At 38.1% G+C, this 72,089-nt stretch overlaps 2 long non-coding RNA genes across 2 annotated transcripts; both read left to right on the top strand.

Annotated features, from left to right (window-relative positions):
* The first annotated feature begins 34,461 nt into the window (after positions 1-34,461).
* On the top strand, positions 34,462-47,685 carry LOC311306429. The gene is made up of 4 exons (XR_014630162.1): positions 34,462-34,584; positions 43,689-43,808; positions 47,377-47,485; positions 47,586-47,685. It is a non-coding gene; the product is annotated as an uncharacterized lncRNA (long non-coding RNA).
* A 645-nt stretch (positions 47,686-48,330) lies between these two features.
* Positions 48,331-49,545, top strand: LOC311306502. Its single transcript, XR_014630170.1, has 4 exons — positions 48,331-48,458; positions 48,795-48,902; positions 49,075-49,124; positions 49,226-49,545. It is a non-coding gene; the product is annotated as an uncharacterized lncRNA (long non-coding RNA).
* Positions 49,546-72,089: the final 22,544 nt, after the last annotated feature.

The following is a 72,089-nucleotide window of genomic DNA, read 5'->3' on the forward strand; positions in this document are numbered from 1 at the left end:
AATTGATCTGAGCATTTTAGTGCCAAAACTGTCATTTTATATGCTATAAATTATTAGGAAAAACAAATCTACAAGAAGTCTTAATGTCTTATATATCAGTGATCAAAATGAAACGAGGTCTATTTTTTTTTAATTATTATTATAACATTATCATAGAGACTTTAATATGAATTTAAAATATATTCATATTTTATTTAAACTTATGATTTTGAAAAACAACACACACACTTACAATTTAAAATAACTGTTTTTATGTGGATATATGTTAAAATGTAATTCATTCCTGTGATCAAAGCTGAATTTTCAGCATCGTTACTCCAGTCTTCAGTGTCACATGATCCTACAGAAATCATTCTAATATGATTAATTGAAACATTTCTGATTATTATCAGTGTTGAAAACAGTTCTGTATTTTGTTTATTATATAGAAAGTTCAGAAAAACAGCATTTATTCTAAATAGAGTTATAAATATCTTTACTGTTATTTTTGATCATTTCAATGTGTCCTTGCTTAAAAAAATTATAATTTATTAAACCGCAAACCTTTGGACGGTGGTGTATAATGTTACAAAAGCTTTCTATTTCAGATAAACACTGTTCATTTGAACTTTCTATTTATCAAAGAATCCTGAAATTTGTTTTCAACATTGATAATAATCATAAATGTTTCTTGAGCATCAAATCATCATATTAGAGTGATTTCTGAAGGATCATGTGACACTGAAGACTGGAGTAATGATGCTGAAAATCCAGCTTTGATCACAGGAATAAATTACACTTTACTTTATATTCACATAAAAAAAGATATTTTAAATGTTAAAAATTGTATTTAAAAAAATCTTACCGATCTAAAACTTTTGAACGGCATGCAATATGAAAATAAAATATAAAATATGATGTAAAAAAAAAACTTTTGGATCCTACTTTTACTCCCCCAAAAATATACCTGGAAACACAACATGGAAACACATACGATGCTCAAACAATCATTTGAAAAGGGTGTTTTATGTTGTTTTAAGTATGAAACCGAAATAAATTCATTCACATTATACATTCACAACTGTTTTTGCTAAATGTTGCATGACGTTACCTTTTCCCCCACACATTTTTCATATAATATACTGTAGCAGAAGCATTTAAGTTAATGCATCCAGAACACGTCTCTCGACTTTAAATAGTCCGGATGATCAATGTCCCTTTGGCTTTTACTGATGGATGCGGATCTTTTGGTCCTTTTTTTGGCTCGTTTCGCGTCCCCTTTTAAAGAGCTTTCAAAAACACACCTTGCTTTCTTTCTCCTCGACTCCCTCTTCTGTCCATCACACTTCTGTTGATTTTGTGGTTTCCAAAATTGGGCCTTGGCTCCAGTAGGGTGTGTTACCACGGCAACCCCGGAGCTTATCTGCTACCAGCGTTTTGGAAACCAAACAACACGGCCTTTCAAATGTGTTTGACTTTCCAAAAACCTGTCATAGCCGGCCAAGAAGCAATAAATACACATGCTGCATGCATAAACATATTTCATATATTCATACGCTGCTGGGTCCATTACCGCTGGACATGTTCTATGAGTGGATGTTAATGTGTGTCTTTCCGTGTGGTACCTTGTAATCATACACTGATTACCCAGTAAAAACATATTTATAAACACAAACAATCTCTCGTTCCTCAAGCTCTAGTCAGTAGAGAATACAGTAATGCATTCAAACTTCCCTCGACACGGGGTGTCCTCCGGTGTAAGACACGTCCACCTCGCCAACGGAGAGATCTTCAGGAAAAGAGGCTTGTATTAGCAGTGTATATGCTGACTCAGAAATGAAAGGCTGTTTATGATCTTTGGATGGACTTCAAACCCTCGAGGGAGAGGAAAAAAATGAATAAACAAATGATAATGTTCTCATTGATTGGCATTAAGCGCTGAAGGCGTCAGGAGACTGAAATAATAAACTAAGAAATGAAGAGTTTGTTGTGTCTGTGTCTTTACTCGTTTTGTCATTAGTGGCGTTTGTGCATTGTTTATGATTTATGAACACAGTACTGAAGTTTGTTGGGGAGATATTAGCCAACGCATTCATAACTCCATTTTGATTAAATCACTTAAAAGCTTTAAGGCTTCAGTTTCCGTCTCAGTTTAGTGAGAATCAAAGTATACTGTTGCCCTTCATTACTAGAAACGCGACCTGGGTCATTCCCTTAACTAATGATTTATTTGGAAAATGTAATTGCAAGTCCTTTGGTTATCAGATTTATCCATAGCCACATTTCAATTTCACTTCCTCCTGATGCCATTTAAGAAATAAGGGGATTTAAGTATGAAATATTTATTAGAAAGTGCATATCCCAAAAGGAAATACCAGCGTTTGCAAATCAGGTAATTAATAGTGTTTCATATTTTTGGAAACTTTACATTATAGTCTTTGTAAATGAAAGTCGTGTGCACACGAAATGCCATCCGATCTGCTGTCATTACAAGGAACGACATGTTTTTGCAGTACGAAATATAGTTAAAAAATAAAAAGAGAATGCCACTAAATTGATGCTACAATAATGTCATTGTTCTAGGTTCAGAATTAATCATTCTTTTTTTAAAGTAGATATTTCTTAGAAGATTTTAAGAAGAAAAAAAAAACACATCTATAATGCGTAAATACAGAACAAAATATTTTATGCTTTAGTACAGAAAAGCAAATCAGAACCTGAATTGATTGCTTTATTATCCCCTTGTGGAAATTATGTTGCCTGTTTCAACATGCATACATAGACCAACAATATACATAAATATAGAAAAAAACACGAAAAACACCCAAATGAAAACCGAATCATCACTGAGACCCGCTCAGTAAACACCAACACTACCCCAAGGTAGGGTTGCCCTGCAAATACTGCAAATATAGAATATTTGAAAATACAGATATGTACAATATACGAGACAAATATGCCATTCAAAGGTGTGCACATGCAGATATGGAGTTTGCAGCATTTACTGTGAACCGAGACGCTGAAATCACCAGATCATGAGCTGTCCACGTGTACATGAACACAGTGCCATGCTTCTCTATGAAACACACGGCGCAACGGACTATATCGTTTAGAAACTGCATGAAATACACACAATGCTGTGTGTGTCAGCTCTCTGACGGAGAGCAAGAAAAGATGAGAAAAGGTGAGAGGGATCAGGAAATTGAGCTAGAAAGACTCATCTAAAGACTCTGGGAACTCTTGAATATATCTACAATAGAAATACCTTTTAACCTGCCTGACCTGCACTGCCTCAAACTCTGCTGTTGCGATCCCAAATGTTATGGTAGCCCAACTGAACCAGAGGCAACTTAAGCAAGCAAGGCTTCACGCTAGGCTAAGGTCTTGAACTCATTTACACATTAGCTATCCAAACCCTCGTGTGACGTCTTCTGCTAACCAGTGTCTGCTCTCTGGACGATGAGTTGGGAAAGGAAAGCAGAGACTTTCTCAGAAGAAGCTCTGAAAACACAGCAGTCCCGCGACAGACCCGCTCCTGTGGAGATCGTCCTGCTCGGGTGAGGACCAGGCTGGCGGTTTGTGCATTCTTGTCAATTATATCAGAGAAAGTATAAGGACAGGAGGAAAATGGATTTGAAGGAATCATCTCGGCTGTAAAGAAACACATTTTTACCTGTCAGACTCGTACACGGCTCTCACCCATCACCTCTCCCTCTCAAACGCCTCATTTCAACGTCATCTATCTGAACGCTCATCTTCATTTACTTTAGCCTCCGTTGTATTACAACACATACAGTGCTGTATATTACAGTGGCTACACTTTATTTTAAGGTGTCAGTATTACAGTGTCTGATTATGCATTTAAGTACTGAGTAATAATAATGAACTACATGCACTTACTATAGGGTTAGGGGTAACACTTTATTCTACAGTGTCCTTGTTACATATTTTACATGTACTTACCGTAGTAATAACAGTAAATTATGCATAATTACATGCAACTAACCCTCAACCAAATCCTAATCCTACCCTAACCCTATAGTAGGACACCTTAAAATAAAGTGTAACCGGGTTAGGATTAAGGTTTGGTTAATTGCATGTAATTATGCATAATTTACAGTAATACTATAGTAACTACATGCATGTGACGTGTAACAATGACACTAAAATAAAGTGTTACCAACAATTATCTATGTAAATATATATATATATATATATATATATATATATTAAAATGTAATTTATTCCTGTGATCAAAGCTGAATTACTCCAGTCTTCAGTGTCACATGATCTTCAGAAATCATTACAATATGAACAGCTGTGCTGTTTTTTATTTTCTGTCATTTTTTTTAATCCATATAATGTGTCTTTATTGATTTCTCTAAAAATGCTTACTGCAATTTTAATAAATAGGGAAAAAAAAATATTGTGCTCTTTATGTTGTGGCAATTTTCCCGCATGAGCTATCGAACATGGTATTGAATATCTATATTGTATCAAACTATATTGCTTTGCTTCAAAATTCCATCCTCTTTTATACTGCTGAATTAAAGGCAAAACCCCATTAAAAAAATGTAGAAAACTGTGTGTTTTCTGTTAAATGTTGGTGTGAATCTGTGGAATGCATTAAACAGAACTACAGGATCATTATTATTATCGATGGCTGAAAGATTGATAAAACGAGGCGAAACGAACATGGAAGGAGAAGCTGAAAACTTTGTGAACGATCATTCAAACTGAGTGTAAATCTTCAGCGCGTTCTTGACATGTGTAAGTGATCACTAGCACGACTTTAAAACTCCTTTTCTCTTCCTCTCCTTTCATCTGTTCCTCAGTCTCTTTTTCCTCACTAGCTCTCTAGCTGTCAGTCTCAAAGCGTCACTCTCTCCCTCCCCGTACCTAGCGTGGCGAGATGCCCGGCGTTGCTCCTGATATATGTTGTTTAGTTTGGTTTAACTCCTGCCTGGGTAAGAACTTGGTTAAAAGCTCAAGCTCGTTCATTACCTGGCAGGAAAAGGAGTAGACAGCTCCTGTGCATTATGTCATATGTGCCCGGGCTCCAGCACTTAAAAGCACCTTGATGATGGACAAAGAAATAACAAAAACAGACTCGCACATATAGGATGTAAGTGCACACGCACAGAGAAAACACCGTTCATCTGCAAAACAAAAGCAGAAAGTATGACAAACTGACAAAAAATAAACAGATCGTAAAAAGTGAATCATAAAACACGCTGAAGGCATTTCATTGCATGTTTTAACTTTTTGACCAGTGCATTTGTAGTCTGTCTGTGCCTTGAGATTGATTTCAGTTTACATAAAAGCAAGACTAAAGAGATTGCGTAGATTGCATTTTGATGGCATTTTGAGTTGCTCCAGAATACGTCCCATCATTCACGGCGGGTTAAAAGGCAGACACTAAGGCGAGGGCAGGTCATTCATTTATTAAAGAGGCCGAGGGAGAGAGTGAGAAGGAAAACAAAAGCATGATGAGGGAAAGGGATAAAAAAGCGGGGAAATGTGGAGGAGAAGTTCAAATGGAGTTGTTCTTTTCATGGACGGGTTGCCAAAGCCATGATTGGTTCTCTCAATGTGTTATTTCAGACATTTATCCACTTTTCATGCTCAGCCACAGGGTCTAATTCATCTTTTTTTGGTCTCTCTCTCTCTCTTTCTCTCTCTCTGTATGTGTCTCCCACTCCCCACCGCATGAACTGTATCACAGACGTTTTCTTTCTCTGAAAAACAGTCACCTCAAACCCCAACCTGAACCATGTATTCACAAACACACACGTACACACACACACACAATGACAGCAAAAGTCCTGCACATGTGGTAGACAGTACTCATTTAGAATTTGGGTTCATACTTTTAATCAGCAAGGATGCATTAAATTGATCAAAAGTGACAGAAAGGACATTTATGATGTTAAATAAATGCTGTTATTTTGAACTTTCCATTAATCAAAGGATCCTGATTTATTTTTTATCACGGTTTCCACAGAAATATGAAGCAGCACAATGGTTTTCTACACTGATTATAATCAGAAATGTTTCTTGAGCATCAAATAATCATATTAGATTGATTTCTGGAGGATCATGTGACACTGAAGACTGGAGTAATGATGCTGAAAATCTTCCTGACTCACAGTAATTATGATCGTATAAAGAGGTCATGACATGAGAAATTTGACTTGATCTTTTGATATATAAGAGAACATTGCACCATATAAACATTCTTCAAGTTTCAGTGCTTAAAACATCCTCATTATAAATTAAGCTCCAAAAATGGCTGGTTTAGATGTTGCGGGATCTGTGAATATTTAAATCGATTCATATTTTAAAATCATCGCACCACACGGCTGACATTCGCTTACATCGGATGTGAGAGTTGCGTCAAAAGCAGAGAGAACCCATTATAATCAGTGACACTGCGTTTTCATTACAGATTTATTTTCTAAATGTCGATAAAAAACTGTTGCAAAATTATGCGTTTTTATTAACCGATGTTACTCGACTAAAACGTATTTTTTTTCCTCTTGCCATAAGTCATTAAAAAAAAATCATGTACTTGTGTCTTTTATGAGTTTAATGAAGAACTCTGTCTCGTCTTCTGTCCAAACGTCAGGTGACTTGTAAACGCGCAAAAACTGTGATTGGGAAACTGCAAACACTTCCATGTACAGTAATAGCGAGTGGGCGTTGATACTGTTTCCTATGCAATAACGTCAGCCAATCATAACAGTGGCCGTTTACTGACAAGCCTTAAAGGTGCCGCGCATTAAAACTGATCATTTCAGACAGAGGGTTGAAAATAATCGTATTTCCACTTTTTTCTTTTTGTGCAATTTTTTATTTTTATTAACATTATAAGTGAATCTAAAGGAACATGTTAAAAAAATAAAAAACAAATCTGTCATATGAATACCGTTTTTCTTTTTTTTTAGTTTTAGTTTTCTTTTAGGCCATAGCTAAGCATTATTGATTTGAATTGGTAATATATTAAAAAGTAATCTATAGCAAGTCTCCAATTAAAAAGTGTGTATGGAGGATTTGTAGCAAAACTATTCCATCAGGGGAGACGCACGACTTTAAAGCTTTAAACGGGTAAAGTAATAGTGCATGATAGTTTCGAACATCGTGCAGAAAGAAGAAAAAACCTGGAAAACTAATTTTCTGACAGATTAAGTGAAGAATCTGTGTGTTAAACGCGTTTGCTGTGGGCCGGTCCTGTGCTGCCTGGCAGTGAACTGGTGTGTGTTTGTGCGTGACAAGATGATGAGCTAAAGCCCGAGCAATAACCACCAACTGAGTGAATGCTAGAAGCTTGTCCATCACATCACAGTCGGCCATGCGTTTGACACTGCAGGTCTAAGCCATGTGACTGACTGTCAATCACCCTGAGCAAACCTGCACTCTCACACACACACACACACACACACACACACGCACGCCTGGTGTTCCTCACTGCACAATATTACAAGTCTGGTCCAATCGTCCATGTCTGGGAGAGATGTAAGGCTGAGAGAGGGAGGGATATAATAAGGCCTGTGCTCGGAGAGGCGACCTGGAGCACCAATACTGTAATAATAGTCCCTCTCTGTCAGCAGGACCGTGTGAAAACAAATTAGCCCAATGATTAATGGATGGGAATAACAGCTCACAGAATGCCAGAGGAGGAGAGAAACCCAGTGAGGAAAAGACCCAACACCTTGTCTTATGTGAACACACACACACACGTTTATGTTGTGTGTTCATGTTCATGGCGACTTTCAATAGACATAATGATTTTTATACTGTACATTCTATCACCGACCCATCACAGAAAACTTTCTGCATTTTTACATTTTCAAAAAACATCACTTCCACAATCACAACATGATTTATAATCTATTTTCCTCATGTCCAAATGTCCACACAAGGACATTGATTTCGGATATTGCCATCTTCGTGGGGACATTTGTCCCCTTAACGTAAGGTTTATCTGGACCCCCAACACACACACACACACCTCTGAGGGGCTGTTTAAACGACACTGTTTTCAACTAAAAACGTAAAACTTTTTATGCGTTTTGGCAGTTCATTTACACGACAACAGCGGAAAAACAGGTTTCAAAGTGCAAGTTTCCGTGTAAACAACAAAAACGTGAATCTCATGCACATGCGTATAACGTGTCGTGTGTACGCGGAAAACTCAAATGAAAAAATGTGTGTTCTATCTATAGTGTTTCATCTCCATAACCGTGTGAATGGGGATCGTTTTGACAATGGTGTCGTCTGTACGCGGAAAACTCAAAGTAAAAACTTCTCCGTTTTAAGCATATCGTTGTCGTGTAAACGTACCCTGAATGAGGACTTTATACATAAACTGTATATGATATAAATAAACCGCAGACTTTATATATAAACTATTTTAAATAAAGCTCATTATAATTACTACAGTCAAACCCTAACCCAATCTCTAAAAGAAAAACTTTCTTTTAATTTTTGCATTCTTAAGTAAATAAAGAATAGCAATTATTGAATAAAATAAAAAAAAATATGCAATTGAATATTGAATAAAAAATTAATTATTATTTCAATAAATTACAAATTTAATTTAAAACTTCATTATAGTAATTTGCAATTTTATAGTCATACTCAAATTAAATGAACAGAAAACTTTTATCCCCCATATTTCTTGCCCTCGAAGATATTTATTTAAAATGTATTTGATCCTATTCAATATTTAATGAATTTATTCCCAAATTTTAGCTAAATAACCCTATACAATTTCGTAGTTAGTGGGAACAATGATATTTTTAATAAATTTGTATAATACATTTAATTAATTAATTTAATACATTTAATCAAACACAACACTACTAACATCATTGAAAATTACTATCTTAATTTTTACTTAATTATAGTAATTTGTCATTTGTATAGTCATGCTCTAACTAAATTAATAGAAAACCACTTTTTATGAATCACATTTCACATCTGAGAAGATTAAAATCACTAAGCCAGTTATTTTTACCACAGTAAAACTGTCCTTTCTTCTGATAAAAACAGTGGCAATAGAAATATAGAATGTTCAAAAATAAATCATAATTAATAATTATTAATAATAATAATCATGTAATCTTGGGATCTTGATTACAAAATTCAACTTACAGAGTAGGAACTATTCAATTTACCAAAACTTATTTGTCATTCCTGAAGAGATTTGCCATAATAAAACTTGATTTTACATTTAAATAACCCATAACTGATGAACAAACGCTGCCAATCTCACATCATCATCATAACCACATCTGTTCGTCGCTCATTTAGACACGGAGGCCACAAAGCTGAAAGTGAAACCCAGTGTTCCCTCTCAAGTGCATCGTCGAGAGGAATACAGCAGATGCAAATGTGAAGCAATAAATGTAGCAGACATTTCAATTCCATTCATTTAACATCTGTTTCCACCACAATCACATCACGGGCTCGGTAACTGGAGTCTGTGCGCTGCTTTCCCCAAGTTTGTTTTAGCCTCCTTTGGGGGTGCAGTGAGCTCGGACCCGGGCTATAAAACAAAATCAAACTATATAAAAGCCGTATAAACAGAGCACAGACATTTAGCCATTTTGAATCTTTCATTTGAGATAGACAAGGGCTTGTGTGAGAAGGGGCACACGACTCCAGGGCCATTTAAATCAACAATAATATTTTGACAGAGAGCCGTGGCATGAGCCGGAGCAGGTTTTTCGGGAGAGAGGGGTGGAGGAACGGAGGAATGGAGGGAGGCGAGTGAAAGTGGTGCACGATGACAGGCAGGGGGCAGACGGAGATGACAGACATTGCATTTCAGCGGCACTTCTCGACACCAGTGTGTGTGTGTGTGTGTGTGTTGTGGAGGTTCTTCTCTCTGCTGTGGCCCACACAAGGCTCGTCTCTCTACTCAAATATACACTGCTCAACTCATTTGTTGCACTCCTGTTACACAAAAAAAATGAAAATGCCTTCTCTCTCTCTGTGTGTGTGTGTGTGTGTGTGTGTGTGTGTGTGTGTGTGTGTGTGTTAACCCTATAAAGCCTACAGTAGCATATATGCATCCGATAATTTAAAAGCTCTAAAACATCAACATGATCAAAACTTTCCTGATAAACCTGTTGCATACAGTCCTTCTGTCGTCTGATTGATCGCTTCAGAGCCAGAAAAAGGCCTTTTAGTATAATTGTAAAAACGTCCACATACCGGTTGTGATACACGTGTCTTCTTGCTGTGAAAAATATTTTATAAAGTAAACATAAGAATAACTTTAATGTTGTTAGTAATATTTCAAGATTAACTTATACTGGACTGAGCAACGAAGGTTTACTTGATGATCCATACATCATTTTTGAGGAAGGTTTATTTTTTCATTTCTTAATCATCATTGTATTGCATTGCATTATATGTTTAGCTTTGATCATAAAACTAAGCGTTAAAAATATCATCTTACTAAGATATATTATTGACAGATATAGAGTGGCGACTGATATTTATATGTATTTTATGTCATATCATTGACTTACATTACAAGCTATCAGAATTATCTTGTACCATAAACACCAGTTCCATTTAAAAAGATCGATTTTTTTAATATTATATCCTATGTCAGGCTTTACACAGTTAAATTATGCATTATTATATATATAAACAACCTAAGCTGGTTTGCTGGTCTTACCTGGTCTCCCAGACGTCATCTGGTCTATTGGCCGCCCACCTGAACCAGTTAAACACCAGCTAAGACCAGTTAAACACCAGCTTAGCCCAGCTTATGTTTGAGCATTTTTTCCCTGTACATATTCAGCACATATTTTATACAAGAAATGTACATGTCAGATAATGAATATTCATATTCATCATATAAACACTTATAGGAAATAAAAGATGGATACCTCAAAAAGCAAACCTCAAGACATGGTATGAAACACAAAAAACTAACATTTACTAAATAATAATATTGTTTAATGTTGGTGAAACGTGCAAAATGCAACTATTATAACTATTCATACTAGGAAGATGACAACTGGGACGAAACCGCAAAGCCATTTTTCAGTGTATGTCTATTTGAACAAAAATTTTGTTTTGTTTTTTCTCTAACAAACTCACTTGCTGGTTCACAGTGTAAAAAGAAAAGAGTTGCAACAGAAACCTTGCATCAAATTACATTACTTTCAATTCCTGAAAACTGCTAGAACTAAAGCAAATCTTTGGTGTTTTTTCAGCATTATTTACCTAAATCATTTTATAGTTTATGGCTCTATTACACCTCATAGCCTCTGTATGTAAGTGTGTGTTCATGCACATGTTTTTCAGACTCCCTTCAGCGTCGAGTACAGCATGCACACAGTCCGTTGGCAGATTTCAGCCTATGAACAGGGTCTGTTTTCGCCAGCTCACCTCAGAGGGCACGAGCCCACCTCAGTAAAACAAAACCTCAGGAGGAAGCTGGAGCGCCATGCAGTCAATACTTCTGATTACATGAGCAGGTGGGCCACACAGACGCTGCTGCGAAACTGGGATGCGGTAGAGCGCTAGGCCCATCCAATAATCAATCACTTTTAATGGGACTAATTTACTGCATATTTGCAGCTGGGACACGTTTGAATAAATCCAAATGGCGAAATCCAACGTACAAACCAAATAAGCCAAGAACCCAGCTCTACTCACCGAGAGAGATGTTCAAAAAGTCGTGCGTCAAGCCAGAGTCCCGGTGAGAGGACATGACAGGCCTGGCCAGCTTCTTAAGAGCGCTTGCTGTTACGTTAACCACAAACGGCCCAAGCTTTGCAAGCATCGAAAGCCAAGGCACCGCTTGATTGCATTAATAATACGTGAGTGAGCGAGCAGAGCATGGGATGGATTGAGAGGAAGACGAGATTTAATGACACACGTTTGCCAGACGCATCATTAAGGCCAGAAGACGAGAAAAGACACAGTAGTGGTGGAAGTGAAAATATGAAACGTCAACACACACACACACACACACATCTGCGGCGAGCATTACGCTGTGCGAAACGAAGGGACCATATACTTTCGGTGGAGCGCATAATGGCTCATATTCATCACTTGCCTCATTCAGGTAAACATCAGTTTAAGATGAGAGACAAAACGGCATACGTTGATCTCTGGAGATCCCGCTTTAGTCGTGATGCTGGTCATTCTTTGGATGCTTCCAAACATTTATCCTGCGCTGGTCTACCAATAGCCATAATATGCCACACTTAATTAGCACCACATCAAAACTGCATTGTTGAGAGAGAGAGAGAGAGAGAGAGAGAGAGAGAGAGAGAGAGAGAGAGCATTGCTTATAGCATCAAGTCACTTTTTATTAAAACATTAGGAAATAATGTAAAACACCAGTAAATAAAACATTAAAAACATTATAAACACTATGTATGTTAGTTCCTCTCACTCAACAAATCCTTACATTTAATGACATTCAGAACAAAAAATAGACCAAAAATAAACCATAGTGGTATTCATTATTTATCAATATTCATTCATCACATAAGCCTAAATTAATTAATGATTAATAATAAAAAATAAAAAAATTGATAAAATAAAAGTGATTGACGTTAAGTTGCTTTAGACAACAAATACAAAAAATATGGCCTTGTAAAAAAAGTACACTTTAGCATGAAATCATATATTTTTTTACTATAAAAGAATAGGACACTTATGTTATTTAAAATTAAATGAAAATTAAATGCAATTAATTGAACTTAAGAGTGCTTTTTTGACCCACTTAAGTACATCTTTATATATAACTTAGTTATAAAGTGCTTTAGTATGTTAGTCAACATATTATTAAAACTAAAGATTATTATATAATGATAATGATTTATAATGTACCTGGAAACTTTTAATTTGACATTTTTCCAAAGTGCACTGTACTTAAGTGTGTTAAGAAACAGTACTGTACTCTCTTTAAGTGGCCTTTTATTTACTTAATTTGACATTATCTGCGAGTACAGTATTTTCAGATATATATATTTGAAGTACTAATGGAGCTGGAATACAACGGCCCGGCGACCGAAGGGAAAGTGAATATCCACTTGCTGCTCGAATCTGGTCGGCCCATGATCCGTGATAGTGGTGGAGGGTACGGACAGGTACTCTAGCTCGGGTCCTCGGGTCCTCGGGTCCTCGAGCCGAACGGGCCACCGCCTGCGGGTTTGCTCGCGGCTGGCGCCAGTGCTGTCAAAGGTTCCTCGTTACGGCCCGCAGACGGGGAGGGCGAGGCGGGCCGAATGGGGACGTGGGCTGTGGAAAGCCAGTGGACGTAACCGAAGCAACTCGAGCAGTTAATGACATTTTATATAACTGTTAAGCAATTATTGAATACATAAAGCCTTTTTTACAACATCCGAGCACGCTGTGCGTCTAGGGCTCCCAGAGAGCGGAGGCAGGGGGAAAAAATGACCATTGAGCAGCCAAAATCTACATTTTCATTTGGCAAAAGCAGCCGAGGTGCCGTTTAATCCGAAGCACGCCTTGGGTTTCATACGCAACCAATGTTCGGCCCCAGCCGCTCTGCTTTTAATTGACAGATTGCTTTCCCGACTGCAAACTCGACATTGGAAGGCAACTTTTGAAGGGCCCTTCGCTTTATAGAAGGGTTCAGGCTGACTCGAGGTGGCCCAGACTGCAGGAACAAATGGATAATATTGGTATCTGATTCCTCTCCTCATCTTGCCCCCGTCGAGAGAGGCCCACACTTAACCCGTGAGCACAGGATCGGGGCTGATGCCAGGTCAGTTCAGACTCATTACCACTAGGGGTGAGGGCTTTACAGCCACCCTAATCCATGGTGCACCGCAATGTCAAATGAAATGTGAGGAAACACAGATCATTAAAAACATGGCACTCTTTAAACGGCCACATGTACCGTACTCTCACACAGCGGTAAATCTTTCAGTCTTTCTGACCCAACCTAATATGCCGTGAGTCGCTCTCGCTTTTTATGAACATCTGTTATTTTCTCAGTTTTCCCTTAAAAAGGGAACAAAAAAATGTATTTGTTAACAAAACTGCTTAAAGTCATTTATCATAAAAAAAAGAGCACAATAAATCATTGCATCTGATTGCTGGGGATATTATAACTGGATTTCTACCAGAGACTGGTATATATAAAGTACCGTAATCAGAGCAGAACAGAAAAACTGAAAGGTAAACTGGCATACACCAGTTTACTTTTTAACTTTTACAACAAACTGACTCGTGTAATTCATCAGGTAGATATATGAATAATCTGATATAATGTGTTTGTATAACATTTTATATTATGGAAGCCATGAGCCACAATTGCTTTAAGAAATAACAATATGCAACAAGCTGTTCCACAAGATAATTGCATAGACTGTTAGTATTACTGTGTAATTACACAATAATAATACTATGACTAAGAAATGTAACAAGAAATCAATCATATAATTTGTTTCAATATTAAAAATAAACTTTAAACCCCATTACATTTTGTGTCCATTTCCAGGTCAAATGTCAAGATGCGCGCTATATCGGCCACCATATCGGTATCGGATGATATATGTTCATATTTAATGTTATTGTCATCAGCCCGATAAGAACATTTATATAGCCGATATATTAAAGCCGATAAATAATGTATTATTTCCCTCAGCTGATGGTTTTGAATTGCTTGAAATATGACTGGAATTAAAAAAAGGAAAATACTGTAAAGTGCAACAAGTCTGTCATATAGGCTACAGGAGAACATCATTATAATTGTGTTCTTGGGACATGGATTTTAATGTTGAGACTTTTGTTCAAAAAGTGTATTTATCGGGCAAAATATCGGTTATTGTTTTTTTAAATATAACGAATTATCAGTTATCGGCCAAAATGTTCATATCTGTGCATCCCTAATCTAGAATCTTTCTTTGAGCGCTCATTAGAGATTCCTGCACGTGTATAAAGCGGAGTGTGTTATCAGCTGCGCAGAAGTGTGAAACAGATCGTGAAGTGAATCAGAGGTTTAATACGGCACACTGTGGTGACTAACGGCATCTGTAAGAGCAGACGCAGCACGTCTAATCTCAGCAAACTGTAAATTACCAGTCATCTGTTTGGCACACGGCTTTAAGTACAGAGACTGAAAGGCGATCTGGGAAAGACAAATCAAAAGCAGTATGCCTGTTAGTCACAAATCACATGATCCCTGTGATGAATGCTGGAAGAAAGTAGTTTAATATAAATCAAGAGAGCCGATTATATGGAAATAAGATTTAAGTGATTTGAACGGCATTTACAGAGTGTGCAATTTGAAAAGCATGCATTTCTGCATTAAAATGAGCTTAATGTAAACTCTCAAAGTAAATAAAAGGAAATTCAGTCAAGTGAGCGCTCAGACACTCAGACTGTATATATGTAGTGCCGGTAAGGTGGTAAAGGTGGTTTTAAAATAGGGAAGCCCTGCCAGAACACACATTTTAACTCGGTCCTGGCCAGCTTTATTCTGTGTCAGGAAAGAACTTTAATTTCATGTTCTATAATATTTAGACTGTGCATAAGAAATCACCTATTTTATGGAACAAGGTGCACTGTGCAAACCACGGAAAACAACTAGGGGACGACGACTAAAAATAACTGTGAAACATAGAAAAATATTTGCACAGTGCACTGTACATGCGCATAAGCATGACTTCTGGACAGAAAGGAAAATATACGGAGATGATTTTTCGAGGTATTTGCTTTAGACTCCACTCCATTTACCGTGAAAATATTGTATTGCGTTGAACAAAGCGTGGATGATGGGGAGAGAGTGATAGCGAGAGGCCGAGAGTGGGGAACAGATTTATAACGCTGGAAGAGTACAGTAAAATGCTTGAAGGTCAAATTCATATATAGAAATGTGAACCTTGCATCAAAATGTCACACTTTTACACACATTACTTCTGTTATATGTCTGTTTTTGTTGTTATAATTTAGTTTAGAATCATTTAATGGTGTGCGTTTTTTTCCTTCAAAAAGAGATTTAATTTCAAGAGACTTATTTGTTGAAGGTGAGATTGTTAAAGTCCCCCTGTAGTCAATAATTGTATCCCTTTCTTTGATCACCTGAAAATAGCCTTAAAATAGCTTGAATGTAACTCGACACCCTTGCCTCATTTAGTATACGCGGTTCTATGAATATGCAAATGAGCCCCGCCTCCACTCACTCACTCACTCAGCTCAGAGATCCACTGGTTGTCGATCACACGTTGATCTGATTGGTTACAAGGTAGTTTGTGACGTCAGAAACACCAGCGATTTCAAAGCGTGTGTTTGAGACTGTCTTTGGTTCACTGCAGTTTTAAGGAGAAAATACTCAGCAATGGTGTCGACTTATGAAGTTACACATGGTTTGACTTAAAGCATATTAAAAACACCACATGGACACATAAACAACATTAAAAGCTGGATTTTCACCACAGGGGGACTTTAAAGGTAAAATCAAATCAAATAATTCATCAAATTAATTGGATTAATACAAGACTGTATCAACATAAAACATGAAACATAAAATAACATTTATATACCAAATGCTACAGTTACCCCGGTACTCCTCTACTAAACGTGTCTGAATTCATGTGTATGTGTGTGTCTATGAATTTTACATTAAACAGGAGGAGTGTGTGGCGTGGGACGCCCGGGCCTGAGCCCTCCTCAGCTCCAATGATAATTTGTGGTTTGGTGAACGTACGCCTGGGCCACAAAGAGAGCTTCTGATCGGCCCCGTCTGGCTTCGGCCCGCCCGTTCCATCCCAAATATGACCACTGCCTTCGCTCTCAAACAGGGAAATATTCTGACCATATTCCACCCAATTTACTCTGGCACATGTCTACAGACCAGATTTTTATATGCATAGTTCTGAAATCCCGACTAGCCCCCCTCCGCATCGCTCGGAAAAAGAGCATGTCAAACAAAAGTATAAAACTGGCCGCCTATTTATACCTGCCCTCTAAAAGCATCAATTAGGGAGCCAATTAGAGAACATGTCTTAATATGTTTGCTTTGTTTAATCGCCGTTTTGCTTGCTTATTTACAGTGGATATGTTTGAATCACTTAAGAGCCTTTGGGATCCATCAGACCTCCATTATACCGGCTTCTGCGTTTTGAGAAATGGGGTCTGTTTGGACCAGAACACCATTTCGGTAACCGCAGGTCACAAAGACGGGTCTCAGCACCGGATAAAAAGCATTCTGTTCGAGCTGTTTTCGGTATCGCGAGCCAATGCAGGAAAAGCCGTCACTACCTGAGATGGAAGGGGCAGTAAAGTTGCGGGATCGACCGCTTTCTCTGAGCCTGCTTTTAGAGGTTGTCATTCTTGGATTTAGTGTGGCTCTATGGCATTATGTGCAGGTTGTTGGCTATTGCAGGCCTGCTCTGGGCATTCATGGGAAATCCGCTAACAAGCAGGAGGTCTTTCGACTGATGTAGTCCGCTGAGATTATCTGAGAGGAACTATAACTCTAAGCTTTTCGTTCAGTCATCCAGTCCAATGGCAATAAAGTCTTAAAAACTGTGTGTGAAATGACTGGAAAGCAGGAAGATCTTTTTCTTTCTTTCTTTCTTTCTTTCTTTCTTTCTTTCTTTCTTTCTTTCTTTCTTTCTTTCTTTCTTTCTTTCTTTCTTTCTTTCTTTCTTTCTTTCTTTCTTTCTTTCTTTCTTTCTTTCTTTCAAGAAATATTAATTCAACAAGAAAAAATATTAAACAAAAATAAAATATATATATGAAGTGCCATCTGAAATCTTCTTCTAGAATGATCATTTTTATCAAGCTTGTATATTTAGGTTCAGTAATTTCACTTTAATGACAATTAATAGGTCATTTTCCTTGCCATTAAAGTGAAATAACTGAACATAAACATACAAGCTTGATAAAAATGATCATTCTAGAAGAAAATATCAGATTAGAGACTTAGAGGCTTTTTCATCTGAAGTCTTCATATAAATATATAATGCATTCTCAAATTCACAACATTTGGAAATTATATAGAAATATAGTAATTTCCAAAAAATGTTGTGCATTTGACAGAATTGGGACTTGCAGTGAACTGAGCATGAGTGAAAGTGTGACATGCTGATATACACTAAATCTTAATCACTTCCAGGTGTGCCGCTTCATGCTTCCCTTCTCATTTTGGCTTATCTGCAATGAAAAACAAAAGAGTTGTCAAACCTGAGACACACCACCACGAGCAACAGCACTAAAACAAACACTGCAACCAAAGATTGATAGGACACTGGAGGAGACTGGCATGAGCACTTTTCCAATAAACCTTCATGCTGTATCACTTACACACTCAGTCTGTTGTGTCTGTCTCTATATTTACCAAAAACAGCGAATTAAAAGAAAATTAAAGTTCTTATTAAACAGAGATCGACTATGATCCAACAGAACATATGCAAGGCTCTTACGTATTAGACACTGCTAAAATTCCCTTCGCGACAAGTCCTGGATGGAGACGTGGATTGGGCGGAGTCTGCAACTCTGTGAATAAGTTTTAGTTTTTTTTATTTTGTTTTATGAAAACAGAAAGAACGGAAGAGGAAAGAGTTCAGAACTGACAGTGAAAGATGACAGAATGTTGTTAAGACCTAAAGCTGTATAGAGAGCAAGGTGACCTCAATAATAGGTAATACGGTGTCACGCAATATACTTTTAGTGCTATACTGTCATGTATTGCAGACGAGGAGTGAGTTGTGGCGTAATCTATTTGCAGGCTGTTTATTCACAACGAGAAAGAATCCAGAATATTTAGCATCGACTTGGATGGAGTAATGCAAAACATGAGAGTATAACATGCAAGGTTAAAGCAAGATAACTGAGGAGATAAAGGGCCAAATATGAAAGGGATAATGATCAACCAAATTAGACACAGGGGATGGTAATTGGCAACCATGGAAACAAACAAGAAGAAACCAGAGATGTGTTCAAAATCGCCTCCTATACACTCTTTCACTCTACATTTGAAGGAATGATTTTGATAATAATTTTAAACTGCCAACTGGCAGCTCCAGTAGAAATGAAAAGATTTAACTATGTCATGCAAAATATATATAAAAACTTAAGTAAACAATTTAATAATCAATTCAAATAAATGTATCCTGTATGACATTACGCTGTAGCCACTTTGGACCAGCGGTTTGGAAAATTAATGATTCAGCTGCGGGCGCCATCTTCTGGTCAGAAGGTGCACTAATCTCACAGTGCATTATGGGTATTCTCCAGCTGCAAGCGGTACATTGTGGGATTGAAAGAGTGCACTCGATAACGTCCACTGTGGTTTCGGACACCACTAAAAATGGCTGTACCCTCAAATAGTGCCCTATTCAAGGGTATAGGGGGTGATTTCGGACACAGCCTGACAATGGGAATTTAAAATGGAAACAATGGAACAAAAAATATGTCAAAATACAAGTCCTTATGAAACATGTAGCCTAGACCAGAAAGACGCGACAACTGTATCACATACAGAAGATTCAGAGAATGCGCCATGTCTCACAACGCATAAACAGCAAATATCAATTTAGACATATTAAATGCAAAAACACACCATTGCTGTCACTTAAATTTTACCAAAAGGTCATTTTGGTCCCTCACAAAAATATGACACTAAAATGCTAACCCACAAGACCATTAGCATAACCCGCTCATGCTGAGGCCAATTTTACTGTTTACCTTTGGGTTTTCTGGTGGGTTGTTTTGTCATAGTCACCTACAGATTTCATAGTCAAATAACTACAATTGACAACTCAACCAACGTAAAGAGACAAATTATGAAAAGTTGAGTGGTTTTGCTTCTTCCATTGCCTCACTTTTAAAATTATCATAAGCAAATGTGTTTCGCTCCCAACATCGACATCCCAGCGGCTTGCGGTTGTGGTCTCGAGCGTGTACACCCTCATTTTCTCTGGCTCCTGGAGGACTTCATATCCCAGGAGGCTTTTTTTCCCCCTCATATGGATGTTTCTTCTCCATGGCAACTCACAGCAACAGGAAAAAGGAGAAATGGGTCGATGAGACAGATTTTCTATTGATATGTCTGTGCCTCACAGTCATGCGGACGCATCATGGGACAAAGAGGGATAAAATTAATAAAACTATAAAATTATTAACCAAAATATCAACTGTATTGATATTTAACTTTCTGCACAGGTTGCAATGGTTAAATGTCTTTCATTGTTATTTAAACTAAGTGTATAGATCTTTTCTGCTGAAAAGGCATGTTTTGCTTGTTGATTTTGTTAATTGTCAGTTGATCAGACTAGGAGACCAGTTAGACCAGCAAACCAGGCTGGTTTACAACATGGAAGTTCATTTGTCCTAGCATTCACTGGACTTTTGGCAACTTTCTTTTGTGGACACAGGTGTGTTCCAACTGACCTTTCATCGGGTCAGGGTCACGACCCTTTTGAGTCACAGTCAGCCGTGTGTTTAGACGTTCCAATGGCACATTTCCGAGCTTTCACCCCCCCTTGTTCGGCCTAATCTTCTGTAAGTGTTCACAGATCTTGTCTTCTTACTCCTGAGGTCCCTAATTCAGGTTTACTGGATCCTCTCAAGTACCTTGCCAATCACGTTTGATGAGGAATTTTGCTAGACTGAAAGCAGGGATCAGCCTGACATCATCAAAACTTTGCCAATTTTAAATCTATGGTCAACCACTACATATAAAACACAAAAGACTTGGCTTAAAAAACAAGATTGAGAAGAACCAACAGTCAATAATGTGATGGAACAAGTTTTGTTTACAATAAACTACCATATTTTAAGTCCATAACATGAGTTTGAAATGGACAGAAAAGCCATAGGAATTCGTCTGAAAATGTAGGAGGAACCAACGCAGGAAAATGAATCAACACATACACTTCATGCCTTGCTTAGATACACAAACTGTGCTTCATTACCTTACTGATGAACCTGAACCACACACACACACACACTCCCACACCCTCACACACGCCATATCTCATGTTGAGAAACAGCAGGTCGGTGTGTCTTGTCAATTTATTTGTTTTTGGAACTTAAAAATCTTTCCCAAGTAAAAGTGCTTGTTTGGGATTCTCCTCATTCCACTTTTGCCATCTGATCTATGGAGTCAATCTATCAAGCAGCTTCTTTTATCTGTTCTGTCTGGTTACGGACAGGATGACTCGGATTGGGTACACTGAGCTCAGACACTTTTATTAGTGCTGGGTTCCTTATTCACCATAATATCGGTTCAAAAAATGCTCCCCAAAAATGCTTTGTTTGCTTTGGAATACCAGTATTCGGTAGATATTAGACACAGACTCATCTAAAAAACATGCCTCTACCTATATTTTCTCTAAAAAAATATGTATACATACAATTCATTTCAGTTTGTACCTGAGATGAACACTAGCGGCAACAACTTGTATTCCTTTTGACACAAATTATGATTCCATGATTAATGAACCATTATTTTTGCATGGTTCCTTCCACAATACTATGTCATGACCTCAGAACACTTTTACCATCGTGCATGATTTGTAAACTAATACATTTTGGCATTTGCATCACATATTGTCTTTTCTGATGTAGTAAACCTTGTACAGCATTGCATTTGTGAACTGAAGCGCTCAGGAAACACGAGTCACAATAAAAGAGAGTCTTGTAGAAGCAAGCTAAATTTGCAGGGTTGCTTCAGAAAATGTGTTTTTATATCACGTTTGAACTCTATCAGTTATGTTTTGGGTTTAATGTAAAGTATTAACCTTTTAACTGCACTCACAGGATATTATATTTCCAAACTGCCGAAATATGTACAGCAACCAATGTAATAAAACATTGCCAGATTCATGTGCATCTGTTTTGCATAAAACCGAACACGCTTTGAACTCCACTCAGTTGACATTTTTACTTTAAAAGTGTTGTGAAATGTGCACGAAGCAATGCAATATTCTGTAGAATTGTCACCACAGACACTTCTTTCTCTTTTTCAGGGTCTTGAAAAGGCTCCCTTTATGGTTTGTGCTAAGCTAAAGCTTTTAGCTATTTCAAGACCGCCATCTTTACAGTAGTTCCAGAACATTACTTCTGGTCATTGTTCCAAACTTAGGCTGACCTTTGAGAAGAGTTGATTGATTCCTTTTGGCCTGCATTTGGATCAGCACGATGTACGCGTGACCGTGATGGACTAGTTCCTTTTCCTTGTAAGACATGCAAATGGAAAACACCATAGAGCTCCCATGTATCGAGTTACCCTCACCTTCATGGTGAAATATCTTTGTGTTGATGCCAAAAGCCAGGATAGCTCTGGAAGCGCCTCCTGAACTCTGAATCAATGCTCCGATGACTGTCTATTTTCTCTCTTCAACTCTCCCTCTCCTAAACCCTCAGCGCGTACACATTCTCCATCTCGGTTCCGCTCTTGAACGTGACTCAATGAGCCAGAGAGGATCCAGTGGGTCCAAGCTGTGGGGGTCGATGTGGAAATGGAGGCCACCTTTGAGCCCTCACAGCTTGGCATCCAGACATCACCTTAGGAGAGATGAGGGAAGACACAGCCAATTACATTGCTTGTCATGGTATCACACTGTGGCCCCAGTGGGTGGACACATCAAACAATGATAAAAACAACCTCCTGCACTGCCCGCAGCTGCTGTGGCTGTCAGGACTGAAGATATATACAGCAGCCGGTCTGTGGCTTAACGGCAAAACCAAGTCCAACATCCACATGGGGGTGGATTTATCACGGGGAAGCTGAGCAGAATGTTGTCTGCTGGTCCTGTGTGCATTTCTGTTTGCTACTGAATATTACAAATACACAACTAGAACTGACAAACCCTTGGAAGTATGTGGGTTGAAATGTGCAATCTTCAGTGCCACCATAAATGCCACATGTGTAATTGGAGAACAATGCTTCTTGGGCCCAGGTGGTGTAATTACAACACCTATAAGCAGAGACTAACTAGGCCATGGTGTTAATATTTGGAAGGTTATGTTGCGGTCACAATGTCTCGTCAAAAAAAAAAAAGGGACTGTGTGTATTCTTGTGTTCAGGACTTGGCGTGTGAATGTGCGGTTCCATTAGCAACATTACGGTGTAGTAGTAGCGATGTACGTAGCACAACTCACACTGAGGTCAATGCAGCATATTCACATGTCCAACTTGCACTTGAACCCAATGCAAAATCTTTTCCCCTTGTGCGAATTTCTCGATCGTGTGGATTCCTACTGGAATGACTGGATTTCGCCTGCAAAAATTCACAATGGTAAATGTGACCGCAGCTTTAGCCTCTGCTAATATGTGCCAAAACTACCCCATCGGGTTTTAAACAGTTTCTCCACATATATTTGGGCAGTATTTTAGGATAAAATAGTATCTTACCACTTACAATCTTCTTGTGGAAGACTCAGGATAGTCACTGGAGATGGTGATTTTTTTTCTTGCCAATTTGCTGCCAATGCTAACAAGATAATGTGCCCTGAAAAAAGGGATTCCTCTCTATGTTCAATGACATAAATGTGCATGTGGACCACAAAAACACCACAGTGTGACATGCACTATGACTTTTACAGTGGCCACTATGGTGACGGAGGTTTGCTGAGCTCAGGAGGCGCTGGTCAGATGGAGATGAACTGAAACGCTGCACCTTAACAACACAAGAGGTTAGAGCCCAGAGAATGACGGAAACCTATAAGAGGACACCGGGCAGAGTTTATTGGAACAGCTAACTTGATGTTTATATGGAAAAAATACAGTCATCTGATTATAATGCCCAACCTGCTGCTGAGCACATGGGCAATGCTTAAGACCACAGTGTTAGCATCCTCTATGAAAACGGCTGACGTCTGGAGACATGAACTCAGTGAACGACAGAAATAGATACAAGCGCAAAACGACAGGAAGAAAGTATGATTACAATAATTAAATAATTCAGAATGAATAATTGAATGATTAAGGTGAGTTGAGCACAAAGATCAACGTGTTGATTACTGTAATAGAATGAGCATTTCTCTTTTGGGCTTCACTTTCACAAATACTATGTTCAAGATGAACAAGGACTAAAAGCCATGTGCCTAATATATGTCACATTTTGCCCATGTTGTTTTCCTTCTTGATGAAACTGTCATTGGATGGAACAGAGGCAGAGTCTCGTTAACTGGCAACACACGGATATCTGCCTATTAAATTCAAGTGTGGAGTCATGTTTCCACATATGGCATTTATTGTAATTATCCCGCTTCTTTTGTGTTGCTTAATAGAATGGTGAGTTTTTGTGTACTTTTGAATTCTTTAAGCATTGAAATCTCATTAGGAGATCAGAAAGATCTTTTGTAGTTAGGTTAGTTCAGCCTGCCTGCCTTTCAGGGGTGTCCAAATGGCCACTATTCTGCACAAAACTGCCCCAACACACTTGTGTGTAAGTTTCTAGAGCAGTGTTCCACTTCGCTGTATGCCCTTCCCTCAATCTCATTGACTTGGATATGCGTCATTGCTTATTTTGCATGAGTGCCCACTGGCGGACGCCATGCAGTCGGTTGAATTGGACCGTCCTAAGCCAAGGGTTCTCAACTCTGGCCCTTGAGGTCCACTTTCCTGCAGAGTTTAGCTCCAACCTTTATCAAACTCTCCTACCTGTAACTTTCTAGTAATCCTGAAGACCTTGATTAGCTTGTTCAGGTGTGATTGATTAGGGTTGGATCTAAACTGGAAAGTGGACCTGGAGTTGAGAACCCCTGCTCTAAGCCCTTGATCATTTGGAATGGAGCTGATTTATCAGGTACATTATTTTCCTTATGTATTGGAAAATCTGCTTAATCTGCTGTGATATCACAATCATGTCGCATTGTGGTATAGCAGCCTGAAGTGTATATGAGTCGACTCCCTCGGTTAAAATTGAGTGTCCATGTAATCTTCCCTCGGTTAAAATTGAGTGTCCATGTAAACTTCCCTCGGTTAAAATTGACTGTCCATGTAAACTTCCCTCGTCCACTTGACGAAGTAGAACAGACTTTAAAATGGAAGCAAGGATCCCCCTGAGTGGAAGTGCTTAGAGAAGTAAAGTGGAACGCATTCTGGTAATCCTGAAGACCTTGATTAGTGTGTTCAGGATTGGATATACACTATGTAGGATTATGGCCCTCCAGAAGCAGGATTACACACACTGACGTTGGGGAGGTTACCTTGAAAATGTAGTTCATCAGGCAGCAAGCTATTCATAATTTAAAGTAAAGTCTAAACTGAAAAAGTTGCGGTAGTTGGCTACTACAAGCACAGTTCAATAATATTGCCTGTTCACTGAAATTACACAAACAGTAAGCGACTAATGAGTTTGAGCCCTTGAGCATAATATATTTATAAAGTAAACTGTAGCCAGCATCTCTGCATATGAGTCATCTTACCCATATCTACCCTCATCCTGCAGGGCACAAATTGCTTAATGGCAGATTAGAAAGCACTCATTTAGATTCAGCCTAGCCATATCCTAAAAACATAATCACAGGAGTCATCAAGAGCTCTTTACTACTCAAGAAAAAGCAAACAGTGTGGAAGTGCGAGGAACCGGGAACATACACCAGGCCAAGTCACTCAAATAAGACAGCCGTGCACCCCTGTCCTTTGCATTGTAACAACCCATAGGCGACCAGCCACTTGACCGTGAAAAAAAAAAAAAAAAACTTCAACTGTTTATAGTGTTACAATGACATCACAAGAGAAAAGGTCTGTGCAAATATACAGGTCGAGAAAGCCGCTCCCTTAATGCCTTGGAAAAGAGCACTAGTCCGCTATCCCGTACAAGTTTACATAGACCATTTATTTTGTCTGCGGTTGAAAATATAAACCTATACTTAAGCATGTCTCATTAATATAGAAGGATTTTTCCTCGGTTATATACAGTAGTAACTCCTCAATTCTTGCTGCATTCAGAGTCAACTTAGCAAAGGCTAAAACAAAAAAAAAGTTGTTTTGGGGCGAATATTGTCATGCTAGTTTCATTAAACAATTTTCTGGATATCAAAATAGAAAATACCAAACTTTATATCAACTGAAATGACAAAATGGCCAGATTTGCTGTGGATGAGGCTCTCTTTGTGTGTGTGGTTTGCCACATAAAGTCTGAAAAGAGTATTGTTTTTAATCCTGCAAACCTTAGCCAGGTGCTTCAAACTCTAAAATAAGCTTTTCGTCATTTATTTTATAATACGTAGAAGTGGGCACACCAACAAGCGCTCTCGAAAAGTTCAGCATTCTTAACAGACTGTGTCCCATAATATGATTTAAATACCAATTGCATCTGAAATAATAAAATGAGACATTTTGGCCGATTTCACCTGCAATATTTTCAATTCAAGGTAACTTCCCTTGGAGCGCTTTTAGGTGCTTTCATCACAACTGACCTTTAGGAAATTGCACAGAGCCACTCAGACTTTAATGTTGCTTTTAGACAGAGATGAAAAGAGGCTTATAGCAGCCTGCATGCATTTAGGAGGATGCATACATCAGGATTAGGTTGTCCTGATGTCTGTCAGGTTTAAGCCTTAGCGATATGGATAATTGCAGTTTTAAAATTTACAGCAAAAAAGGTCTGTAAGATCACTGCGCATATCTTTTGTGCTTCTTTTAACAGTCTAATTGTCCATTTAAATGTTTGTCTGTGTTCCAAAACCATTTGATTTGCCTCACAGCCTATTGCCTGTATAGGCAGCGCACTAGCTGTCATGGAACCTCATGAGTGATTTGGCTCACACTACATGTGCAGTAACTCCTCACAAACAGCTCTGCACATAATTGTTTTCAGTACAGTTTGCATGTTGCAAAGATGCAATGCAAGCAGAAAAATATGCACAGCATGCACAATTATTGAGCAAAAGTGAATTGCACCGTTTTACACACTATTTTTATTGAAACTTTTCAATAATAAATTATTTGTTTGTTTCCACATATCTCTCACCATGGCTGCCATCCAAATTATACTTTTTTTTCTTCAATTATATATATTGGGTTAATAAAAGCATTGTCACTGATGCTGCTGAAACAATGTGAGTGTGTAACATTTATTAATTTGGGCACTTAATTTGGAAAATCTTCCATGCAAAGGGCGGTATAGGTCAGGAGGTCAGTGAGAAACTCAATCCACATCTCTCTCCGAGTCACACTATCGGCTGATCCGCCTCTACAGTAGCTGTGTGTCGGCTCGAACGAAAGCCATTGAAAACACGTGTGTGTGTGTGTGTGTGTGTGTGTCTGCAGCACGTCAGGAGATGTTCCTGCTGCACGAGTGTTTCCGTGTCCGAGACCAATCCGAGTCGGGTGACATAATTTAGCATATGTCTGAAGAACATGTGAAAAGGAAGCCTGTAGAAAGATTGTAAATCTGCTAGAAGTTCATTTTGTTAACTTTTAGGAGTCAGTGATACATGAGCTAAAAGGTACAAAAAAAAGTTCAATTTTATTTTGAGGCATTTAACAAAAAAACTCAAATCAAGTTCCTTTAAAAAAAAAATTAAGTTTGAGAGGTAACATCATATTTATGCTATTTAACATGTCAGGATTCTACTTACACGTCAATGTGTGTGTGTGTGTGTGTGTGTGTGTGTGTGTGTGTGTGTGTGTGTGTGTGTGTGTGTGTGTGTGTGTGTGTGTGCTTGTGTATATGGTTTACAAGGACAATATGTCAGGTTACTCACCAGCATTATGAGGACACCTAGGTTTATGAGGACACCTCAGTGTCCCCGTAATTCGGAGGTCATATATGTTATTTTCTGGCATAAATAAGTGCCCATATGAAGTTTGATCATTTTCTAAAAAATGACCTTACATACCATGATGTGAATGTGTATGAATACAACTATGACCTTACATACCATGATGTGAATGTGTATGAATACAACTATGACCTTACATACCATGATGTGAATGTGTATGAATACAACTATGACCTTACATACCATGATGTGAATGTGTAAATATTCCTCTCAAACCAGGTAATGATTTTGGTGTATATGTACAAAATATTGAGAACACTTTGACACAGACACTGTTATTACAATTTGAAATTAAGATTTTTGAGACTTAACATATAATACCTGTGTGGTGTTGTCTAGTTTTTTTATATTGAGGGTAAAACTTATAACGTTCAGTTGTAAGTAAGTTATGGTTAGTTAATGATGAACTCATAAATTCATAAATGATTAGCAAGTGATATAGTAACATTTTATGAATGTTTATTTATATATATAATATATGATTAACGAATCATTTATGAAACGACTATCGGATCATATAAATTATTAATAAGTGATATGTTCTTTATTCTATGTAAGTTTTGTAGAATCAGTTAAGTAATTTACAATTGATTAGTTAATGATCTAGCTAATCATTTACAAAACATGACTGCGTTTCCTATATACACTGCTCAAAAAAATAAAGGGAACACTTTTTAATCAGAGAATAGCATCAAGTCAGTTAAAGGTATAGCGGAGGATCTTTCCAAATTTTAGATAAGACCCGCCCTCTCCACTTTTTGAAAAGTTTGATTGATTCACCAGAATGATTGACAATTAGGAGGACCAATAGTATAGGTTACCCACCAGGAAGTAAAACATCCTCTGCTATACCTTTAAACTCCTGGGATATTGATCTGGTCAGTTAAGTAACAGAGGGGGTTGGTAATCAGTTTCAGCTGTTTAGTGTTAATGACATTAACAGCAGGTGCTCTAGATGGGCAACAGTGAGACAACCCCCAAAACAGGAATGGTTTTACAGGTGGAGGCCACTAACATTTTTTCCCTACTCATCTTTTCGGACTGTTTTTCACCAGTTTTGCATTTGGCTAGGGTCAGTGTCACTACTGGTAGCATGAGGCGATACCTGGACCCTACAGAGGTTGCGCAGGCAGTCCAGCTCCTTCAGGATGGCTCATCAATACGTGCCATTGCCAGAAGGTTTGCTGTGTCTCCCAGCACAGTCTCAAGAGCATGGAGGAGATTCCAGGAAGACAGACAGCTACTCTAGGAGAGCTGGACAGGGCCGTAGAAGGTCCTTAACCCATCAGCAGGACCGGTATCTGCTCCTTTGTGCGAGGAGGAACATGATGAACACTGCCAGAGCCCTACTAAATGACCTCCAGCAGGCCACTGGTGTGAATGTCTCTGACCAAACAATCAGAAACAGACTTCATGAGGGTGGCCTGGGGGCCCGACGTCCTCTAGTGGGCCCTGTGCTCACTGCCCAGCACCAGGGAGGTCGATTGGCATTTCCCATTGAACACCAGAATTGGCAGGTCCGCCACTGGTGCCCTGTGGTTTTCATAAATGAGAGCAGGTTCACCCTGAGCACGTGACAGACAGGAAAGGGTCTGGAGAAGCCGTGGAGAATGTTATGCTGCCTGTAACATCGTTCAGCATGACCGGTTTGGTGGTGGGTCAGTGATGGTCTGGGGAGGCATATCCATGGAGGGACGAACAGACCTCTGCAGGCTAGACATTGGCACCCTGACTGCCATTAGGTATCGGGATGAAATCCTTGGATCCATTGTCAAACCCTATGCTGGTGCAGTGGGTCCTGGGTTCCTCCTGGTGCACAACAATGCCCGGCCTCATGTGGCGAGAGCATGCAGGCAGTTCCTGGAGGATGAAGGAATGATACCATTGAAGGGCCACCACGCTCACCTGACCTACATCCAATAGAACACCTCTGGGACATTGTGTTTCGGTCCATCTGACATCACCTGGTTGCACCTCAGACTGTCCAGGAGCTCAGTGATGCGCTGGTCCAGATCTGGGAGGAAATACCCCAGGACACCATCCGTCGTCTCATTAGGAGTATGCCCCGACGGTGTCAGGCATGCATACAAGCACGTGGGGGCCATACAAACTACTGAGTACCATTTTGAGTTGCTGCAATGAAATTTCAGCAAAATTGACAAGCTTGCTGCATCATTTTTTCACTTAGATTTCCGGGGTGTCTTTGAATTCAATCCTCTGTAGGTTGATCATTTTCATTTTCATCAAACGATGTGGCATCCTTCGTTCATAACACATTACCCAGTCCATATTAGTATAGATATCCAGCATGATATTTTTCCCCATTGAGATCTGATGTGTTTTCAAAGTGTTCCTTTAATTTTTTTGAGCAGTGTATATATATATATATATATATATATTTGTATAAATGATGATTTTTTTAAATAGTTTGCTCACATCAGGTGACCTACTTACCCCTTTATACCCTCCCCTGTCAGCATTTACACTGCAGTACACACTAGTGTTCAACACTTGTTATATGTGATGTGTAAGCATGAATGTACTGTACATGTCCCATCAAGATACAATCATGGACAGATCTAGAATTTTTTTTTTCCTATTTAGTGCGTTAGTGCAGAAAGCAGAAGTTGAGCTATCTGAACAGACTCCAGTTTAAAATGAGTAATGCATGCAAGTTTAATGAAAAATGGCTGGAGAATGATGAGTTCTTGTGTTTGAAGCCAGTGCCTGCAAATATCTATAAGGAAAATTGTGCAGTTTTTAGAGATCTGTGCGAGGTGACATTGTCAGCTCACTTTTGCAAAAAAAATTAAATACTCCAAAAGCACTGCGTGATGAAGCCTGTTAGAATGCAGTGAGAATGAACCTACGGGTTTTTTCTGGGTCAAAATTGGTCTTTGGTGGTGGCCGACTGACTCTGTCGTCCTTTCTTGCCCTCTTTTTTTTTTAAAAGCTGTGATTTTACCACTGGATTTCATAGCTTTGTAAGATAAAATCCTTCTTTGCTAGACCTAATAATTATTTTGGTATATATCAATATAAAAAAATAGAATAAAAGTACATTTTAACTAATTGTCTATATTTTCTACCATATACAATTGAATACAATTAGCAGCTAGCTAACAACAACTTGCTTTGCCATTTTTTTCTGGTTTCACCTCAGTCTTAATCTTAACAAAACGTTTTTTGGGTTATTTTTCTTCACATTGTCATGTAAGTAACCTGAAAATACTGTAGTTTATTAAGGTTAAATCTTGCTAACACTCTTACTAAAAACAAATGGGGTAAGCTCACTTATGTTATCATATTAAGAGGTGTTCTGAGTAAATGTGATTTGTTAACATTAATGTATATAGCCTATAACTAACATGAACCATGCATGAGCGATACATTTTTTACTGCATTTATTAATCTTTGTTATTCTTAGTTAATAAAAATACAGCTGTTCATTGTTTGTTCATGTCACTTCACAGTGCATTATGCTAACTAATGTTAACAAATACAACTTTTGATTTATAGATTACTATTAAAATTTGGTGAATTAACAAAGATTAATAAATAGAAAGTGCAGTTTATCAGTTAATATTAATAATTAATGTTAACTGATGTCGTTAACTAGAGTTTAATAAATGGAACCTTGTAAAGTGTTACCGATTTGTAATTGTTATACACCGATTCAGACGTTTTGTGAATTCAGTGTTGAACAGATCCGTTGTTTTAACCATTAATTCAATTGAATCGGTATATAGGAGTCATATAGTTCGCGAATCGGACGTACATTTTTAGCACGTGTGTAACGTTAACTTATAGCTACGACGTCGACGCGTTGTGTGATTATCACAGCAGTTTAGGACATCGCACAAGATTTGTGGTCATTAGCCTACTGGATAGTTTTTTGTTTGTTTATTGAGAGTGTGGTTTATGTCAGCTGAATGTGCGGAACGCTTTTCAGAGAAGATAAGGCAACGTTTTTTTTTAGCACAAATCACACCCAGCTGTAATTCAGGAAAAAAAAATCTCAGAATGCTCCACGTGAAACTTCGGTCTTATTCCACCCTTTTACCATGCATCAATTCTCAATTGATTTTGATTAATATGCGCGAGGGAGAGAGATTTGCAGCGCTTTGAAGACGGGTGAGAGTGGAGTTCCTGTCAACAAAATGGTCATTGTGTACAACAAATCTGCTATTATAGGACATGTGGTTTAGCAGGACTTGTGTGTACGTTAGTAATATAGCTGACAGTTCCTCACTGTCTCAAACGTGTTTGTGTATACACTATTATTGTTATAAATGCTAAAAAAATGTTGGCTTTTTTCTAAACGGCTAACCTTTTTGTGAGAGAAATAAATTCACCACATATTAGAAACTCTGGCCATCATGCACATTCTGCGTCTTATGAGAATGATTGAATGAAAAAAAAAAAAAAAAAAAAAATATTATAATATAATATTTATAATAATATATAATAATTATCCTTTAAACTTGTACACGTGATCATCACTTTCCCGCCACACATCGAAATGTCGCGGGGAAAGTCCTGTCAGCTTGCTGTTTATCTGCGCTTCTGGAGAGGGACACAGAAGCTCGACAATTAAAAGTAAGTAGTTATATCATCTATAATTATTAACTAAATATTTTTTTATATAGGTGATAATAGTAATATCAAAAGCTTATTTTCATAAAGTTAGTGAAAGATCCAATCGATCTGAGGAGATCTCGTCAGACGCAGTGATCAGGTGTAACGTTAACGTTTTACGATCAAACATGATCATCGAACATTAGCCTATATAAGCATATAACGTTAAATCAAAGCTTTTTGTGCGTTATTACATGAAATGGAAGCTAATCAAACATGTTTGTGTAAACATCATAGTGTGAGAGAAATAAATTCACACTTTGGAAACTGGCCATTAACACACTGCCTCTTATGAGAATAAGTATATATATATATATATGGGTGATTCTTAGACTATGGGCACTTTTATGTACTTTGGTCATATTTTTAAAAATACACTCTTTCTTTTTCAAACTAACAATAAAACCACCTTAAAAACATTTTACTACCTTTCTATTATGATTTTTTCATACTTTTCAACCTCCTTATAGGTGTCAAAATCACTGTTTTATCCTTGTCGCACACCCAGACTTTTTAACTTCAACAATGAAAATACAGTTTAAAAGTATGACTTATCTGGTAACTATTAATATACCGGTACCTAAATTAAGCACTAGTAAAATAATTAAAATACATTATAGTATTTAATGTGAGACCACCATCAATATTACTTTTTATACAAAATATAGCTGTCGCACAGTATTGGTGTCATTTCCACCACAACACTGTAATGTCCCTTTAAAAAGTTTGTGTGAAAGATTGTTTAGGTGGTTTCTATGGAAATGTTCAGAGACATCAGAGCACATGTTGGACATGGAAGCCATTTTAAATTTTCATCAAGAACAAAATAAGAAAAATCAAGGTAAATATTGCTTGATCAGTTAATATATTTATTCTACGTCATTTCCAAACATGTTGTACCTTCAAGGGTGTTTTTAAAAAGTTAAAGATTTTAAGTTAAATAAGAGTATTTTACATACATGAAATGCTAAGTATTAATTCAAAGCTAATCAGTGAAGCTATCTTCCATTTTTTCACAAAAAAATACAGAAATGTCATTTCCACCACAGTCATTTCCACCACACTGCCCTCTGTGGTGGAAATGACAGCATGTGGTGGAAACATGCTGTACCTTCAAGGGTGTTTTTAAAAAGTAAAAAAAATTGAGTTAATTAAGAGTATTTTGCATGCATGAAATGCTGAGTATTAATTCAAAGATGATCAGTGAAGCTATCTTCCATTTTTTCACAAAAAACTACAGAAATGTCATTTCCACCACACTGCCCTCTGTGGTGGAAATGACAGCATGTGGTGGAAATGACATTTATGATTACAAAGTAAAATTGATAAGGATTGCAAGAGTAGATTGACTTTGTGAATTGAGTTTACTGAGTGTGATGAGTTTAAGAGTTTTTCAAATAAATATTTCTCTAAATATTACTGTTTCTCTACATTCACGTTAATTCATTGTCATTTCCACCACCACCCTGTCATTTCCATCACCACACACATTTTTTAAAAACATTTAAAAAGTTCTCATCACACATTAAAAATGTATCCACAATTTACGAGATCATGCTCTACTTAATATAAAAATTCAAGTTATTTATTTTCTAATAAGCTCTTGCCCATACCAATATAAAATTTCAGAGTGTGACAAGTGCACAGTTCACCATTTGGTCCTTAGGGCAGTTAATTTATCTCATTGACAAATGTATAATTATTGTACATTGTGGAAAAACTGATAAAACTAGTTACAAAAATGATCTTAGACAATTCTTGAGTGGCATAAGTTATTCTGTTTTTAAATAACAGCTGTATATTGAGATGTGGTGGAAATGACATTTGTTCATTGCAGGTCGGAAAAAAATTAAAATATTAACAATTTCTCTTGTAATCTAAGTTTGTCCTCTTACAGACCTTAAAACTAGACAAATTATTTAAACTTATGAGACTGTGTTACGTGACTTTTGAACAAGTTTTTTTTATTCAACTTCACAAGCCTAAAAGTGCCCCTAGTTGAAGAAACGCCCATATATATATATATATATATATATATATATATATATATATTATTACGTTTATATATATATTATCCTTTAAACCTGTACACTTCATCTCTCTTTCCCGCCACACATGGAAATGTCCCACAGAACCTTCGCGGGGAAAGTCCTGTCAGCTGTTTATCTGTGCTTCTGGAGAGTGGAGGGACAGACAGAAGCTCGACAAATAAAAGTAAGTAGTTATATCATCTATAATTATGTACTTAATTATTTTTCATAAAGGTGATAATAGTAATATCAAAATCTTATTTACATAAAGTGAAAGATCCAATCGCGTCAGACGCACTGATCAGGTGTATAAGATCAAACATGATTATCAAACAATAATAAGCATATAAATCAAAGCTTTTTCGTGTTACTACATGAAATGGAAGCTATCAAACGTGTTTGTGTAAACACAATCATGGTTTACAAGGACACGTGGTTTAGCAGGACTTGTGTATGTAGTTCTATAACCGACAGTTCCTCTCTATCAAACGTGTTTGTGTAAACACAATCATGGTTTACAAGGACACATGGTTTAGCAGGACTTGTGTATGTAGTTCTATAGCCGACAGTTCCTCTCTATCAAATGTGTTTGTGTAAACACAATCATGGTTTACAAGGACACATGGTTTAGCAGGACTTGTGTATGTAGTTCTATAACCGACAGTTCCTCTCTATCAAATGTGTTTGTGTAAACACAATCATGGTTTACAAGGACATGTGGTTTAGCAGGACTTGTGTATGTAATTCTATAGCCGACTAGGGGTGTCCATGGTTAACCGATTAACCGTTAAAAATTGCGTAACCGAGTGAAACATTTTGCTCGGTTAACCCTCTGGGGTCTGGTGTGTTTTTGGGGTCCTTGAGATGTTCTGACATGCCCTGACATTTGTGCTTTTTTCAGTTGCTTATAAACATATCAATGGCAAAGGTGTAAATTCACTCTATATATCACAAACAGGACTTCCATAATATGTGAGCCACATGTATGTACATGTTTTCATTTTTGAGAGAATAATGTTTATGCATGGTTATCGAAAAAACTAAAAATTAATGTTTCTGAAATAAGGCCACAAAACACATACTAAATATGTAGCAATAAGACTTTTGACTAATGGATGTCATCGCCTAGTGTTTTTTCTTCAAAATGATATGAAAATCATCCTGCCTAATCATTCACATAAAACGATACATTGATTTTAGTTTTGTGAAACACTTTTAGTTTGGAAAGCCAATATGCGGATCTGGCGTAAACGCTCCAACAGCATCATGCATATTTAGTAGTTCACACCTGGTGAGACTACATCCCTGCATACTTAATGAGCCATTTATTCAGGTGTGTCACCTATAGCTAACTTAAATATACAAGCTTCATAAAAATTATCATTCTAGAAGAAAATTTCAGATGGCATTTAGAGGCTTTTGCATCTGAACTCTTCATACACACACGCATATATATATGCATGCACATACATACTTTATAATCTTTTCAAAACTAGTCAACGTCTTTCAAAACTAAAGTATACATTTTATCATACGTATTTCAAAGTAAAGGATTCATTAGTTAGTTGATGACTATTTTTGACAAAACACATACAATATATATTCCTCATCTCAGTATAGCAATAGAGTTTGCTAAACGCTGTTCATTCAATACAGCAGTATTTGAAAATCGATCATATTTTGTAAAATTACATTTATATTTGCATTTATGTCAAAACCTAGACACTTTTAAACATAAAAAGGACATTTATTAATTATGTATTCGTGTCAAAATGACAAATAAACAGATTTTCCTATTCAATTTTGCATGGAAACGCTTCAAAGACACTTGCGTGTCGCGTGAAAAATAGGCGTCGGTTCTATTTCTAGAATGCACGCGTTTTCCATGCGGCTCGTGCCGCGCCTGAGACGCGCGTCTCACACAGGCAGTGTGCAAACTCTAAACTGTTAACATGGGAGCCAAAATAAAAACGGACACGCCACGCAGCTGAGACGCTTACGTCACGCATCCAGTGTTTCACCGGCCTTATCCAGCGGATGTGGGCGTTTCACAGGTTTGTATGGATCGCCTCACATTTGCGTTTGAATAGCGCGGTCTCCGTAGGCGGAGTCACATTAAAACTTAATTAGCTGAGATGAGAACGACTGACATCTCTCTCTTTACATACATATTATATAAACTGTGAATATTTGTTTTTTATAAAAATTACTTCATTTAAAAGAAGAGAATTCAAGCTTCATGCCTGTGTGTCAGTATGCCTGTTTGACTGAGTATTCGCTGAGTTACAGTTCATTTTCAGACACGTTTCAGAATTGACTTCACTGACGGAGAGTAGGCAGAACTCGCATCATGTTTATTTTTCTTTATTTAGCGAAAAGCACAACACTTTGTTTTTATTATGAGCATACACAAAAAAAAATACACACTAAACAGGATCGATTGATGTATAACACAAGCATATAAGATAAAAATAATAATTTTTTTTTTTTTTTTTGCACTCATACGGAAAAAAACGAGCCTATCGCGCCGACCCCAGGGGGTTAAGTGGCGTCAATGGCGTGAATTGAATTTAGTTGTAATACATTTTTGCACCACCAGAGACCGCTAGACCAGTTTTCTAATATGAAGCGGGCAAAGAAAGCGCGCGTCCGAGAGTGAAGGCTGTGCGAGAGCCAGAAACAAACATAGTATCCGCGCCACTGATCGCAGCACAATAATATCTGTCTGCAGAGCCGCAGAGCCACAGCTTTACCCCAGCAGTTTTACCCCGCGCATGCGCAGTTTCATCACAACAGTTTTACCCGCAGAGTCCGTTTACCGTTACATTAACCCATACAATTTGTATTATGCATTTCCTAAACATGTACTTGCTAATCAAACACTTTATATGAACAAACTACTACTCTATAAAACACAATCGGTCTTCCGACCTTTTACTATTGTGTTGATATGCGCGAGGGAGAGAGAGCAATTTAGGGCTGGTCCGAATACCATTTTTTGAGCTTCGAAGCTTCGACAGGAATTAACATCGAATATTCGAAGCTTCGGAGGGAGGGGGCTGAACATATTCTTCTCTCTAATAAAGGCAGGAATCTATATGCGTCTGTCTGTTTGCATTTAGATTATTTATCTTGCATTTAGAACCGTTCATCCAATCGACTTCACGAGTGCAGTGTCACATTTGGTGCAATATAGACACGCGAGACGTGACATGTTCAGAATTAATAAACTTTTAATACAGAACAGCGCGCGCGCGCGCACTAGTGATACAATGTAAAATTGTTTATTGCATCACAATAAGTGTATTGTGATTGTCGGAACATTTTAGTAACTAAACTGAATTTTATTAGGCTTAGTGACAACATGTTACAATGTTTAGGCTAGGCTACATGGTACAATTTCTGGTTTTCAATTCAATTATTGTGATTTGATTTAATATTGACTCATTTAAATAAATATTAGGTAGGCTACACAAGATAGGCATTCATTTTTCTTAAGAAAAAAACAACTCACCTAATGCTGTAAACATGCAGAGAGATATATAGGCTAATGCTTTTTTTATTATAATAACAACTTTATTTAATGATATAAGTAAAAATTAAATAAATATGTAATATAGTACACATATTTAGCAAAATACTCTCTATAGCTCTTTTTTTCTAGCCAACTAACGTGCTATAGCCTATATTATGGTCATTAAATGGCTTTCCTGAGGTAAATGTTTTGTGACATAATTGTTCTCCAGCTGTTTTATTGACCCCTTTGTTTGATTGATTGGTCGATATTATGTATGAGGAATATACATTTCGGTAAGTTGTACTGTATCTTTCAACATTGTTCATTCGTGTTTATTTACTAGCTAGAGATGATCGGTTCACCTGCCGCTCTGTCGTCGTATATAATGTCATTCTATATAGATCAGTGGTTGCGTCACATTTACAAGCACCAAAACGGTATTTATTGTTTGAGTTTCGTAATAAAAGTGACAGAATCTGAGAGCTGAGATTTTTTTATATCATAACTAACCTGCTCTATCTAGTCTGTCGGTCTCCGTGTCCTCTTTGCTTCGCGATTTTTCTGTGCGTGAGAAAATGGATGTGTGTCGTGAGACCGTGTGAAGTGTCAATTGCGTGTCTCTCACGGTGAATGCGTGAGAGTTGGCAGCTTTGAAGCTAACTGCGAACTGGTTCCTGCACAAGACCCGCCCTCCTCTCTAGCAATTGGCTAAGACAACCTAATATCATGCTCCCATTGGCTGTGACAGCTGTGCGCGCTGACTCTTGAATCAAGGTGGTAGGTTGAAGGGGACCGGTGTGTTATTCAAGTCAGATTAGGGCCTGTTCAAATATCGCGTCTTTTGCGCGCTCAAGTTCGTTATTTCAAATGTAGCCGCGCGGTATGCGCGCTCATAATGGAAGCGACGCGCTCGTTTTTTTACAAGCGCGTCCGCGCCGAAAGTGCCTCCGACTGTAATTTGCAGCCTGATAATTAAATTTTGCCTGCGCCGGATGCCGGACCTGCCCTCAAGCCGGAAATCCGGCCCCCGGCCGGAGTACTTTAAGCCCTGCTGTTTTTGTTCTGTTTCAGCAGCGAAAATAGTTCCAAACAAAGATCACAGCAGAACCATAGCGCATCTCACAGCAACACTTAACCGTGTTTCATTACTGAATGATTCAGCGTTTTGAACGAATCGTTTGAGTCTAAGATTCAATTACCCATTTATAAACTGCCTCATTCTGAATAAATCAGCCGTTTGAACGAATCGTTTGAATGAATGACTCAATAATCCCGTTTACATGCACACTTTTTAGCTATTCTGATTGAGATCGTTCTGATTGACGGATTCCGGTTGACTGTTTACATGGGATGTTATCTAAACCGATCAGGTGTTTACATGTGCTGACGCTTCCAATCGAAATCATTTTGTGACATGCGCACACAGCTTGTCTGCCGGATCTGGAAGCTCATTATTTCCCACGTTTTCAATCCTGTCAAGATGGTGCATCACTTAATCGTCACATTAGTTGTACGTTAGGCATTAACCACGTTTCCAATGTCAGGCCAGTGCGAGCCAGGGCTTTAAACGGGCCTTGTCAAGCTAATAGCCTCGGGTCAGTAACGTTCGCACCGTGCCCAAAATCTGCTGCCAGAAGCTCCACAGCGCTTCACTAAAACACGCCCGTAACACGCCTCTCTGGAACAACGTCACACTAACCCATCATTTCACCAATAAAATGGAAGTTTTATCAGAAAACTAATCAGAAAGAAATCACTGGAAACAGCGTGATCGCAAAACAAGAGTGACCGTTTGCTGGCATTTTTGTTGTTTAATTGAATATTTAAAACCCAAGAATAGATGTTTTACCACAGGTTTACAATAAAAAGCGATACATTGATCATAATGAATTAATTTGTATCAAAATTGCACACTAGTCACACAGAAATAAAGTGGTTTACCGTTTATGACGTTTGTGAACGTTCACAAAAGAAAGAGGACACACAATTATTCAGTCGCGTCTGTTTCTGTTTATTTGGTAGCCTTGTTACAGGACATTTACATATTTAGAAAGAATGATAATTTCTACAAATATGCCACCAGAAATTTGACCTAAGGAGCTTTAGCACTCTCTCCCAGAAGGATACAGTTATATTTCAAAGAGGATAGTCCAGTATAAAGAGATAAAATAAAAACAGGATTAAGATAACTTATGATTTGTCTGATTTCTTCAAGCGTTCATATTTACCATGTTTACTATGGTAATGGTTAGCGCGCATAGTTTTTTGCATCGGGTATAAATATTCCTACCTTATACGGTGATCAGAATCCACAACGGATCACAAACAGAAGGCGTAATGTTAGCTGACAGAATTATCTGGCGCAAAACCAGGCATGCGCAGAAAGACGTACACTCAAAGTAATCAGATCAGCTCGTTTACATGGTGTAATCTTTCGTTTGATCGGTTCATGAAAAGGTTTATTCCACCCCCTTCAATCCGACGAGCATTTTTATTCCGATTGAGGTGTTGACATGGAGCATTTTCATTCTGATTGGACTTTTAAACTGGTTATAATCGGAATACAATGCTACATGTAAACGGGGCAAGACGGTCACCTGCCGCCTCCTACTGGCGGTTTAGTTTCATAAAGTATCATTCTTTTCAACATTCCTTATATTCCTTGTATATTCAAAAATATTTAAAATAATCTCATTTAATACAGCTATAATATTTCTATGCAAATTATTTAATTTGATTGGTAACAGCCTAGTGTCTTATTATTTTAATTGAATATATTGATCAAATTTAAGAATTTGAAATGAAAGATGGAGCAAACATTTAATAAAATTAGGGGAAAATCCCCTTTATTAAGAAACAAAAAAATGTAAAAAATTTAAAAAAAGGAAAGTTAATTTTGCCAAAAGAAGAACTTTTATTTTAAATAAATGTTCATTTTAAATCAGAGTACTTCAGTGTGATATGTTACCATATTATGCTTAACACTGAGAATTTGAATAATTTTTGTGATGATCAGATGCAGATATCTAAATCAAAGAATATGGGCGGTTTGTGAGTGGATTATTTATGTTTAACAGTGGATTCGGGTGACTCAAAGTGCACCAGATTAATGAATTTATCTTTAAAATGTAAAAAAAATTCTTCCGGGGGAGCATGCCCCCAGACCCCCCTAGAGGTACCGGGCTCCACCCACAAAAACAATGTGAGAAACCAAGCGGCAACCTCCCCGTCTCTCTCTTGAAACCAACATGGAAACACATTAGGCTATATGATTATCTACGATAAATAGTCATTTAATTACCTTATTATTAAAATAAATTATTAAGATTTTACCACCTCCGCCTCATTTTGAGCCAGGAAAAACCCTGCAAATGTGTTTGTGTAAACACAATCATGGTTTACAAGGACATGTGGTTTAGCAGGACTTGTGTATGTAGTTCTATAACCGACAGTTCCTCTCTATCAAATGTGTTTGTGTAAACACAATCATGGTTTACAAGGACATGTGGTTTAGCAGGACTTGTGTATGTAGTTCTATAACCGACAGTTCCTCTCTATCAAATGTGTTTGTGTAAACACAATCATGGTTTACAAGGACACATGGTTTAGCAGGACTTGTGTATGTAGTTCTATAACCGACAGTTCCTCTCTATCAAATGTGTTTGTGTAAACACAATCATGGTTTACAAGGACATGTGGTTTAGCAGGACTTGTGTATGTAGTTCTATAGCCGACAGTTCCTCTCTATCAAATGTGTTTGTGTAAACACAATCATGGTTTACAAGGACACGTGGTTTAGCAGGACTTGTGTATGTAGTTCTATAACCGACAGTTCCTCTCTATCAAATGTGTTTGTGTAAACACAATCATGGTTTACAAGGACACGTGGTTTAGCAGGACTTGTGTATGTAGTTCTATAACCGACAGTTCCTCTCTATCAAATGTGTTTGTGTAAACACAATCATGGTTTACAAGGACACATGGTTTAGTAGGACTTGTGTATGTAGTTCTATAGCCGACAGTTCCTCTCTATCAAATGTGTTTGTGTAAACACAATTAGGGCTGGACGATTTTGGAAAATAATCTAATTGCGATTTTTTTTTACCAATATTGCGATTGCGATTTAATATGCGATTATTTTTTAAGCTCTTTATCTTTTCTATTATTCAACAAAAACAAGCAATAAATCATAGTAAAATAGGGAAGGGAATCTTTAGGCACCTCATGAGCCGATACATTTTTTTTCTTTAATTGATCTTATTAATAAAACTTAAAATATTTAATTACATAATTATAAGTAGTCCTACTTATAATAATTACACATTAAAAAACAAAATTAATACAATTACATGTTAATAATTTAACAAATATAGCTTCAAAACAAATAACAAAGAGGGGAAAAAATATTACAAGCAATAAACAAAGAGTGCTTTCAGTATTTAAGAGTAGGCTGTCTGAACGTGTTCATCTCTTTTGAAATTATAAGATGTGGTTTGTCCTGTTTGTTTAATAACTGACTGTGTCACATTACCGGTAATTTCGCATCATAAAAGCATTTTGAGATGCAAACGTACATTTAACCACGTAGACTCGCTCACAGCCGCATGCTCAAATGCTCTTCGCAAAACGCACGTGAGTATTTGAAATTGAAAGCAGCTTCTGTCGGTGATTTTCATATTTTTAATATATAAGCCAACTGCATTCCAAGACATATGATGCCTTCGTAGAACATTTGTAAGTAAAATACCGGCGGGCGAGATCGCGCACTACTGAAGTAACATCACGCAGACCGCGCGCATCTCATATCTTGCGCAATGAAGCCCGCGAATGTCCTTGTAACTCGCTTCAACTTTTCCGAACTTTATTAAAGATTATTTCTCGTAAGGTTCGAGTGGTGTCGTGTGTGTGTGTGTGTGTGAGAGAGAGAGACAGAGGAATTAGAAGCAAGCAGAATACGGTTGTTAAAGCACGCGCGTCGTACACGTCTGTGTTTAAAACTAAGCTCAGACATATACAATACAGAATTGTTGGAGAGAATCTATAACACAATATCACATAAATTAAACATAAACTGTTATTTCCAGTAGCCAGGTCTATATGTGTCGCGTGCCAAGTTGATGCTTCATCTGCAATACAGACTGGTTTACTCTCGCGTGTCACGTGACCAGACTATAATCGCAGCTTTGCGGTTTAAAAAATCGCATTTCATCATATCACGATATTATCGCAAATGCAATTAATCGTTCAGCCCTAAACACAATCATGGTATACAAGGACACATGGTTTAGCAGGACTTGTGTATGTAGTTCTATAACCGACAGTTCATCTCTATCAAACGTGTTTGTGTAAACACAATCATGGTTTACAAGGACACATGGTTTAGTAGGACTTGTGTATGTAGTTCTATAGCCGACAGTTCCTCTCTATCAAATGTGTTTGTGTAAACACAATCATGGTTTACAAGGACACATGGTTTAGTAGGACTTGTGTATGTAGTTCTATAGCCGACAGTTCCTCTCTATCAAATGTGTTTGTGTAAACACAATCATGGTTTACAAGGACACATGGTTTAGCAGGACTTGTGTATGTAGTTCTATAACCGACAGTTCCTCTCTATCAAATGTGTTTGTGTAAACACAATCATGGTTTACAAGGACATGTGGTGTAATTCTATAGCTACATATATATATATATATTTTTTATTCATTTAAAAGTTTTTGTTGAATGTCATGTAGCCTAAGATGTTAATCTTCAATGTTTTGTTCATTTAGTGACAAGGATCTGTACGAGATCAAAGGGCGGACGTACCCCCATTGAAGAGGCCTTGTTTTATATACAGGAGAGTAGAGACAAGAATTGTATCCAAGCTGTTTTTATAAATGATGTGAAAGGTAAGTAATTTTATTTATTCTAATGTATGTTTATTAATTAACATTTCTCTAATTAAAATCCAGACATGTTGTTTGCATTCTAGATACTGTTTATTCCTGATAATAACTAGCAGCATTCTCAAAATTAAACTGCGTTCACGCCACTGATCTATATAAATCAGTGGTTCCCAATTCCAGTCCTCGTGACCCACTGCTCTGCACATTTTGTAGGTCTCTCTTATCTGACACACTCAGTTCAGTTCATGGAGTCTCTCCTAATGAGCTGATGATCTGGTTCAGGTGTGTTAAATAAGGGAGACATACAAAATGTGCAGAGCAGTGGGTCACGAGGACTGGAATTGGGAACCACTGATATAAATGACTGGATTGCTCATGACACCATAAATAGGGAAGCCACTGTGCCACCATATTGGTATTCCCTAGTATTTAGAATTAATTGGAAATTATCAGATTTTAATGAGGGAAAGAATCACTTAATGAGTCAGCAGATTTTATATCTGTATTCTCCCTGTACAATCCTTCCATGCAAACATCCTAAACTAGGGCCCTATATAGGGCCCTATAAAATCCGTTTTATTTTTTCCCAAATTCCGTTTTTTCCGTTTTAATTTTTGCAAATTCCGTTTTTTCTGTTTTAATTTTTGGGGATTCAGGTTTTTTTTTACCCTTTACTGTTATTTAAGTCATAAAAAGAGTGTTTGGATTGACCCTAAGAGTAGGAATGACCCTAAATTTATTGAGGTAACAAACAAAATCCTCATTTTAAGAGGTGTTAAATGTGGTTTGGTTTGTTTACATTAGTGAATGTATTAGGCTAACTAACATGAACCACGAGCAATACATTTGTTACTGTATTTATTAATCTTTGTTAATCTTAGTTAACCCTAACCCTGTATTTTTATGTTACTCCACACAGTGCATTAAGCTAACTAATGTTAACAAATACAACTTTTCATTTAATAATGTAGTCTACTAAATGGTGAAATTAACATTAATAAAGATTAATAAATGCTGTAGAAGTGCAGTTTATTAATAGTTAATGTTAACTGATCTAGTTAACTAGAGTTTAATAAATGGAACCTTATTGTAAAGTGTTTCCGATTTTGTTATACACCGAACCGATTCAGTGTTGGACAGATCAGTTGTTTTAACCATTCATTAAAGTGAATCGGTTCAAAGGAGTCATTAGTTCGCGAATCGGACATATCATTAGCAGACTTGTACGCGTTGTGTGATTATCCCGGCAGTTAGGACATCACACAAGATTTGTCAACACAGAAAACATTTCATCATTGGATAGGTTTTGTTTAGTTTATTGAAAGTGTTTTTATGTCAGCTGAATGGGCGGAACGCTTTTCAGAGAAGAAGGCAAGGTAAAAAAGGTTTTTTTTTTGCACAATTCACACCCAGCGGTAGCCTAATTCAGGAAAAAAATATCCGAATGCTCCACGTGAAACTTCGTTCTTACGATCTTTTACCATTGTGTCAATTGATTTAGATTAACAAGCGCGAGGGAGTGAGAGAGAGCAAGACAGTTTGAAGACGCGCGCGCGACCGGGCCTCTCTCTCCGCTCGTTCTTTATATGCGATTTTCCTCATACATACGTTTTTCTCCCACACAAAAACAGAATTTTATTCCAAATATGTAAAATTCCGCGCAAAGATAGTAATTGACTCTTCTTAGGAGCATATAAAACAAAACAGCTCCTTGGAAAAAATGAAATGTAATATTTTGTACTTCAGTTCAGATTAACATTTGAGGGCAGCAATGTTATTCATAATGTCAAAATAAAACCAACGTAATGTTACTTGAAAGCATTGTAGCCTGCTATTCCTGCCAAACTTCCAAAGTTACAGTTAGTTTTACTACAGTACAACTAAAAATGGTGAATATGGTGAATGTTGCTGATCTGTGGACTAGGGCTGAAACGATTAGTCGACATTGTCGACAACGTCGACAATAAAAAATTGTCGACAAATATCTTTGTTGTCGAGTAGTCGTTTGATCCCACGTGACCTAATGTAAGGGCCTGCAATATCGCGATTTGACCGCTACGGCGCTGTAGCGCTAGAGTGTAATGCAGCCGTTACAAATGCTATTGCGGTAGAAGAAAACACAGCGCGAATTATGACGGAGTGCAAACGAATCCGAACTAGTAAGGTGTGTAAAGTTTCACAAAACTGCAAACCAAGAATGCTGTGGTATGCAATACATGCAAGGCGGAACTTGCTTTTCACGGGAGCACAACATGCATGTTAAAACACTTAAAGAGGAAAAAGGTGAGAGGTGAATATTCTCCAGCTGAAGCTAAATAACTAGCAGTAAATCTCTTTTTAGAGAATGCAATACTACTAATAATAGCAATAATATTAACAATAATAATATAATTACAGTAATGTGATGATTCATTTTTGCATAAAATAAAGCTTGATCGAGCTTAGGAGTCGGGGCTGTTTTTATTATTGTAGCTCTATTAGGTAACGTTATTACAGTCTTATCCCTTGCCTGTATTTTGTATTCATGAAGACTTACAAAAGGAGATGTTATGAAGAATATCATGTCAGTTCATTTTTTATACTGTAAATTAAAAGGTGAATGAGAATGTCTCTGTCAGCTCAGCTCAATTGTCATATCAATTTAAAAAAAAAAAGATTCTTATAATAATTGTTTGCAGTTTAAGTGTGTCTGTAATGCAGCTGATAATTTTTTTTGTTTATTTTTTTTTCTATTGAAAGAGAACAGAATATTTAAACAATGCTTAGAGAGCATTTGTGTGTGATTTGAGTTGGACAGAAATCTGAAAACTTAAAGAGAATGACCTGTTTAGTTGCTCGAAGTTCATTAAAACAACCATTTCAAAAGCTGAAGTGATTTTCTTTTTTTATATTATAGTTAGAATATGTATAATTCCGTGTTTTAACTAATTGAAAAGGCTGAATAATCGTTCCAAACGTACTGATTAGTCGGCGAAATAATCGACGAATAGTCGATTAATCGTTCTAATAATCGTTAGATTATTCGATTATCAAAATAATCGTTTGTTGCAGCCCTACTGTGGACACATAGTTCATTCATGGCACAATGTTTCTTCCTGGTTTCCACGTCAGCGTTGTTTGATCCGTTAATTCCGGAGAAATGTGAATGCTTCTCACTAGATCTCGTAACGATGTTATTACTTCAGTGGCGAATTCAAATGCTTTCTTTACTGGATCTCTTAGCGCTCTGTAGTATAAGATTGGTCCAAACTGATAAACGGTCCGTCACGAGTAGCTCAGTTTCGTTCTGCTTACATTACGTTTGCCATTTGATGTTGTGGTCAGCGTCAGCGTCTCTTACATTAAGCGCGCTCGCGACGCGCGTACATTTGAAATAACCGTTCGGTTTGAAAATGCGTACCTAACACCGAACCGAAAGCCTCGTACCAAACGGTTCAACACGAATACGCGTACAGTTACACCCCTAACTGATACAGACCTTTACAACTAAAAATCAATGTTGAATTGACGTCTGTCTGCTATCTAGGTATTATGTATTAAGAATATACTTTTGAATATATTTTGAAAACAGTCCTCTCCAAAGCCCACTCCTGCCCATGAATCAGCTCCAGAGCCCGTTCCTGCCAAAGAACATACAGTAGAATCTGCTCCAACCCATGAGCCCGCTTTATGTACATTAGGTAAGAGCACCGCTTTTCTTATTTTCTTTTCCTGATGTTGGTTTGCAGCCCTCTTGAATTTAGTCAAAATCACACAACACAACTTCTATTAACACAACAGAATCCACTCCAGAGCGTGATTGAGCCCATGAGGCCACTCCAGAGCGTGATCGAGCCCATGAGGCCACTCCAGAGCGTGATCCAGCCCATGAGGCCACTCCAGAGCGTGATCGAGCCCATGAAGCCACTCCAGAGCGTGATCCAGCCCATGAGGCCACTCCACAGCGTGATCGAGCCCATGAGGCCACTCCAGAGCGTGATCGAGCCCATGAGGCCACTCCAGAGCGTGATCGAGCCCATGAGGCCACTCCAGAGCGTGATCCAGCCCATGAGGCCACTCCAGAGCGTGATCGAGCCCATGAGGCCACTCCAGAGTGTGATCCAGCCCATGAGGCCACTCCAGAGCGTGATCCAGCCCATGAGGCCACTCCAGAGCGTGATCGAGCCCATGAGGCCACTCCAGAGCGTGATCCAGCCCATGAGGCCACTCCAGAGCGTGATCCAGCCCATGAGGCCACTCCAGAGCGTGATCCAGCCCATGAGGCCACTCCAGAGCGTGATCCAGCCCATGAGGCCACTCCAGAGCGTGATCCAGCCCATGAGGCCACTCCAGATCCAGAGCGTGATCCAGCCCATGAGGCCACTCCAGAGCGTGATCCAGCCCATGAGGCCACTCCAGAGCGTGATCCAGCCCATGAGGCCACTCCAGAGCGTGATCCAGCCCATGAGGCCACTCCAGAGCGTGATCCAGCCCATGAGGCCACTCCAGATCCAGAGCGTGATCCAGCCCATGAGGCCACTCCAGAGCGTGATCCAGCCCATGAGGCCACTCCAGAGCGTGATCCAGCCCATGAGGCCACTCCAGAGCGTGATCCAGCCCATTGGCACCCTAAAGAATTCAGTCAAGCCGATGAGCCTGCTCAAGGTACATCAGGTAAGAGCCACACTTTACCTTTTTTCCTCATGTTGGTTTGCAACCCTCTTTCAAATGTAGTCAAAATCATGCAACGCAAATTCAGTTTATGTAATCAAAATCATGCAACACATCATCAATGCATTGTGATATTAAATTGAACCGAATTGTTGACATGATAATCCTATTCTAATCAAATCGTGACACCAGTCAAGGTTCACACACCTAGTGTTCAATAAAGTTTTGTTGAGTTTAATCACCCTCTCAGTGTGATTTATCCTGACAAGGATAGCTAAGGACATTAGCTGAATCTATCAATTTCAAAAGTGAAAGTGTTTATTTTCTGCTTTCTTTCAGTTTGTAAGAAACACACTATAAAACCTGAACAACTGTCCTCTTTTGAGAAGTGTCTTGCTTGCCATGGGCCATTTTCCTCTCTAAAGTGGTCTGGAGTCAAATGTATAGGTAATTTTTAAATTGTCTGGATTTTTTTATATATATTTTGAATAACACTAAATTATAGTCCAGTTCTCAACAACAATGAATGGTGAACAGTTTGTTATTGTGAAATAATCAAATTACATTTACCATATTTGAAAATCTCATTTGAACTGATTAAATGATTTTTACTTCTCAGGTTGCTTCACTGTATGGCATGCAAAATGTTTTGAAAAACTGCGAAATGATGTAAGCAATTACCATAAATAATTACATTAAAATATATTTAATAAATTTCTATGCATGCATATGAAATTTAATTCTATAAATCTACTACACTGTTTCTTCAGTATACATCAGGATCAGCTGATGAAAGTGAGGGGGATGAAAGGTCCTCTGGAGAGGAATATGTCCCCTGTTCTGCATCTGATAATGACACAGACATTGAAAGTGAAAACCCAGTCAGTAGTCCACTTGATGCATCAATTACATGTAAAATACATGTAGAAACGACACCAGATGAAACGACACCAGATGAGCCTATTTCTATGGACTACACAGAAGTTCAAGATACAACACAAAAAATTTATTTTCCTGACAGCTATTCAGAAACTCAAACATCATCAACACTTGCCAAAGCAGGGCAGAATTTTTGCTTTGTGTGTGGAGAACCTTGTAAGCTAGGGAAGCAGTTTGATTTGACGGTCACTTACTGAATTGTGACAGATAGAATAGAAGATAGATAGAATAAACTCATTTACATATTTGTTTCTTGTAAGCTAGGGAAGAGAAAAAAATGGAAAGCCCTACTTGGCCTGCTGCCACCGTGGACTGGTTCAGGGTAAGTGGAGGAAAATGGTTGGATGAATGGTAACAAGGTAACATTAATAAAATGTTGATTTCTCATCCAAAACAGTTATGTTGATGCTTAAAGTTATGTTTGACCAGCAGTATTTTCAACTTTTGTCCAGTGTCTAATCCTGCTCCCGGAGGGTCATTGCTCTGCAGTTAGCTCCAACCCCAATTAAACACACCTGCTTCATATTCTTAGAAATCTTAGAAAACACAATGGAAAAATAAGCTTAACATTGCTCATTTCATGTTAGTTAGTACTCATTACTTAATTGATTAAAAAATTGTATAGTAACTGTACCTTGGATTTCATCAAGAGATTTTCCTTTTAATTCTGTCAGCTTACCCTTTTCAAGGGCTAGAAGCAGTTTTGAAATTTTGGTCACCTGGATGGTTGCCTCAGGTAGTCTGTAATATTCTCTATGCACATTAATATTGTGGCCTAGAAAGTCTGCCAGTTGGTCCAGTTCATTATTTTTTAAATTAAGAATTTGGGAAGTTGTTGCAACTTGTTTCCTCAGTTGTGTCGATCTCAAGTACTCTGGGTGAGTTGCACCACACTCAGCAGCAAACCCCTTGAGACAGTCGTGACCTCTGTAGTAGCTAGAGCACTTTGGAATGGCAAAGAGGAATTCATTTTCTTGCAGTACTCCACATTGTGCCCGCTTCTCAATAAGCATTTCCAGAGCTTTTGTGATGTCTGGGTTGAGCAAAACAGCTACTTTTCGTCCTCTTTTTCCTTTCAGCTCAACTCGTGTAAAATATTTGCACAAGCTCTTCTCATAAGCTGAAAGACCCAGCTCGTCAGATGTGTAAGAGTCCTCTCTTTGGAGGAAATTTTTTAAAGGCATCTTGGAGACCTCTCCAACCCGTCGTCTGTTGAACAGGATGATCCTGGTCATTGTTAGCTTGGTGAGACATGCATAGTTGCCCTCTGAGGTATTTTGGCTAAGTTCCTGGAAGGCCGATTCTGCACTTCTTTGTAAATAGTCATTAAGCTTTTCAATGTCTTGAGTGAGTGGCATTTTGGTCGGCTTGTTGTATTTCGAATCATTAATGGTGCTTAATGCTGAGTTAAATATGAATTCCGACCACTTTGATTTGTACAGTTTCTGGAATGCTTCTGCACTGCTTGCCAACTCTGCATTTTCAGCAATAAGAGCATGACATTGGATAATTTCGCTAACTTTTAAGAGGGAGTGTCCGATTTTTAAAGCTAAGCTTGGAATTTGGAAAGAATGTGAATTTTCATGAAACCCTGCAGTTTCTCTAACTGCTTGAATGACATTCATGAAATTTGCTGGCTTCATGGCATCATCCAGAGATGCAGATGGGCATTTTTTTACGCAGTGTTATCATGAATCTGCCAAGCTCACGGACCTTCTGGCGGATGTATTCATGCTTTGAAGTGTGCAATCCGTGGCGATTATATAGGGACTGAGCAAATTGAAGAAGGCCAGAATCATGTCTCACAACATGGGCAATTTCATCTTTATTCATTTTACTCAATATTTTCATTAACCCTTCCTTTGTTTTACCAGAGAAGCAAGATTTGGCCACTGCAGCAATGGTGAGGACTCTGTCTGCCCTCAGTAGCTTTATCTATCTTAGCTGGTTTGGACTTGCATCCTCTCATGTGCCTCCACAGATCATTTCGCAAAAAACATTCCCTTGCAATACAAGCAGTATTCATATTTCTTCTGGGTTGAACCTGTGTTTTTAAATGCTCGTCGTTTTACTTTTAATGTACCTTCTCCCTTTTTAAGGACATTGTTGTTGTGGTTGAAGTTGCCTCTGTTTCTCAATTTTTCAAGCAGTTGTTTTCTTATTTTCGATTTTGCAGGTAAACTCCGAGCCTTTGCTATATCCATGTCTTCTTTGGCATGGACTTTAAAATGTCTTGAAATATATAAATGAGTTTTTTATATCTGTCTTCTATTCTATCTGTCACAATTCAGTAAGTGACCGTCAAATCAGAAACGAATATGTAAATGAGTTTATTCTATCTATCTTCTATTCTGTCACAATTCAGTAAGTGACCGTCAAATCAAACGGCTTCCCTAGCTTACAAGAAACAAGTATGCAAATGAGTTTATTCTATCTATCTTCTATTCTATCTGTCACAATTCAGTAAGTGACCGTCAAATCAAACGGCTTCCCTAGCTTACAAGAAACAAGTATGCAAATGAGTTTATTCTATCTATCTTCTATTCTATCTGTCACAATTCAGTAAGTGACCGTCAAATCAAACGGCTTCCCTAGCTTACAAGAAACAAGTATGTAAATGAGTTTATTCTATCTATCTTCTATTCTATCTGTCACAATTCAGTAAGTGACCGTCAAATCAAACTGCTTCCCTAGCTTACAAGAAACAAATATGTTAATTAGTTTATTCTATCTTCTATTCTATCTGTCACAATTCAGTAAGTGACCGTCAAATCAAACGGCTTCCCTAGCTTACAAGAAACAAGTATGTAAATGAGTTTTTTCTATCTATCTTCTATTCTATCTGTCACAATTCAGTAAGTGACCGTCAAATCAAACTGCTTCCCTAGCTTACAAGAAACAAATATGTTAATTAGTTTATTCTATCTTCTATTCTATCTGTCACAATTCAGTAAGTGACCGTCAAATCAAACTGCTTCCCTAGCTTACAAGAAACAAGTATGTAAATGAGTTTTTTCTATCTATCTTCTATTCTATCTGTCACAATTCAGTAAGTGACCGTCAAATCAAACTGCTTCCCTAGCTTACAAGAAACAAATATGTTAATGAGTTTATTCTATCTATCTTCTATTCTATCTGTCACAATTCAGTAAGTGACCGTCAAATCAAACGGCTTCCCTAGCTTACAAGAAACAAATATGTAAATGAGTTTATTCTATCTATCTTCTATTCTATCTGTCACAATTCAGTAAGTGACCGTCAAATCAAACGGCTTCCCTAGCTTACAAGAAACAAATATTTTAATGAGTTTTTTCTATCTATCTTCTATTCTATCTGTCACAATTCAATAAGTGACCGTCAAATCAAACTGCTTCCCTAGCTTACAAGAAACAAATATGTTAATTAGTTTATTCTATCTTCTATTCTATCTGTCACAATTCAGTAAGTGACCGTCAAATCAAACTGCTTCCCTAGCTTACAAGAAACAAATATGTTAATTAGTTTATTCTATCTTCTATTCTATCTGTCACAATTCAGTAAGTGACCGTCAAATCAAACGGCTTCCCTAGCTTACAAGAAACAAGTATGTAAATGAGTTTTTTCTATCTATCTTTTATTCTATCTGTCACAATTCAGTAAGTGACCGTCAAATCAAACTGCTTCCCTAGCTTACAAGAAACAAATATGTTAATTAGTTTATTCTATCTTCTATTCTATCTGTCACAATTCAGTAAGTGACCGTCAAATCAAACTGCTTCCCTAGCTTACAAGAAACAAGTATGTAAATGAGTTTTTTCTATCTATCTTCTATTCTATCTGTCACAATTCAGTAAGTGACCGTCAAATCAAACTGCTTCCCTAGCTTACAAGAAACAAATATGTTAATGAGTTTATTCTATCTATCTTCTATTCTATCTGTCACAATTCAGTAAGTGACCGTCAAATCAAACGGCTTCCCTAGCTTACAAGAAACAAATATGTAAATGAGTTTATTCTATCTATCTTCTATTCTATCTGTCACAATTCAGTAAGTGACCGTCAAATCAAACGGCTTCCCTAGCTTACAAGAAACAAATATTTTAATGAGTTTTTTCTATCTATCTTCTATTCTATCTGTCACAATTCAATAAGTGACCGTCAAATCAAACTGCTTCCCTAGCTTACAAGAAACAAATATGTTAATGAGTTTTTTCTATCTATCTTCTATTCTATCTGTCACAATTCAATAAGTGACCGTCAAATCAAACGGCTTCCCTAGCTTACAAGAAACAAATATGTTAATGAGTTTTTTCTATCTATCTTCTATTCTATCTGTCACAATTCAGTAAGTGACGTCAAATCAGAAACAAGTATATAAATTAGTTTTTTCTATCTATCTTCTATTCTATCTGTCACAATTCAGTAAGTGACCGTCAAATCAGAAACGAATATGTTAATGAGTTTTTTCTATCTATCTTCTATTCTATCTGTCACAATTCAATAAGTGACCGTCAAATCAAACTGCTTCCCTAGCTTACAAGAAACAAATATATAAATTAGTTTATTCTATCTATCTTCTATTCTATCTGTCACAATTCAGTAAGTGACGTCAAATCAGAAACAAGTATATAAATTAGTTTTTTCTATCTATCTTCTATTCTATCTGTCACAATTCAGTAAGTGACCGTCAAATCAGAAACGAATATGTAAATGAATTTATTCTATCTATCTTCTATTCTATCTGTCACAATTCAGTAAGTGACCGTCAAATCAGAAACGAATATGTAAATGAGTTTATTCTATCTTCTATTCTATCTGTCACAATTCAGTAAGTGACCGTCAAATCAGAAACGAATATGTAAATTAGTTTATTCTATCTATCTTCTATTCTGTCACAATTCAGTAAGTGACCGTCAAATCAAACTGCTTCCCTAGCTTACAAGAAACAAGTATGTAAATGAGTTTTTTCTATGTTCTATCTGTCACAATTCAGTAAGTGACCGTCAAATCAAACTGCTTCCCTAGTGTAACGGTCACCAGCTGAGTGTAACATAAGACTATTATCACTCACAAACTACATTTCCCATAACTCACTGCTCGGACTCATCATCACTTATCACTGATCACATTCACCTGTACCTCATTCACTGATTGCATTCACCTGTGTCACATCATCCTGTTAGTCTCAGTCTATTTATACCATGTTCATTCATTCACTCACCGCAAAGTCTTGTTAAGTGTTACACTGCATTTCTGAGCGTTTCCCTGGATTTCTTGTTTCTTGGTTTTTGATATCTTGCCCTGTTCCCTGGATTACTCTCTTGCCTCTGGTCCCTGCCTGCCTGCCTGTTTGTTTGTTTTGTTTCGTTTCTTTCTTTGTTTTGACTGCCTGCCTGTGTATGACCCTAGCCTGTACGTTGGATTACGCCTCTGGATTTCCCCAGCCAATAAAGCTGCATTTGGATCTAACCTTCGTGTCTTGGAGCAGTTTGTGACACCTAGCTTACAATAAACAAATATGTAAATGAGTTTATTCTATCTATCTTCTACTCTATCTGTCACAATTCAGTAAGTGACCGTCAAATCAGAAACGAATATGTAAATGAGTTTATTCTATCTATCTTCTATTCTGTCACAATTCAGTAAGTGACCGTCAAATCAAACGGCTTCCCTAGCTTACAAGAAACAAATATGTAAATGAGTTTTTTATATCTATCTTCTATTCTATTCTTCTATTAAAACTGCTTCCCTAACTTACAAGAAATAAATATGTAAATGAGTTTATTCTATCTGTCTTCTATTTTATTCTTCTATTCAAACTGCTTACCTATTCCCTATTAATATTTTGTAAACACAATCATGGTTTACAAGGACACATGGTTTAGCAGGACTTGTGTATGTAGTTCTATAGCCGACAGTTCCTCTCTATCAAATGTGTTTGTGTAAACACAATCATGGTTTATAAGGACACATGGTTTAGCAGGATTATAATAACCTTTTTTTTCAGGGTTAAAAACGATGACTTGTATGATAAAGAGTAGTGTTATACAACTTATATTAAACAACTTAATTACACACTTATAGACTGTCAGTTGTTTGAATTAGGAAGGACTAGTCCATCAAACTAGGATCATCATTCGGACTAGTGCATATATATATATATGTATAACCCTCATGATACCATTTCTCCTTGTCTAGCTTGATTCCCTGCTAATTACAGCTAATTACCTCCACACCAAGCTTTATTGCACAAATATCTATGGGTAGTTCTGCCACAAAACTTGACAGGAGGAATATGCCAGATAAGTAAAAACATTTTTTTTTGTTATGTTAACTATTCCTTTATGTTGAGGGAACACAATCTATTTCTTGAATGCATAACCTACGAGACCATAGCAACCAGAACTGATCAGAAAATATGTGCTATACCACATATCCTTGTACACCATGATTGTGTTTACACAAACACAATTGATAGAGAGGAACTGTCGGCTATAGAACTACATACACAAGTCCTGCTAAACCATGTGTCCTTGTAAACCATGATTGTGTTTACACAAACACATTTGATAGAGAGGAACTGTCGGCTATAGAACTACATACACAAGTCCTGCTAAACCATGTGTCCATGTATACCATGATTGTGTTTACACAAACACATTTGATAGAGAGAAATCTGTTATATACGTAATACTCTTAAATGAAAATTTATATTAAAATTTTATATTTTAAATTATTATTTATATTCAAAATGTATTTACTTAACTAGAACACAGTCAGAATTATCTGCTTTCAGTGTTGTAATGACAACTCACTGCTTTGTCATCACCAGCATATCCTCTCTCAGTTGTGCAGCACCAACCAAATTTTTTATTTCTCTTAAATGAAAATTGATATTCAATATTTTAATAATTATATTTATAGCAGGACTTGTGTATGTAGTTCTATAACCGACAGTTCCTCTCTATCAAATGTGTTTGTGTAAACACAATCATGGTTTACAAGGACACATTGTTTAGCAGGACTTGTGTATGTAGTTCTATAGCCGACAGTTTCTCTCTATCAAATGTGTTTGTGTAAACACAATCATGGTTTATAAGGACATGCGGTTTAGCAGGACTTGTGTATGTAGTTCTATAACCAAGAGTTCATCTCTATCAAATGTGTTTGTGTAAAGTCAAGTCAAGTCAAGTTTATTTATATAGCGCTTTTCACAACATAGGTTGTATCAAAGCAGCTTCACAGTAATAAATTAAAACAATACATCAATGTTTGTTTCTAGTTGAACGTCCACGTTTGGTAATGCTGATCAATAGTATCGTTGATTGATTCATTAAATTAAATATCCCCAAATATCACATATCACAAATATCACATGATTGTGATAAACACAATCATGGTTTACAAGGACACATGGTTTAGCAGGACTTGTGTATGTAGTTCTATAGCCGACAGTTCCTCTCTATCAAATGTGTTTGTGTAAACACAATCATGGTATACATGGAGAAGAACACTGGGTGATGAAGAGGTTCCACTTCAGAGCATAGCGTGTCTTGTGGAGGCCCTAGCAGAAGTGATGGTGGCCACCACCTGAGGTGGTAGGGTACTCAAACCTGCCGCGTCCTGTCCAGAACACACACATGCAGCCGTCAGTTGTGTGCTAGTGCATCCAAGCCGAGGGTCCCCTCGGTCAAGGAATAAAGTGGGAAGTGTCTGGGGAGGCAAACAGATCTACCTGTGCTTCGCCGAACTGTTCCCAAATCAGCTGAACCGTCTGGGAATGAAGTCTCCATTCCCCGGGAAGTGGCCGAAATCGTGAGAGCCTGCGGTTGCACAATTCAGCTCTCCCGGACTGTAAATGGCTCAAAGCGACCTCAGATGCTTCTGTTTCCATAAGAGTGAAGGGTGAGTTGCGATATACGGCGGGAGCGCAACCTTGTTGGTTGATATACACTACTGTCGCCATGATGTCTGAACGGACTAGTATGTGTTGGTCCTTGAGCAAACGTAAACGGTGCAGAGTGGCGTGGCAGCCGCTGCGGATGCCATATGCCCCAGGAGGCTCTAAAATAACTTCAGTGGAACCACACTCTTGCCCTTGAATTGACTCAAGAGTCAGTTCAGCAGTGACTACACGCGCTCACTCGTAAGCTGTGCGTACATGGCTACCGAGTCAATTTCCATACCAAGAAAAGTGATACTCTGCACGGGGGAAAGTTTGCTGTTTTCCCAGTTGACCCGAAGGCCCAGATGGGCAAGATAGTTCAGGTTGTGAACCCTGTGTTGCCGGAGTGGCACAAGGAGTGCCTCAACGACTTGAAGATGCAAGGAGACACTAGCCTGAATGGAAGTACCGTGTACTAGTATGCCTGCCCCTCGGAAGCAAACCGTAGAAACGGTCTGTGTCAAGGAAGAGTGGAGACTTGAAAGTATGCGTCCTACAGGTCGATCGCTGCAAACCAATCCAACGGACGAACGCATTCAAAAATGCGTATGGCTGTCAACATCTTTGAATGGAAGCCTGTGAGCCTGTATATATATTCAAAATGTGCAGGTCCAGGATTGGGCGTAACCCACTGCTCTTCGTGGGTACAATGAAGTAGGGGCTATAGAAGCCAGACTACATTTCGGCTGGAGGGGCGGTCTCGATCGCACCCTTCGCCAGTGGGGTGGTGACCTCTGCACGCATGACAGGGGCATTGCCACCCACCATGGTATAGCAGACTCCCTGCTTTCAGGGAGGAGACTGCGAACTGAAATGCATAACCGAGCCTGATGGTTCTCACGAGCCAGCGGGACAGCTTAGGAAGCTCCAGCCAGGCTCCCAAAAACTGAACCAGCGGGGTCATGTGAACCACAGATGTACCCATGATGTGGCTGCAAGGCTGCGTCCTGACCATAGACTGTAAAAAAAGATGGACGACGCCCCTTCGCTCTCTTCCATTGATGAGAACTGAAGCCGCCAGTGTCCCGATATGGCGCTGACATATTGGAACTTGAGTCTGCGCAGTAGCGATCTCGGGACCAGACCTGCACAGTCGTGAGCAGGAAGTAAAGCCGCGAAATCAACGCTCCGCCCTCACTCTCGCAGTTCTGCACACTTTTTAAAAAATTGATTGCAGTACGACAAGAGGCTTGTTAAAATAATGTAAATACAATCTCCTCAGTCCTCCGAAGATCCCGAAAAAAATATCCGTTGGTGCTTCAGTGACTACTTCGCTCAGAGAACCTGTCAATCACAGCTGTCAATCATGACGTTACACCACCGCATCACGTAACTAACTAAAAAACAACTTATTTTTGAAACAGACACTTGAACTTACATCAGCGTGATAAAAACGACAGCAAATGAAAGAAACCACCTTTGGAAAAAAGATATTTGAAGTGTAATTTAATTGTTTAGTTGGTCTCACGTCTCGTTGAATAACACGGGGAGGCGGGGCTTATGACCTATACTAGGACCAGTCACCGGGGGGCGATCGAGACGTTTTGGCTTCACTTTTCAGGGCTTGTCCTGACAGACACGCTTGGTCCTGACAGAGAAGGCCAGGGAAGGACGAGTCTGGCGACAGAGGGGAATGAGAGTGGCGAGGTGGAGCTTTCACATTTCCATCTGCCCGTATCAGGAGTGCTGCTTTGCCTGCCGTTTGGCAGGCTGCAGGGCTGGTGAATGCTGCTGCTGGGACTGGGCGGGAGGAGCGGGAGCCACAGTTGAGCGTCTTCGGCGGTGAGTGGACTGAGGCGGCTGAGTCGGCGGCTGGGTGGAAGCAGCAGCTGGCCGCCGGGGCAGAATGTTTAATGGCCTCGGTCTGCTCCTGGGCGGGCGAAAACTGTTGGGCAAAGTCCTGGGACGCGCCGCAGAAGAGGCCAGCCTAGGATATGGGGGTGCTGAGGAACGTGTTTCGCTCAGCCTCCCGCATATCATGTGAACCACAGACATACCCTCAATGGGGCAGCAAGGCCGCGTCCAGACAGAGGAGGCTAGGGAAGGACGAGTGTTCCGCGGTGACAGGAGAAAACACACACTGTTGGCAGATCACTGCACAGACCAGCAGCAGGAAAGAGATCTCGCTGGAACACGCCATGAAACCAACACCGCTGAAGAGTCGCTCGTCTCGTACAGTATCTAGAACTCGTAGACAGCTTGCAGTGGAGAAAGTAAAGTAAAGAAACACTCAGCTCCGAAGCAAAAACATAATGCGAGATTGCCGCGCTGCTCCTTTTATACCCACGCGGTGGGGCGGAGTTGCGTTATGCAAATTCAAGTTTTGCCATTGGCTCGTTTTTTAAGATCTCGAAGGTGATAGGCTTCCAAGCGAAACCCCCATTCGTCAATCACTTACGTAACTCAGAGTGACTGAACGAACGTCCCTTTAAACCTGGATGTCCTGGCAAACCATGATTCAGTTGACCATGGAAGCCTGTGTAAAATCAGGTGTGTTATTTTCCATGATTTTATAGTTTGAACAACACTTTTAAGTGAGATGTATCTTAAAGAGACCATATAATATTGTTTAGCATGTCTGTTTAATTTGTAGAGTGTTAGGCACTGGGTGTCCCTCTAAACCACATTGGTTACATGCTGTCCTCGTAAACCATATAAAATCAGGTGTGTTATTTTCCATGATTTTATAGTTTGAACAACACTTTTAAGTGAGATGTATCTTAAAGAGACCATATAACATTGTTTAGCATGTCTGTTTAATTTGTAGAGTGTTAGGCACTGGGTGTCCCTCTAAACCATAGTGGTTACATGCTGTCCTCTTAAACCATATATACCAGTATGTGTGTGTGTGTGTGTGTGTGTGTGTGTGTGTGTGTGTGTGTGTGTGCATGTGTGTTTTGCCCCACTCACATCACTAACTGGTCTGTGGTTCTGTTGTAGCAAGTGTGTGTCGAACAGGAAACGTCTTCTAAACACTGACAGCTGGACAAAAGCCAGACTCCGGTGGTTTTAAGCCAAGATTGGTGTATGCAACATGAACTACCCGGCGCGTATTGAAAGATCCGACACATAATAGTGTTGAACAAATCGAAGCATTTGACTATCCAGATACGCCTAGTGCAAAAACTCGTTGTAAGATAGGATTATTACAGTTAACTATACAGTCCTGGTCAGAATCATTGGCATCCTTGGTAAATATGATCAAAGAAAGCTGTGAAAATAAATCTGCATTGTAAATCCTTACATGATCTTTCAACAAATTCACAATAATCGAACCTTTCATTGAAGTAAAACAATTGAAAGTCGGGGGGAAACCAAATGAAGAAATAAATGTTTGAACGAAAAGATTGTTAAGCGCCACAAAAAAGTTCCTTTACAAAAGTTCCAGTCAACAAGAGATATTATGAATCTGAAACATCAAAATCAAGACGAAAATGAGTCACTGACCACAAAATGAAGCTTCTGCCATGACCGTCCCAGTCCCCTGACCTGAACCCTATAGAAAACTGAAGAGGAGGAGCTTCTTTTACATGAGGAAGCCATCGGGACTCGCCAGTTGTTAATTATGGGTAATTATTTGGTGACAAATTTTAGATTTATTTTAAGTTAAGTGTAAAAAACTTGTTCTGAAAAGCATAAACATCCCGTGACACTAACCGTGGCTCTATCTAAACGGGCTGAAATATGTCTAGCGCTCAGCACAATGACACTGTATTTTGGCAGAGTGTCAAAACATCTGTCCAGCTGTTGCCACTGAGGTTTGTGCAGCTAATAAGTGCTGAAATAGTTCTCCAAATTGTCAGTTTGTAGCAGCGGCTCGTCAAATTAGCATGTTCTCTCGCCAGTCGTCCCCCAAAGGTAACAGAATCTGGCTCAGGGGACCGTCCTGACAGCTTTTCACTGCTAGTATGGCCTTCTGTGGAGGCAGCCTCAGAAAGCTCAGTCATAAAAGGCAGGTTTTAATGACTTTTGTCTGTTTCTGAACCCATGCCACGTTTGAATGAAACACGTGCTCACGGATAACCTCCACCTAAACACAGACATGTGACCGCAACGTCTGTTCTATATAACCGAAGGTATAAGTTATAGGCCCAAAAATCTGAGATCATGTTAAAAAGACGATTTTTTTTATAATTAAATACTTTTTTTTTTTTTTATATTACAAATGTAACTGATGTCAAATTTACTTATTATTATTATTAGGCCTATTATTATTATGAATTACAGTAAATTTGATTAGTGACTTAAATTGTATACAGGATCTGAAACTTGTACTCATTTTCCAGAAGACGACCAATATGGTAATAATAATAATAATAATAAATAACCATAATAATGATAATAAACCATTATTATTATTATTATTATTATTATTATTATTTAGTAAATTTGATTAGTGACCTAGATGTAATGCAGGACCTGAAACATTTATAATACATTTTCTTGAAGAGGCAGAATACCAATATGGTGGTAATAATAATAATAATAATCTTCTTTTTTCTGGAAAAGTACATTTTCAGACCCCGCATTATATCTAGGTCACTAATAATATTTTATTTTAATATTTTATTATTATATTGTTGACATTTGAAAAAGAAAAAATAATACCAACATGGTAATTATTACTATTAATAATAATAATAATAATAATAATACATTAAATCCTTTTTCAAACTTAATAAGATTTCCGACTTCTGGACCCCACTGTATATTTATAAACACTGGATAATAGTATTTCTTGTCACATATCAATGATTGTTTTATTACCTCAGTTTGTTCTTGACAAATTGCTTTTGTTCTTCCTGTAAGTCGCTTGGATAAAAGTGTCTGCTGTGTTTGTGCAAATGTGTTTACCCAGGGATGCTTTGCATTGCTAAACGGCTGATAATGAATTCTGTTATTCCTGATCATGAGTGTCGCATTCAAATATTAGCTTCTGATATGCTAAAAATTCCTTTAAGGAAGAACATAATAAATAAGTGACCGCTGCCTTGACCAATATCCCAGGCAAATGTTCCGAGTGCATGCATCCATACGAGCAGCCGAACCTCCCTCTGCTTGGCAGTGAATATCAGGGAGTGGGGTTTTTATTAAGCTGTGGTCTCGACTGGCAGCGGTTCAGGATGACAAGGAGGGGGACCCGGTGAAGTTCGGATAAGTTGCTCTTTGTGGAATCAGACAGAGGTGAAAGGCGGCCTGTGCGAATGGGAACGCAGGATCGCCCATCTGGCTCCACGGGTCCTGTCCCGGCACTCACGCTGAGACCCATGCTACTGCCCCATCAGAAACCACAGCCCCCTCAGGCCCGTGTGTGTGTGTGTGTGTGAGCGCATGTTTCAGGAGGGGATGTTCCTGTTGGCATTTGAATGAGAAATACCTGGAGGGCTACCAAGGTTTTTACAGCCATCAAAATACAAAATGAAGCACATACAATATGTATAATGCATGTATTCATAATATTTGCTGTCTCTGAAAATGTGTTTATAGTCGTTCAAATATACAATAAATGGCAATGCTGTCAAAACGTGCTATTTTTCACACCTGTTTTGGAATGGTAAAGAAAGTCACCTAAATTGCACAAAGCAACATTTATAATGTCTGTCTGGCTGCAGCACAGCCATTAATAGAGACTTGCAACACTAACATAATGAGGTAAAAAATATGAATACGTTCAAGATGGTGCCATAATTTGGACCTCAATAACCTTGCAATTCACATTTATGTTACTAAGATTCGTGAAACTATCATTTTAATTTCTATATTTGCCCAATATGTAGATATAAACATAAATGACAAAAGCATTTTTGTAAGAATTCATTAGTTAATGCATTAAACATTATGATCTAACATTTACAGCATTTATTAGGTTGATGTTATTTCATTCTGCAAATATAAGTATAATATTGCTCATTACCAATTTATGTTTGCTCATAATGCAATAACAAAACGTTAATTTATAAAATCTGAAGTACTGAAAATGTATATATTCTCAATATTAACAAATGGATGGATGGATGGATGGATGGATGGATGGATGGATGGATGGATGGATGGATGGATGGATGGATGGATGGATGGATGGATGGATGGATGGATGGATGGATGGATGGATGGATGGATGGATGGATGGATGGATGGATGGATGGATGATGGATGGATGGATGGATGGATGGAAACAGGAAGATAAAAAATGGACGACAAAGGAAGGAATGAAGGAAGGAAGGATGATGATGGATGGATGGATGGATGGATGGATGGATGGATGGATGGATGGATGGATGGATGGATGGATGGATGGATGGAAACAGGAAGATAAAAAATGGACGACAAAGGAAGGAATGAAGGAAGGAAGGATGGATGGATGGATGGATGGATGGATGGATGGATGGATGGATGGATGGATGGATGGATGGATGGATGGATGGATGGATGGATGGATGGATGGGAACAGGAAAAATGGAAGATGACAAAGGTTGGATGGATGGATGGATGGATGGATGGAAACAGGAAGAGAAAAAATGGACGACAAAGGAAGGAATGAAGGATGGATGGATGAGGAAAAAATGGAAGACGACAAAGGAAGGAAGGAAGGATGATGATGATGATGGATGGATGGATGGAGGCATTGATGGATGGATGGATGGATGGATGGATGGATGGATGGATGGATGGATGGATGGATGGATGGATGGATGGATGGATGGATGGATGGGAACAGGAAAAAATGGAAGATGGATGGATGGATGGATGGATGGATGGATGGATGGATGGATGGATGGATGGATGAAGGATGGATGGATGGGCACAGGAAAAAATGGAAGATGACAAAGGATGGATGGATGGATGGATGGATGGATGGATGGATGGATGGATGGATGGAATAATGAATGGATGGATGGGAACAGGAAAAAATGGAAGACGACAAAGGAAGGATGGATGGATGGATGGATGGATGGATGGATGGATGGATGGATGGATGGATGGATGATGGATATGGATGGATGGAATGATGAATGGATGAATGGATGGAAGGATGTATGGGAACAGGAAAAAATGGAAGATGACAAAGGATGGATGGATGGATGGATGGATGGATGGATGGATGGATGGATGGATGGATGGATGGATGGATGGATGGATGGATGGATGGGAACAGGAAAAAATGGAAGATGACAATGGATGGATGGATGGATGGATGGATGGATGGATGGATGGATGGATGGATGGATGGATGGATGGATGGATGGATAGATGGATGGAATAATGAATGGATGGATGGGAACAGGAAAAAATTGAAGACGACAAAGGAAGGATGGATGGATGGATGGATGAAGGATGGATGGATGGATGGATGGATGGAATGATGAATGGATGAATGCATGAATGCATGAATGCATGAATGGATGAATGGATGGAAGGATGGATGGATGGATGGGAACAAGAAAAAATGGAAGATGACAAAGGATGGATGGATGGATGGATGGATGGATGGATGGATGGGAACAGGAAAAAATGGAAGATGACAAATGATGGATGGATGGATGGATGGATGGATGGATGGATGAAGGATGATGGATGGGAACAGGAAAAAATGGAAGATGACAAAGGATGGATGGATGGATGGGAACAGGAAAAAATGGAAGACGACAAAGGAATGAAGGATGGATGGATGGATGGATGGATGGATGGATGGATGGATGGATGGATGGATGGATGGATGGATGGATGGAATGATGAATGGATGAATGGATGGAAGGATGGAAGGATGGATGGATGGGAACAGGAAAAAATGGAAGATGACAAAGGTTGGATGGATGAATGGATATGGCCTTGCTTTTATTTTTTTAATTGTTGTTCTTTGTAGAGTGTTATCGATAAACATCTTTGACCTGATGCATGGTTTCTCTCTCACCTCGAGAGCTGCTTATTCAGACAGTGAAGTTCATCTAAACCCGTGTGGATTCGAGACCCCTGCATTCTGCTCCATCCACAGCACTTCTTCAATGTGAAAACGAGTCCTGTGCGAACGCAAGCGCTCTCGACTCGTGCAACGGGACTCCGAGGACTAACCGATGTGAATGAGCACTCAGTGTGTGTTTATCAGCCGCTGGAGCTTTAGTCTGACAGTGACCTCTGTTCCTGCCTTCCCTCAAACACACTCACTGTTCCACCCTTCATCTCCTGTCCTTGTTCACCACCAGAGGAGAACGCAGACCCGTCAGACTTTTACTTTTTACTACGCTCCTTGTGCAAAGTGTCTAAAGCACCCAGTTTTTCTGCGCGAGGGCACGTTCGAACACATGTGGTACACATTACATGCGTGTGGTGCGACTGAAGCCGCAGCTCTGAAAAGCAATGAGCTATGAAACCTTGCCATGTCTGCCTCCACATCCCATAATTCAACTGGGAGCTGGTGAAGAAGCAGTCTTCTTTTCCCTCTTTTCTATCTCCGTGAGTTGTGTTGCAGAAATGTCAGCCTGCGCTTGACCGGGCCGTGACGTCATTGTCAGTATCTGTGTGTGTGTGTTTTGTGGTTTTGAGCTATAGCATCTCTCTCTGCCAAAGCCGAGTGTTCATCCATCAGATACAGTGTGCAGTGTGCAGTGCCAGAGGCTTCGGTCTAGGCCTGGTTAACACACACGATTACACTAATGATCATGTCTTATCTGATTGACAGCTAATGATGCAGATCCAGTGCACTCCTGCCCAAATCCTCTCCAACTCCAGCTTTACTGGGCTCTGAAGGGACTATTAGCTCTCGCTGAAGGCAGTTTGGACCCCGGGATTTGTACCTGACATCTTGAAGAGAGGATTTTATTTCGACAAACAACAAGCTTTTATTTAAAAGTAGTTAAACCACAACCAAGATGCATTCTATACACACAATCACACATTTTATTGATTTATTTGTTTGTTTGTTTGTTTATTTGTTCATGCATTCATTCATTCATTCATGTGTTCATTCATTCATTCATTCATGCATGCATTCATTCATGCATTCATTCATGCATTCATGCATTCATTCATGTGTTCATTCATTCATTCATTCATTCATTTATGCATTCATTCATATGTTCATTCATTCATTCATTCATTCATGCATTCATTCATTCATGTGTTCATTCATTCATTCATTCATTCATCTAAAGCATTTTTTAAATGTATTTATTCATTTTTATCATCCATCTTTTCACATATCGAAGCAAAACAATTGATATTTGATATCCAGACTTGTTTTTGGAGAATATTTCTTTGGGGGTTTATTTTTCTTAGCCCTTTTCTTTGTATTTGTTGCTATTTGTTTGCTTTTAACCCCTTCCCCATCACCCCCAATTTTGGCAAGTGCTGCATACATGAAATGCCCAAAATAAAAAGGTTACTGCTCATAAGTAATTCTGAATAGAAACATAACACACATACATTTAGAAAGCCAACACTTGAGAGTTTATAGTTCAAGACTCAAAATTAACCAGACTGTTATTAATATTGAGATATATAAACTCAAACATATTTTGAACTAAAATAATCTGGGATCACCAGTGAAAATATTTGCTGTTTGGTATCAGTTTAGTCTGTTAGAGTTTTGATGTTGTATATCTAAATTAAGCCATTTTGGTGAAACTGACTAAAATGTATGAATATAACATATTGAATATAAAGAACATTTTCATCAAAAAAAAAAAAAGTGACAAACTTAAAAACAAGTAAAAATGATTTATTATTGTTTTCCATTCCCTTTATAAGAAGTTCTATAGATATTGTCTTGCGATTCAAGTTTCCCCACTATAATCAACTGAGTATTTCTGGGAAAACACACACACACACACACACACACACACACAGCTGATGTTGCGCTCTGATATACGGACTATGCTTGTTATCAGATCTCACATTAAAGCTTTAGCTCCCACTGGAGTTGTGACCAGCAGTTCAGACCAGTGCCGTCTTTCATGGCGATTCTGCAAGAGTCAGACAAACAATAGACTTCAATTAGGGGAACTCCTGCATCTGATTAATCTACTTACATTGGCAGTAGCTGAGCATATCTCCACATATCATTACATCAGGTCATAAACGCTGCAGTTATTAGTACAAGAAATTGCTGTTTGGTCTACAGCGCTGAATGAAGCGTATCGAGGTGGCGTACAAACAATTTGACGGACGTTCTGTTTTGCCCTCTTAGCTTCTTATTTTCCAGAACATTTTGTAAAGAAAAGCCTGATATTTCTGGTCCAAGAGCGCCGGAGGAAGGTCTTGTGTCATGATTGGCCAATACTCTGACAGATGATAGTTCAGCAAGTCTTGAGATGGACACGTGATCCAGTTATGAATTAAAGAGAAAGGGATTTGGATTTTGATATTTGGCGCAGTGAGGAGTAACAACTGACTAACAGCATTAGCTATTTTTTTTTACTTTTTTAAAAGATATTGGTTTCTTAGAAACTAGCTTCTATGAGTTTAGAAGTGTAGCGGAACAAACCTGTACATTCAAATCTGGGAAGCTCATTATAGCAAATTTGTTTGTTCAAACGTTTTACATGAACAATTTAAAAAAGTCGTCTATTTGAGACCATTGGGCAAGTCTTCTGTTTATATACTGATATTATATTTAGTTAAGTGTTGCTGCTGTCTGTCACTAGACTTTTGACTTAGTTTCTTTTGTTTTTTGTTCGTTTAGTTTAGTATTAAATATAGCTGTTCAAGTGCAATGTTGCACTGCAAAAAAATAAATAAAAATAAATAATCAGGTTTTTTTTGGTCCTGTTTTCCAGTACTAATATCTAAACATTATGAAAACAATAAAGCAAAAAACATAAAAAAAAAAATTCAGGAAACTGATTTAGGCAAAAAAAATTTATTTACCTCAATGGCATTTTTTTTCCATTATTTTAAACACAAAAGTATCTTTTGTTAGATTTATTTGCGAAAAAAAGAAAAAAAAATGTATCTACTGAATTTAAATTCTTTCTCTTCTCCATAATGTAGTCACTTAGACATGCGCAGTCATGCGTGTGTGAAGGTGTGTGATATATGGACTATGTTGTTGAATGCATTAATACATTAGACACTTCTCAGTAAAAAAACAACAACAAAAAATCAAACACCTGAAATGCCTGGAAGAGTGCAAGTCTTATTACTACATTACTTTTCAGAAAAAGTAACTAAATAATGCAATTAGTTACTTTTAGGGAGTAATGCAACATTGTAACGCATTACTTTAAAAAGAAATGTATCCATGTAATGTAATTTGACTAGTGATTTAGTGTCATGCTAGCGCATAGCTTTCTCCAGTACAGCTTTCTTCACACGAGGAGACAGTAAGCCTAATGTTTCTGAAGAGAGACAATCATGACCTGTTGAGGATCTGCATCTGAGCTGCTCTTCAGCCGCAGAAAAGTGCTTTTGAAGGTGTATTGAGAATGAAGAGAGTTTGCGTTCATGGAATCAGGCGAGTAAACAGAAGGAGCTGTAACAAGCTGGAGACTCCCTGAGGAAACACACACACACACACACACGGCAGATACAGCAGAGCTCTGAAAACACAGGTATAAATAACACCGCGCACCACGTACGCTGGTGAACAGCACACAACCACTAAAACATAAATAAACATAAGAGCAAAGAACAAGTTGTGCCCAAATCCGTCCTAATGATGTGTACAGATGTCTATTCTGATATTACACAATCAACCTGATGAGCAAACCAATTTAGTTATTTCAGTGTAATATGCTGATTTGCTGCTCAAGATTTTTTTTGGATTATTATCAGTATTGAAAACAGCTGTGCTGCTTTAATTTGTGCGAAAACTTTACTTTTTTGGGATTCTTTGATGGATAGAAAGCTCAAAAGAACAGAATTTATTTGAAATAGAATCTTTTGTAACATTATAAATGTCTTTACTGGCACTTTTGATCAATGTAATGCATCTTTGATTAATAAAAGCACACACACACACACACACACACAACAAAACAAAACAGACATACTGTACATATTTTATACGTAGGCCTATACATATTTTATACACACACACACACACACACTTGTTTCACTGTATTAATGAGGAAATTGCATAGACTTCCATTGATTTTATATCAGGTTAATGATATTTTCTATGGCCTAATCCAGCCTCTCCTATCACAGAAACATGTGCAAAACACTCAATTTAAATAAATAAATAAAATGTTTTGGGCTATTTATAAGCCTTTTTAACTAGTTCTCCTCACTACACTGTAAAAAAAAAAAAATATTGTTGGATTAACTTAAAAAAGATCCATGGTTAACTTAAAATTTTGAGTTCATTGAAATAATTCAAAAAACTTGAGTTAATACAACAAAGGAGATTGGTTTAATAAATAGAAACTCAAAATATTATGCTATCTGAATTACTTTAATTATCTAAGTTGATTTGACAAAATTTAAAAAGTTGTGATAACAAATCATGAAATTTAGTTTAGTTGGTTGTTATAATATTTCACTATCAAAGTGAGGACATTTGTCCCTCAAAATTATAGCCAATCCTGCACGCACACACTGCACGCACACACACACACACACACAGACACACATAGATCAGCACAGAAAACAAACCAAAAAATGATTTCATGTAGTTAATGAACTTTGAATATATAATAATATCATATGCACCAGTATTTATGATCTTCTCAAGAGTGCAAAATTAAAAGCCAGCGCTGCCGCAATACACGGAGCTTATGAATACTCCCATATTGACAAAGCAAACTGAGTTCATGGAGGGAATGGTTTATGTTCACCTGTCAAAATTGTCCGGACAGCTCCAAACATACCCTTCCCCTTATAATTAGTTTTTCCTGCCCTCATGTGGAAGAGGTATATTGATGCGTCTAGGCTTTCAGGACGAGATGGACTCTTTGGCACGACTCGTAGTGCCAGCGGACGAAAGGTTTGCGGGTTCTTCTGGAACTACCTGACATTTACCTAGGCCTCAGACACCGGGAAACCATAATAAGAGAAATGTAGGACATTTTATTAGAATTGTAGAAGAGTTGTTTCACTGCAAATGAAACATAACCTCATTTGGTAATTAAATACAAACTGTGGACGACGGAGAGAAAAGAACATGTTTTCTGTTCATTTCTTTCTCCTCGCAAAGGTGAGATATTCTATATCCAGGTTCCAGCGTGAAACCAGCTCGGGGTCTAAAGTGTTTTTCTTGGCCGGTCCAACATTGTGTCTCTCTTATCATTGCTGTCTGGGACGGAGAGGACCATAATGAGACCAGCCTGGCGCTGAAAAGCATGATGGACAGACGGAGTCCTTCAGCCAAGTACAGGAGGAGAGAGAAATCAAATCAATACTCAAACATAACTTTTTAAATAAACATTTGCACTCGCTAGACATTGTTGGCAATGGTCCTTTTGGTAAGCTGTCCCCATTGGGAGAATTCAATACTGGCCGTTTGTGAAAGACGGCCCGAGTTATGGTGACGGCTACTGGCAAGACGTGACGTGAACGACGTCCTCTGTTTGTTTAAGGCAGAGAGAAGCCAGCAGTTTACAGATATGAATTATTATTAATACATGTGCGTATGAAAAGAGGCAGCAACTTCTCTTCTGTGTGTTCAGGTTGTTTTAGTTCGATTGCAATGCAACCAATAACACTGTAAACATGATGCACTGGTTTAACTTAAAGGAAGGAACCTGGTTATTTGGTATGTGTAGGTAATACAAAGAAACTAAAAATATGTTATCTGAACAACATTAATCTAAGTTGATTTGACAAAAGAAAAAAAAAGTTGATAAATCGTGATTTTTTTTTACAGTGAAATGGTTGACATTTAAATTACATACATTCAAAATAAAACACTTAAAAACATTTTTAAAGCTACAAGCAAATTTGGCCAGTTTTACATTGTTGTGTAAATTTGTTCAGTGTATTAAAATAGTAGATTTAGACCATAACTGATAATATTAGTTAATGCATTATCTAACATTGAGCAATCTGATTTTATTCATCTTTGTTAACGTAAGTTAATAGAATTACAACTCATTGTTAGCTCAGGTTCATTAAATAATACAACACTTGATTTTAATAATGAATTAGTAAATGTTGAAATTAACATTACAATTAATAAATGCTTTGGAAGTATTTTTCATTGTTAGGTTATGCTAACTAACATTAATGTTAACAAATGGCACCTTATTGAATGAGTGTTAGATGAATGCAATGGTAATGTAAATGTAAAAATTAAATAAATAAAAAATAGGGGACGTCAGCATGAACCATTAAACATCCAACATTGAGCTATATCATCAGAACACGACAATCTTTCTTTATGCATTTTGTGATAAACATGTGGCACGGCATGTCCTCTGCTTAACCTGGCAGAAGTTTCATATTAAGCAATAAATTTCTAATTGACAGCAAAAAAAAAAAAAAAAATTAAGCTGGCCTCTGTCCACACACAGATCGTCTAAAGACTAAACATATGTCCTCTGCTTAACCCGTAACCACATAAATTTAAACCATTTACACCTGTCCTTAATAGACCATTGCAGTCCAAGTCCTATATACATGTGATTTTACTGTCTGAAATCCTGGCATGATTACGCTTATTAATGAGGGAAAGCTAAAAGGAGGCAAAACATTTGTAGTTTGTCATAAATTTTAAATTGACGGCAAAACTTTAGCTGGTCTGTTCCAATGCACGGTTCATCATCTCATAAGAGTTTTTCAGGAAAGACCAAACATTCTATATTAACGAGAGATTTAATCAGGAAACTATCCAAGGC

The sequence above is a fragment of the Rutilus rutilus genome (genome assembly GCF_951802725.1).
Source record: "Rutilus rutilus genome assembly, chromosome: 16".
In the NCBI taxonomy this organism is placed as follows: domain Eukaryota; kingdom Metazoa; phylum Chordata; class Actinopteri; order Cypriniformes; family Leuciscidae; genus Rutilus; species Rutilus rutilus.